At 40.2% G+C, this 72,089-nt stretch overlaps 1 protein-coding gene across 1 annotated transcript; it reads right to left on the bottom strand.

Annotated features, from left to right (window-relative positions):
- Positions 1 to 35,117: 35,117 nt before the first annotated feature.
- On the bottom strand, positions 35,118 to 64,894 carry LOC138879093 (uncharacterized). The gene is made up of 10 exons (XM_070158669.1): positions 64,841 to 64,894; positions 64,649 to 64,741; positions 64,113 to 64,487; positions 63,780 to 64,055; positions 63,560 to 63,641; positions 59,213 to 59,318; positions 58,950 to 59,055; positions 58,726 to 58,830; positions 46,065 to 46,197; positions 35,118 to 35,725 (listed from the first exon to the last, which is right to left on the bottom strand). Exons 1-10 carry the CDS (start codon positions 64,892 to 64,894, stop codon positions 35,118 to 35,120), a joined length of 1,938 nt encoding a protein of 645 aa, XP_070014770.1.
- Positions 64,895 to 72,089: the final 7,195 nt, after the last annotated feature.

Here is a 72,089-nt window from a genome sequence, read left to right as displayed (position 1 = left end):
CCACTTTGTAAATATTCCCCACAAAGCTTCCCTTTTGTACAAATCCCCACAAAATACCTCCAATAAAATCCCCGTTGAGGACCTCCAAGCAAAACGGGACAACAAAAAAAAAAGAGCCTTACGAGGCAAATCATCACAGAATCTGGAAATACAAGCCTAAGCGGTCTAAAGGTTTCGCCATTCGAATCAAATCAATGGCGCGATTTCGCAACAGAAATATGAGATGCAACAAAGCAATTGGGAACGATCAAGGTCACCGAACCAACCGTCATTTCCGAACTAACAATTGTTCTTTATCTGAAAAGTTGAAACAGGTATAATCCAAGACAACCGTGCAAGAAGCAGGTGTCGCCCAAAGAGGAAGGTACAAGAAACATTTTGGCAATAAGGAATTCACTCGAAAGGTAAGCTTCCACGAAACTCCCTTTTATCTAAAACAAGAAAACTCAAAAATAGATCGTGTAGTATTCTCGAGCTTTATCCCCAGCCAGTCAGCATTAGGGTTTTAAACCCTAAACTGAACTTTTTCCTTTTAGCCAGCATTAGAGTTTTAAACTCTAAACTGAGCTTTTCCAATGCAATCAGCATTAGGGTTTTAAACCCTAAACTGAATTTTCCTTTAGTCAGCATTAGGGTTTTAAACCCTAAACTGAACTTTTTCCTTTTAGCCAGCATTAGAGTTTTAAACTCTAAACTGAGCTTTTCCATGCAATCAGCATTAGGGTTTTAAACCCTAAACTGAATTTTCCTTTAGTCAGCATTAGGGTTTTAAACCCTAAACTGAACTTTTTCCTTTCAGCCAGCATTAGAGTTTTAAACTCTAAACTGAGCTTTTCCAATGCAATCAGCATTAGGGTTTTAAACCCTAAACTGAATTTTCCTTTTAGTCAGCATTAGGGTTTTAAACCCTAAACTGAACTTTTTCCTTTTAGCCAGCATTAGAGTTCTAAACTCTAAACTGAGCTCTTTCATGCAATCAGCATTAGGGTTTCAAAACCCTAAACTGAATTTTCCTTTTTAGTCAGCATTAGGGTTTTAAACTCTAAACTGAACTTTTTCCTTTCAGCCAGCATTGGAGTTTTAAACTCTAAACTGAGCTCTTTCATGCAATCAGCATTAGGGTTTTAAACCCTAAACTGAATTTTCCTTTTAGTCAGCATTAGGGTTTTAAACTCTAAACTGAACTTTTTCCTTTCAGCCAGCATTGGAGTTTTAAGCTCTAAACTGAGCTCTTTCATGCAATCAGCATTAGGGTTTTAAACCCTAAACTGAATTTTCCTTTTAGTCAGCATTAGGGTTTTAAAACCCTAAACTGAACTTTTTCCTTTCAGCCAGCATTAGAGTTTTAAACTCTAAACTGAGCTTTTTCATGCAATCAGCATTAGGGTTTTAAACCCTAAACTGAATTTTCCTTTTAGTCAGCATTAGGGTTTTAAACCCTAAACTGAACTTTTTCCTTTTAGCCAGCATTAGAGTTTTGAACTCTAAACTGAGCTTTTTAATGCAATCAGCATTAGGGTTTTAAACCCTAAACTGAATTTTCCTTTTAGTCAGCATTAGGGTTTTAAACCCTAAACTGAATTCTTCCTTTGTTCGGCGTTAGGGTTTTAAACCCTACACTGAACCTTTCCCCAGCTAGTCGATATTAGGGCTCCAACCCCGAACTGAGCACGCATATCCTCTTTCATCAATTTTATGAACTTCCTGGTGATTAATTAACGAAATTTTCCTAGTGAAACTGGGGCAGAAAATTTCGTTCGTTTGTTTTCTCCCGCAGGTCTGACCTCGAGCCACATGAATCGAAATGACCCACGAGATGAATCCCAGTTCGGAATCAAAGAAAAAAAAAAAAAAAAAAAAAAAGATGTCCCGAGATATCGGAGTAAATGCAAGGAGGATTGACTCCAACGTTTAATTAAGGGCTTGAACCCTGCCAATCGCGTCTCACTCAGTATCCCAGAGGTTAAACAAGTCGCTGCAACTCGCAAGCATCAAGATTCAGATCGGAGTCTACAAGCAGAATCAGCTAAGACCCAAGATCAAGTCGTAAAAGAATCATAGATAGGAATCTTGTAACTAGCAGTTGACATGCATATAAGTAGTTAGCTCAGTTTCCAATTTCCATTTGGTTGTAATAAGGCGGTCAGTAACGTAGCAGTGGCAACAGCAGCAGCAGTAGCAGCAAGCATTGCAATCCCATGTTAGTCCCAGCTACCAAAACCTCCCGAACTACATTGACCTGATTCCTGTTTAGCCCAGGATATGTAGGAAATCTTTGAAGCAAGATTCGGTCAGATCTTTCAAAAAAAATGCTTCATACGGAGTGGTCTATAGGCAAAAATCGCTCATACACGCTCACTTGATCTTTGCACGAAAACCCTTCGTGTTTCCGAACAAAGAGGGGCAGCTGTGAGCACGTGATTTTTGCTTCACACGACAATCGCTCCAAAAAGAAATAAAAAATATATAATTGGCCCCGCTGTACAATTTCGGATTTCTGTGCGGCACCTTGTGGATTTATTTGTGATTTTGGCCCATTCTTATTTATTTACTTTATTAAAATAAAGTTCAAAAAATATATATGTGTCCTGCGTAATTCAAACCGTAATTCGGTCATTAAATAGAAAATCGTGAATAGGCATTTTTCGTCCGTGATTTTGTTTGGTTTGACTTTACCGGTTTTGAAATACTTTAGTATGTGCGCAAATAATTATATTTGAGTGTGTATTTAATTTTAATTTGATTTTTTTTAGTTTTGTTTTAAAACAAATAAGAAAAGAAATAAAAAATAAAAAAAAATAAAAAAAAAAGAGAGAAAGAAAAGGCCCTTCCGGACTTGGGCCAATTTGTTAAAATTGGCCCAACGAACTCAGCCCAAGCGGACAGCCCAAGCCACCAGTCCAAACAGCCCACCCCCAGGCCATGAAACGACGTAGTTTAACATCAAAGCTACGTCGTTTCGATGCCAACCCATCATAACCGTTTAAACCGAGCCGATCCAACGGTCCAAGATCAATCCCCATAACCCACCAATAAACCCGACCCGTCTCACCCGGACCGACCCTAACCCTTCACCCTTGGAACGACGTCGTTCCCTGTTAGCCGAAGGATCCTGGCCCTTCATCTCGTCTCATCCAACGGCCAGGATCCACTTGCCCACTAACTATATAAGTACATAACACTACCCTACCCCCCCTATCCAATACCCCGGCTGCTTCGTCTCCCCAAACGAACAGCCCTAAAACCCTAGCCGCCTCTGCATACTTCCGCCATGAAAGCCGGCGGCATGGATGCCGGTGACCTTCCCTTGAACACCATAGGACCCCCAGGCCATCCTGAACCCAAATCTACCAACCCCATGTTTCGAATCACCCCCCAGGTCCTCGAATCTTCATTCGAAGATTCGAGTCAAAACTCGATCTGACCCAACCAACCCCAGTTTTGTACCAGATACTCCCCAGACCCCCCTCGTGACCGAACCATACTTGGTTTGGTCCGAATCTAACCAGGGAAACATGAATCCCGGATCTGAGTTTTGGAACTTTGTAGTTCCTCGTCACTAGTTCATACCCGTTCGAGCCAAGAAATTAAGGTCCAAGGGACCTTAATCGAAGTGTTTCTCATCTGAGAAACACTTCGATTAAAGTCCGTTCAGCCTTAAGAAAGTCTGTCCAAGTCCGGTTCAAGGTTTCCGATTTTTCAGGATTTGAGGTGAGTCTGCCTTCTTCCCTTATTTGTTTGGTCCATGTGAGGGATTAGATGTCTGTTCATGTTTTGTGTCAATTTGTGTTTTGAATTTTTATCAACTTTTGTTCGTCCACTCTGTTTGAACATCTGTGTTTGTCTGAATCCTTCTCCTCCTATTCTGATACGGCATGCGTATTGGTTGTATTCCAATTTGTACTAACTAACTGATTCCTCGGATGCACCATTCTATTTTAATCAGTATAAGTCGAGTCATGTGTCCCATACTTCTGAATGTTTGATTTTCGGCTACGATTGTGTACGATAATGCTAATATAGTCGAGTCGACATGAGTCGTCAATTAGTTTCAACTATCTGAGCATAGCAAAGCGATTTGTTTCTGTCGAACATTTTTTTTTTTTTTTTTTTGAATCAATTGAGAAACAATTTTGTTTACTTATAGCTGTTGATTTAGATCAGTAATGTAAAAGGGATGTTTGGTTAAAATGCTGAATTGGATGGCATGTGCACTCCTGCACAACATTTGCATTGGTGCACCTCATGTGCATTGGTGCTCCTCATGTGCTTTGTGCACAACCTGTGGCCTGCATAAAGGTCCTTGTTTGATTTTAAAATGTTTTGACAGCATATGCTATCCTACTGCCCATACTTGGCTTTAGTTTAAAGAAGTGTTTAAACCTTTTAAAAGTAAAATCTGCCAGGGAATGTTGATGGGGTTTAATATTTAATTAGCTAAAGTTTGGAATTGAAAATAGAAGGCACATGGGAAGGGTACTGGATTTCTGAAAACAGGCTGTTTAAAAAAGAGTAGGATAGGGACTTATAAAAGGGGGAGATATACAGAATAGATAGAGAGAGACTGGACCTTGAGGGCTGAAAAGAAAATAAACACACACAGTGAGGAATTTCTGGGGAAAGAGAGCTGAATAGATAAGGGAAAAGAATATAGACATACTGTGAGGAGTTTGAAAAGGAGAGCTGAAATACATGCAAAATAGATACACATAGATAGAGGGAGATTAAGGGATAGAAGGGATACAACCAATAATCAGAAACTTTCTTCCTCCTATTGTTATTGGGTTTTTCAGTTGTTTCAATTTGTTCAAACCAATTCTGATCCTCTGAAATCTCAGTTGTGTCTATTAGTTGAGTGCTTTCATTGGTTTACTACTGTTTTGATCTATCTGGAATTCTGATTCTACTCCACTGGGTGCTGCTGTTATTTGGCCATTTGTTCTCTATTGGCCATAGTTGTATCACTGCACTCGAGCTTGTTTTCTTGCTGTATCGCTTTGTCTGCTGCTATTCTGCCCTGCTGCTACTGATAGTGCTGTGATTGCTGCTGCATTTTGTTGTCATCATACTCTGCTGACTTCCCCCTTTCCTTCAATTGTCAAATATTTCCAGGTACACAACCTCTGAAACTTTGTATGGTTGAAAGTTTGAAGTTGAAGCAGAAATAAAGAAAAGAACAGTTGTTCATGTTATAACATTGGTGTTAAAAAATAGGTCGAATGTTATTTGGGATTGTATATTTTACTGCAAACTGCAAACACTTTGTATAAACTAGCATACATTCTGTTTGAGATGGATTGTCAGATAGCATTGTTCAATAGTAATGACAGTATGACATAGACAACATGTTTTGATTTAGTATACATTCAGTTCAGTATAACACTTGTTTGGTTTAGTTATGACTGTATAACATAGAGTCATAGGCACTTGTATGTATTTTGCCTAGACCACTGAATCAACAAAATTGTGGTACTGGGTCCGGGATAAATGTATCCCAAACAAACTCCCATGCAGTCACATTAAGAGTCTGGCTATGAATGCCAGTTCTCCTGTCAGTTCATTCGCTCCAATGCAGGTTCGATACTGAGTTTCGGTATAGATTGTTTGTCTCGAAATAATGTGATGATTGTTGAGAAAAACTAATAACCATTTTTTGAGTTCACTTAGTAGTAACTCCCCTGGTAAAACAGTCGATTTCGTTTATCAATTTCAAATAGGTTAAAGTGTTAAAAAATAGAACTTGGAGGTCATTAAACATAACTCAATATATGTTGTTAGTTTGTTTGCAATCTCATTTAGCGAATTAATAAGTTATCCACTCGATGAAGACAAAGCATGCGGTAACCCTCACCTTATGAACAATCAATCAGGTAATCAAACAAGTTTAGTTTCGGCAAACATAATAAGGATTCAGTCCGTATTTGTCCAAACCCGCAAAATTCGGCATCATCCTTCTCTTTAAAGATAAATGTAGTAGAAATGTAGTCATTGTAGGGTACCCTTCTTAAATAATGAGACGAGCCTCGCCGAATAAAAATGCAAACTGCGGGGCCCTCAATAATTGATCACGATAAATACTTAGAATTTGGGAGGGACTGTTTAGAGAATTCCACTACCTTCCCCAAAGATAATAACGCGTTTAGACTCTTTAGGCGCGACTTTAAGTTAAAAATATATTCTTAAATTCGGGTGCACATTGATGTGACCCAAATCCAAATCTCAGCGAAGTCAAAATGTGTTGACGATCACGGGTGCATTGATTGTGACGTGGTTCGAGACGCATCTTCACGACGTTGCAATTCTATAAAAAATAAATGATAATGATAAAAGCGGTTTAAACTTAATGGGAGCACGCAAGTCATAACATGTATTTAAATCAGATATTTAGCCATTATAACAATTTAAGCGACCGTGCTAGAACCACGGGATTCGAGGGTGCCTAACACCTTCCCTCGGGTCAACAGAATTCCTTACTTAGAATTTCTGGTTCGCAGACTTCATTTGGAAAAGTCGAATATTTTCCTCGATTTGGGATTCAAGATAAACCGGTGACTTGGGACACCAAAAGCCAAACCTTTCCCAAGTGGCGACTCTGAATTAAATAAATAATCCCATTTCGAATATTGTCACTTAAATTGGAAAAACTCCACCCGCGCATCTAACCCCTCGGGGCGGGGCGCGCAAAAAGGAGGTGTGACAACAGGTACATAGCCTCTCGTAGATAAGTACAGATGTCTCCGTACCGATCAACGAGACTCTAATAAACCAACTTGTGATCCATGACTCCTATAAACCTAGAGCTCTGATACCAATTTGTTACGACCCCAGTTTGCTCTCCGTGAACCATCGTGATGGCACCTAGTCTCTACGACTATGTAAGCCTAAAATGCGGAAGATAAACAAATTCACGGAATAAAACAATTTAAAACAGAAATAGAGTAATAAAACAATGTTTAAAAGTGCTGCTCGGCATACACTATATTTAACTCTCAAAAACTAATACTTATTCCCAAAACCCGGAAGCCCATGAATCACAACCTAAGGATACTACATAGTGCTCTAACTCCAGAATAGTCTAAAACAAAGTAAATACAGAAGGGCTGTAACTACAAGAGAGAATGGAGAGAGACTCATCGGTCTGCGGACGCGGCAGATATACCTCGAAGTCTCCGAAGGTTCGCCTCGCCTCAAGGATGGTAAGTCTGAGTCAAAGTACATGGATCTGCACATGAAAACCATGTGCGTAAAGGGCATAAGTACACCACAGCGGTACTCAGTAAGTGACAAGCCTAACCTCTGTCGGGTAGTGACGAGGAAGGTTAGGGCCCTACTGAGATTAAATAAATATAGAGATGACAGAATAAGATAAGCATTACAATTGAGAATCTACGGTAAGAATTTAATACAGGATAATCAAGAATACATTAACTGAAACAGAGATAAACACAACATACAAGGAAATACCACTCATAACAAGGATGATAACCGGGGATCTCTCAGTATCCTCAATATATATGCCGGGGATCTCTTGGTATCCCGAGGATTTTTTTGGTATCCTGAATGTATACAAGGGATCTATTGGTATCTCGAGGATCTCTTGGTACCCTCAATATATGCTAGGGATCTCTTGGTATCCCGAGGATCTCTTGGTATCCTCAATATATGTGCCAGGGATCTCTTGGTATCTCGCACCTCAGTTCAAATCATAAATACGTACATTGGATCTCCCGAGATGTCGTCCCATAGTCCCAAAGTAAAACACACAGCAACAACACAAGAATACTCAATTATCAATTTCATACCAAGTAAAACAAGTAATTCTAATTTAACATGCTTCACATAATTCAATTAAGGCAATTTAAGCAAATAAACAGCCAAGTCAATTAGACATGCTTTTTCTAAGCTAACATTAGGTTTAAATTGCAAGTAACATGAAATAGGAAAAAGGAAAACAATTGAAATTTCTTAATGAAAATCGAATTTTAAACAATTAGCTCAAGTACGCACTCGTCACCTCACGTACAGGGCATTTCAATTATCAAATATACCAAATCCTAAGGGGAAGGTTCCCCACACAAGGTTAGGCAAGACACTTACCTCGAACCAGCTGAAATCAATCCGAAACCACGCTCTTGCCACGACTACTTAACTCCAAATGACCTGAATCTATTCAATTCAATTTCATAATGTAAATAGCACTTCAAGTAACTGATTCTACAAAGAAATTTTAAGCTAATACGCGAAATTAGGTAAAATAACCAAAATGCCCCTCAAGCTCACGTCTCGGAATCAGGTAAAATTTACATTTCCAGAATCCCCACTCTCATGAGTTCAATCATACCAAAAGTACCAAAATCGGACCTCAATTGGTCCCTCAAATCATCACTCAAAGGCCTCTAATTAGTCAAGCCCTAACCCACAAATTACCACTGGTTTTACTTAATTTTTCATGCTTAAATTGATAAAAATCATTCCAATAACGAGTTTAGGGACCAAAGACCTTACCCCAATGAACTCCTCTAAAAATCCCTCTTGAAAAGTGCTCCCCAAGCTTCTTCCCATTTGCAAAGAGGTGAAAAATGACTAAAATTCGCGAAGGCAAGTTTTAATATGTTCTGCCCAGTTAAACCGCATCTGCGGTCCTGCTTCTGCGGAGCCAAGGTCGCATCTGCGACTTCTCATTAATTCCCTTTTTTGCTTCTGCGATAGACCTTCCACACTTGCGGTCTCGCAGGTGCGATACCCTTCTCGCACCTGCGGCTCCTGCTGAACCTCCCCAATTCTGCTTCTGCGGCTCCGCACCTGCAGGACCCAACCGCAGGTGCGGTTATGACAGATATCAGCAACTTCAGCTGCCTCAATTCACTTCCAATTCTTCCGACAACCATCCGAAATCATCCCGAGGCCCCGGGGGCCTCAACCAAAGGCACCAACAAGTCTACTACCACTTCCCAAACTTATACAAATCCTTAAAACACCTAAAACAACATCAAAACAATGAATCAACCGCGAATTCAAGCCTAAGAACTCCAAAACTCTAAAAATACGATTTCGATCAAAAAGTCTATCAAACATCGTCTGAATGACCTGAAATTTTGCACACTCCTCACATTCAACCCTACAGAGCTACTTCAACTTCTGGAATTCCATTCTAACCCTCGGATCAAAATATCACTATCAAATCGGAAACTTCAAAAATTTGACTTTCGGCATTTCAAGCCTAAATTAGCTACGGACCTTCAAAACACAATCCGATCATTCCTTTAAGCCCAAAATCACCCAACAGAGCTAACAGAATCATCGGATTTCCATTCTGAGGCCGTCTTTATACTGTTCCTACTGCGGTTAAATTTCTAATACTTAAGCTCTCATTTAGGGACTAAGTGTCCCAAAACTCTCCGAAACTCAAAACTGAACATCCCGACAATTCAAAATAGCAGAAATAAACACGGAAAAATAGATAATAGGGGATCGAGGTGTAAATTCTTAAGACGACTGGCCGGGTCATCACAAGGGATCCTTAGAATATGTACCACCAAAAGTAGTAGTGAAAAACATGGTGAACCTGTCCAACCTCCACAAGGCATCAACAGACATAGTTGGCCCCTCACCGGTCTGTGCCACAACACCAGGATAAGCTAACCAACTGGCTGAGTTGCTAGAGTCTAAAACTGGGGAGCCATCTGCTCCAGAGTGCGAGTAGCAATAGTCTAGGCTCCTCCTCCAGCCTGAGAGATGGTTGGTGCTACAGGAAGCAAGCCTGCCTGGGTGACACTCTCAATAAGGCTCACTAGACGAACTAGAGCATCCTGAAGTACCGAAGTGGCGATGAACCCCTCTGGGACCTGAGCTGGTCCGAATGGAACTACATGGACTAGAACCTCATCGTCAAACACAACCTAAGGCTCCGCCGCTGGTGCTGCTGCTCGAGCTCTGGGCTGAGCCCTGGCTCTACCTCAGGTCCTAGCACGGCCTCGGCCTATGCCCCTCGCAGGAGCTACTACTGGGGGATCGGGCAACTGGTCAGCTGATGAAGTAGTACATGTTCTCACCATTTGCAAAAGAACGGAGTGGAAGTTCAATTAGCATTGAGAAATCAAGTCACACGACAGGAAAGAATAGATGTGAAGTTTTTCCTAACTCTGTAGCCTTTGGGGGATAAATACAGACGTCTCTGTACTGATCCCTCAGACTCTACTAAGCTTGTCCGTGAATTGTGAGACCTAAGCAACCTAGAGCTCTAATACCAACTTGTCACGACCTAGATTTCCCACCCTCGGGAGTCGTAATGGTGCCTACTCATGAAAGCTAGGCAAGCCGAGAGTTACAAATTTTATTATCCTTTTTACTTAGCCTTTTAACATTTCAATATAACATGCGATCAACAACGGAATAACCATAATAATAAAATGAATGCGGAAGACCAAATCTGATAACATCACTAGATACTAATATGGAAATCCAAAATACAACTCTACCTAGAATTAGGTATCACAATGTCATGGACTATCGACGAATGCTACAAACAGTGGTCTGAAGGAAAATAATACAAATCTGTCTCTGAACTACAAAAAAACAGAATGAAAAGATAGAAGGGGATGCCAAGGCCTACGGACGCCTGTAGGACTACCTCAGGTCTCTTGATGGACTGAAGACAGCAACCTCACTGTGGTCCAAAAGCTCCAGCACCGGGTTCTGCACACAGTGCAGAGTGTGGTATCATTACAACCGACCCCATATGTTGATAAGTGTCGAGCCTAACCTCAACGAAGTAGTGACGAGGCTAGGATAAGACTACCAAGTAAACCTATGCAGTTATATAATATACAACAAAAAATAATGACAGGAACTAGCAGTTAACGATGGGGAGGGGAAACATGCTCGGGGGAATATCATGTACAACAGAAATTCAATAAAGAACCATTCAGAGCACCAAAAATCAACTATAAACAAGAATAAGGAAAACAATCACAAGTGCACGACATCACCCTTCGTGCCTATACTCTCGTTCTCACCATAAAATCAATATAATCGGCACGGCATTGCCCTTCATGCTTTTACCTCTCATAATCATGGCACGACATTATCCTTCGTGCATTATCACTCATATCATGGCACGACATCATCCTTCGTGCTTTTACATTTACAATATCGGCACGGCATCACCCTTCGTGCATTAACACTCTCTCACAAATATCACGCACGGTATCACCCTTTGTGCTTTTACACTCTTCCTTACCCAAGCAACAATCACAAAGCAATGTGGGCAAGGGAATCAATAAAATCACAATAGAATCCCAGCAAGGGAACAATAGTATATCAATAATATCCCAGCAAGGGAAATAATATCAAAGCAATAACATCCCTACAAAGGAGACAATATCATAAACCTCTTCTCTTTTCCACAATTACTTCACAACTCAATTCTCAACTTGAGCCAACGCTCTACAATATTCAATTACCAAGAATACTTCCACAAGCCTTGTTCAACATTAGATATCATCATATTAAGCATGAGCAATACAAAATGGAGTCACATCAATCATAGTATAAGAATGACAGGCATGCTTGACACCGACGTATAGATACTCATCACCATACCTATACGTCGTACTCAACAATTAACACATAGCAAATAAGACACAACTCCTAATTCCTAAAGCTAAGGTTAGACCAAACACTTACCTCAATGCCACAAACACAATGAAGCCTCAACTACCACTTTACCCCTCGGTTCCACCACCAATTCGCTTGTATCTAGCCACAATTTACTTAACGATATCAATAAATGCTAAATGAATCAATTCTAATGCATGAAAATAGGTTTCTAATAATTTCCCCAAAAATTCAAAAATCGACCCCAGACCCACATGGTCAAAACCCGATTTCCCATTCACCCACGAACTCAAATATATAATTTGTTTTGAAATCGAACCTCAAATCGAGGTCCGAATCTCCAAAATTGAAAATCCTAAGTTCTACCCAAAACACCCAATTTCCCCCATGAAAACCCTTGATTTTGAATTGAAATCATGTGAAAAGGTATTATGGATTGAAGATGAGTTAGAAATGACTTACAATTGATTTGAAGAAGAACGTTTCTTTGGAAAATCGCCCAAGAGAGTTTAGGGTTTGAGAGAGTTTGCAAAATGAAGAAATTTTTGTCTAAGTTATAATTTGCACAGGTGCAAATATCGCATTTGTGAAGTCAGGTTCGCAAATATCGCATTTGCAAAGTCAGGTTCGCAAATGCGAACTCGCAAATGCGGCCCAGGCTTCGCAAATGCGAAGATAGGCCTCCCTCTGCTTTCTTCGCAAATGCGAATAGCCGTTCGCAATTGCGGTACCTGTTGAGGTCGCATTTGTGACATTGAACCTCGCAAATGTGAAGGTCTCCCTGCCCAGCCCATATTCGCAATTGGACATTTCTTCGCAATTGCGAAGCCTGCAGACCTGCAATAGCAGTTTTCCTAAGTCCAATTTCACTCTGTGGCCTATCCAAAACTCACCCGAGCCCTCGGGGCTCTAAACCAAACATGCACGCAAGTCCAACAACATCATACGGACTTGCTCGTGCGATAAAATCATCAAAATAACATCAACAACTATGAATTAAACCTCAAATTCATTAAATCACTCAAGAACATCAAAAATCCCATTTTCTCAATTAAAGGTCCGATTTATACTAAACAAACTCCAATTCTTACCAAACTTCACAGATTCAACTTAATTATTATGTAAGACCTTTAGCGGACCCCAGTACCAAAATACGGGCCTGATACCATCAATTTCAAATATCTTTTCATTTCCAAAACTCTTATAATTTCAGTTATACAATTTCTTTCAAAAATTTATTTCTCGGTATTGGGACCTCGGAATTCGATTACGGGCATACGCCCAAGTCCCAAATTTTACTACGGACTATACGAGACCGTCGGATCATGGGTCCAGGTCTGTTTACCAAGAATATTGACCAAAGTCAACTTTAATCAATTTTAAAAGCCAATTTTCTTATTTTTCTTAGAATTCACATAAAAGCTTTTAGGAAATGTGCCCGGACTGCGCACACAAATATAAGTAAGATAAAGAGAGGTTTTTAAGGCCTCAGAATACAGAATTTACTTTCAAAACGAGTGATGACCTTTTGGGTCATCACATGGTTGAACTTGAAAGAAAAACACAAAGGCTAACTAAACACTTTTACTATTAGCTTTTACAAATTTAAAAGTGCTTATTCTTCAAAGTAAAAAGTATTTCTTTTCGAGAATTAAAGTTCTTGACCAAGGACAAAAGAGGGGAAAATATTCAAATATATCCCCAATGTTTGCAATTTATTATAGGGATTTTTTACATATATATGTATATATGTATCTTGCTAACCCATTGTCAAATTGACCAATTGGAATACAGAACTTACTAACTCTTAGAGAGAATAGAGAAGAGGAGAGGGAATTGATGAGAATTCTATATTAGCTCAATTGCAAATGAGTGCAGATACACGTTTATATAGTTGTTAGTCATGTTACCTCACACGTGCACCTCACGTGCCCTAACTAACCTTGTAACTAACTTCTTAACAACTAATTAACAGCTAATCTAACTGAATCTAATAACGATCACACCTACGCTGCATTCTCCATTACTCTGCATCTTACATTACTCCCCCTTAAGCTTAAGTTGGAGGGTGAAAGATATCGAGTACTCCTAGTTTGGAAAGAAGAAGATGATGGTGACTGACACCTAAACATTTAGTTAAGAGGTCAGTTATCTAAGATTGGGTGGCAAGATGTGTGGTTTGAATGAGACCTTCCTTCACCCTTCCGTGGACAAAATGACAATCAATATCTAGATGTTTGGTCCGCTTATGAAATGTAGGATTTGCTGCAATTTGGATAGCTGTTTTGCTATCATAATGAAGCTGGATTGGTCTGGAGATAGGCACACCTAAATCCTGCAATAACCCAACTAGCCACACAACCTCTGCTACATAGGCTGCCATGCTGCGATACTCAGTTTCTGTTTAGCTTCTACTGACTGTGTGTTGTTTCTTCGACTTTCATGAAATCAAGGAGTCACTTAGTTTGATAATATATCCTGTCACTGAACACCTGGTATTAGGGCATGCAGCCCAGTCAGAATCGCAGTAAGCTATTAAGTCAGTAGCTGAGGTCTGGCTTAGAAATACCCCTAAACCAGGGCAACCTTTGATGTATTTTACTACCCTCAATGCAGCTTCCCAGTGAGGCCTCTTTGGTTGCTGCATGAATTGACTGAGTACTTGAACTGTGAAGCAAATATCTAGTCGTGTGATGGTAAGATAAATCATCTTTCCCACCAACTTTGATAATTGCTTATGTCTTCCAATAGAGGATCATCCGCGCCCCCAATTGTGATGACCAAAAGATCATTACTTGTTTTAGAAATAAATTCTGTGTTCCAAGGCCTTAAAAACCCTCTTTCTATATCACCTCAATTTGTATGCACAGTCCGGGCGCATAGCCGAAAAGCCATTAGGTGAAAATTGTGAAAAAATGATAAAAAGTGCCTTTAAAATAAATTTAAGTTGACTTCGGTCAATATTTTGGGTAATCGGACCTGGACCCGTGATTTGACAGTCCCAGAGGGTCCGTAGGAAAATATGGGACTTGGGCATATGCCCGAAATCGAATTCTGAGGTCCTAATCCCGAGAAATAAATTTTTAAAGAAAATTGTTTTCTGGAATATATATGAGTTTTTGGAAATGAAAAATGTATAGAAGTTGATGATATTGATCTCGTATTTTGGTTCCAAAGCGTGGTACAGGTCTTATATATGATTTAAGTCGAGCTTGCAAAATTTGCTAAGAAACGGACTTGAAATGACATGATTCGGAACCGTAATTGAAAATTTTGAAACTTTGAAAGTTCATGAGATTTCCTTTGATTTTGGTGGTAAATTCATAGTTATTGATGTTATTTTAAGGATTTGATTGCATGAACAAGTCCATATGATGTTTTTAGGTTGGTGTGCATGTTTGGTTTGGAGCCCCGAGGGCTCGGGTGAGTTTTGGATAGTCCACAGGGTGGAATTTTAACTTAGGATGTTGCTGGTTTTTAGCTGGTATGCTGCAAGCTGCAGGGTTCGCATTTGCGAAGCCTGGCTAGCAAATGCGAGAAAATTTCCGCAAATGCGAAAAGACCTGGTGTGCCTTGGGGTCGCAAATACGATGCATTCATTGCAAAAGTGATGTCGCAAATGCGAAAGGCCAATCGCAATTGCGAAGTGGACTGGACCCCTTCAGTGTCGCAAATGAGACAATTTCATCGCAAAAGCGAGTTCACAAATGCGAACATCAGTCGCAATTGCGAGAGTAGCAGTCTGAGGGGTTCGCAATTGCGACACATGCAACCTGTAAATTCATAACTTAGACGCATTTCAACCATTTTTCAAACCCTTTCAAAACCAAAACACTCTTGGGCGACTTTTCAAAGACAAGTACTCTTCCAAATCAATTTTAAGTTATTTCTAAATTGTTTTTATCAAACTTTAACATCTTTCCTCATGATTTCAACTCAAAATCAAAGGTTTTCATGGGGGAAATTGGGTGTTTTAGGTAGAACCTAGGTTTTTCAAATTTTGGGGATTTGAACCTCGATTGGAGGTCCGATTTCAAAACAAATTATATATTTGGGTTCATAGAGGAATGGTTAATCGGGTTTTGGTTCGAACCTTGGGTTTTGACCCTGTGGTCCCGGGGTCATTTTTGACTTTTTGGGGAAAACGTTGAAAAACTTATTTTCATGCATTAGAATTGATTCATTTAGCATTTATTGATATAGTTAAGTAACTTGTGGATATATACAAGCGAATTGGTGGTGGAATCAAGAGGTAAAGCGGTAGTTGAGGCTTGAATTGTGTCTGTGGCATCGAGGTAAGTGTTTGGTCTAACCTTAGCTTGAGGGATTAGGAGTCGAGTCCTATTTTCTACGTGTTATTTGTTGAGTACGACGTATAGGCATGGTGACGAGTATCTATGCGTCGTTGTCAAGCATTCCCATGAGTCTTAAATTGAAGTCCTTGTGTTCTTAATAAGTGCTACAAATGCCTAAGATGTTGATTCTCTGTGTTGGGCAAGAATTATGACTATTCTCGTGAAAATTGCTTATGGTTGGGTATTGGTGCTAGTTGAGGTTTCTTTTGTGAAGTTAAATATTGGAACAAGTTTGGTTATATCCGATTCCCTTGTCGGGACGTATTTACTTCCTACTGTCGATTTCCTTGCCAGGATACTGTTGTTCCCTTATTGTTCCCTTGTCGGGACTCTTTTGTGATTGGTGCTAAATTGTATATTGGGATCGGGTTGCACGCCACAATAATATTATATTGGATCAGGTTGCACGCCGCAACAATATTATATTTGGATCGGGTTGCACGCCGCAACAATCTTATATTGGATCGGGTTGTACGCCGCAACAATGTTTTATGATTGGGATCGGGTTGCGCACCGCAACAATAAAGGATGAAAGTGGATATTGATTTGTTACTGTTTCCTTATTCTTTCTGCTACGAATTTTAGATTGTTCTTTATGTTTTTCCTCTGAGTTACTGTTGATAAATGATATTTCCCCACAACATATCCCCTTCCCATCTTTAACTGCTAGTTTCCTTTATCATTACTTGCTATATATAGTTTCCTTTTATCATTACTTGCTATATATGTATATGTTTTAACTGCACAGGTTTAGTTGGTAGTCTTGTCCTAGCCTCGTCACTACTTCGCCTGGGTTAGGCTAGCACTTACCAGCACATGGGGTCAGTTGTGCTGATACTACACTCTACACTATGTGCAGATCTCGGAGCAGCAACTTTTGGACCGTAGTTTTGGGTGGCTGCCTTCAGTCCAGTCGGAGATTCCGAGGTAGTCCTGCAGGTGTCTGCAGGCCTTGGCGTCTTCTCCTATCCCTTTTGTCTATTTCTTTTACATATTTCAGAGACAGTGTTGTAATAAATCTTTCAGACTTTTATTCGTAGTATTCCTAGACAGTCTGTGGAATTGTGACATTAGTCTTCCGTAGTTGTTTGCATGGATTGGTATTGACATCTTTCTTAAATTATTACATTTCAGTCTTCTGCTTGTTAGATATCCGATGTTTATCACTTGTTGGTTATTAATTGTAAAAGGACTAAAATGGGGAAAATGGTAAATAATTCAAATGGTTGGCTTGCCTAGCTTTCATTAGTAGGAGCCATCACGACTCCCGAGGATAAGAATCCGGGTCATGACACCAGTTAATTTGTGAAATTCAGCAGTGGTCTGTTTGGTATTAGCCTCAAGTGGTCTGTTTGGTAAGAAATCACGACTCACTGAGTCCAACATTTGAAACTAGTTATAAGGCATACTTCCTCTAATTGAGGAGTATCCCTTTCTGTGATCTCATCACTTCAACACCCAAGAAATACTTAAGTTCTCCAAGATCCCTGACCTTGAAATTGTTGTGTAAGGTCCGTTTTGCCTCATCAATGAGGTTCTTGTCACTCCCAGTAATAAGTAGGTCATCAACATAGACTAAAATGATCACAATACATCCTCCTCTCTGCTTAGTAAATAGAGAATGATCATGTGGACTTTGGCAGTATCCAGCTTCAAATAGAACAGTAGTGAGCTTGATATTCCATTGCCTCGATGCTTGCTTTAGTCCATATAGGGACTTCAATAGTTTGCATACCCTATACTCCTCCTGTCTATATAGACCTCCTCATATAAATCTCCGTGAAGGAAACAATTGTTCACATCCATTTGGTATAGAAACCAATTCTTTGAAGTTACTACACTGATGATTGTTCTGACTCTAACCATTTTTGCTACTGGAGAAAAAGTTTTATGGTAGTCCAGACCTTCCTTTGTGTGTATCCCTTTGCCACTAGCCTAGTCTTGTACTTGTGTATCTCTCCATTGACCTTATATTTTATTTTGTACACCCACTTTGAGCCTATGGACCCTTTTCCAACAGGTAGTGGTACTAATTCCCAAGTCTTGTTCCCTTCTAGTGCATCAATTTCATGATGATTTGCTTGAATCCAGTTGTAATCTTTAGAGGCCTCTTTGAAGGACCTAGGCTTTGTTAGCATTGAGAAAGAACCAAGTAGGCTTGATAGTTGGGGCTGAGATAAGAGTAGTTCACATACTGGGAGACAGGATAAGAACAATAAGCCTTTGGCTTGACAGAAATGATATAGTCACTAAGCCAAATTGGAGGTCTAATTGTTCTACTTGGCCTCCCATGTGAATATCCTTGAACATGATGATGCAATTCATTCTCTTAATCTCCTTCTATTGTTAATTCAAGTTGTTGGATCTCAATTTGATCTGGTGCTACAACTATAGGTGCTTCATTTGATTGAGGTTGATCCATTGTTTCTCTTGTGTCTGGTGTTGCATCATTGAGGTTTTGCGAATCAACAACTGATTCTTCAACTCCTGGTATTGTAATTGGTGGTGTGGAAGGTGTTGTTTCATGTATTATCTCCTCTACAAAAGGATGCTTAGCATGAGAATCTTCTGCATATGCTTAAATTATCCCTGTATTCATTGGTTCTTTGCACAAGAAAATGTCAGACATATCCTCTTGTGTTTCAGTTTTAAAAAGAAATATTGATTCCTTAAGCTGGACATCCCTTCTAACAAAAAACTACTGGTCTTCAAAATCATACAGCTTGTAGTATTTTTTTTGTTTCTGAGTAACCCTCATAAACTGTTTTCTTAGCTCTTGTTGTAAACTTATCTCCTTTAGGTAACTTACTTGTATAATAAAAGCAGCCAAATACTTTAAGGTGAGATAGTTGAGGTGGCCTTCCATGTAACAATTTAAATGGTATTTTTCATTGCAGCACTATTGATTGCAATTTGTTAATCCAATATACAGTAGTTTTGACACAATCTCCCCAAAATCTTATAGGCATTGAACTCTGAAAAATTAATGCTTTAGCTACTTCTAGTATATGTCTATGCTTTCTCTCCACAACTCCATTTTATTGTGGAGTGTATGGACATCTACTTTGATGAATTACACCATAGGAATCTAGGAATTCATCGCATTTGGAGTTAAAAAAACTCACTATTATTAGCAGATCTTAGAATCTTTATGCTCTTGTCAAGCTGATTCTTTATTAAAGCAAAAAGTTCTTCAACACTAGAAACATTTCACATTTGAACTGAATTAGACAGATCCAAGTATATCTAAGTATATCTGATGTGATCATCAACTATGGTAACAAAATAGTACCTCTTGTCATATGTAGGTTTCCTATATGGACCATATACATCTAAGTGCACTAATTGGAAAGGACTATCTGTTATGCTACTACTATTAAGAAATTTTTAGTCTACTTTGTTTTGCCGAGGGACAAATTTCACAACATTCCAGAATTTCAGCATCTGCGTTATTCTTGAAATCTACAATGTGTTGCATTGCTCCAACAAAAGGATGCCCTATTCTCCAATGCCATAACTTTCCACTATTGTCTTCCCTATAAACTATTGCTCTCACTACAAGTTTTATTGCTTCTTGTAATATGTACAATCCTTCTTTTTCCTTATCAATCCCCAGAATCTTCACACTAAAGAGTCCTTGAAACAAACAAAAATTAGGAAAAAACAAACCCACACAAGAAAGTTATTTGGTTATCTTTGACACTGAAAGAAGGTTGAACTTCAAATATGGAACATGTAAAATATTCTCAAGCTTATAACTTCCTAGGATCACTGCATCTCCTATACTTGTGATCTCTGCTCTATCACTAGTTGGTACCTATACCCTACTGTTACTTTGATCTATCAGTGGTCTAAAGTAGTTAACAACTCCTTATATGGTATAATATGGTGTTCTATATATCTATTATCCATTCACAGGCAAAGTTATTGGATTATAGTGAGATCATACCTGTCATGTTACCTGTTATGTTGCTTACACACTCATTTCATGTAGGCTTGTCTAGCATATTTAGGATCTGTTTGTATTGTTGTTAAGTAAATAAATGACCTTGTACTTGTACCTCAAATGAGTTCACATTGTCTCCTGCCACTGTAGAATTAGCAAAAGGCCAGAATCCACTAGCTTGTGTGTTCTTCTTCTTGCTCTTAAAGTCCTGTGGGAATCCAACTATTTTATAATAGTTTTCCTTTAAATATCCCTTGTATCCACAATGTTCAGAGATTATACTAGGTTTCTTAAGTTTAAAATTTGTTGTGTCTTTCCTGCTAATATTGTTAGGGGATCCCTGTTCATATCAACTACACCTAGGGACCTTTGACTTTCCTCCTAAGATACTATTGTATAGGCTTCATTTACCGACACTACTGTTCTCATTGTTAGCAGATTGTTTCTAATATTACTATAGGTTTCATTATGTCCCATAAGGAACTGCACCAAGCATTGTGATCTTAAATGCATAACATAGGGCAATGACTCCTCACATTCACAAGAGGGAAGGGGAGCTAAAACATGCAATCCATCCCAAAAATCTTTCATCTTAGAGTAATAAGAAGAGACGGAATCAGTATCTTGCCTTAAAGTGGCAATATCTGTCCATAAATGATATATCATAGTCAAATCACTCCTAAAAATCACTCCACATCTTCTTAGCGTTAGAGGCGTATACGATACTAGGCATTAGCTTATTTGCGACTATACTTCCTATCCATGATAGAACAATTGCGTTGTATTTCTCCCACTGCTCTGCTAACTCTCCTCTGTAAATGCTTTTGACACAGGTCCCATCCAAAAAACCTAGTTTGATTTTGTATCGAAAAGCCAATTTTATCGCTCTACTCCACAACGTGTAATAATCTGGCCCTGTGAGCTTGAGATGAATTAAGACTAGTCGAGGCACATTTCCAGCTTGGAGATACATTTGGTAATTGTGGTCTAGTGAGGTGACCTTATTTCCTGTCATTGCTGTAGAAATTGAAGCTTCATGTTCTTCAGCACCTGCTATGATACCATGTCGAATTGACCAATTAGAATCGAGAACTCAGACCTAACTCTTATAGAGAAGAGAGAAGAGGAGAGGGAATTGACAGAGAATTCTATATTAACTCAATTGCAGATGAGTGCAGATAATTCTATATTAGCTCAATTGCAGATGAGTGCAGATATACGTTTATATAGTTGCCAGTTATGTTGGCTCACACCTCACACGTGCACCTCATATGCCCTAACTAACCTTGTAACTACCTTCTTGACAACTAATCTAACTGACTCTAATAACGATTATTCCTACGTTGCATTCTCCATTACTCTGCATCTTTCATTACTCATAGGTGTAATAGATTAGCAATGTAGGCACATTTGATTTGACTAAAATGTTTGTGACAAACAATTCAGACAAGCATAATGATCGGGGCTCTTTTATCTTTTTTCAAATCTTAAACCCATGCCTCATCTCCCCTCATGTTCCTTTTACTTTACCCACTATAGTTTCACTTATGGACTGGTTCATATATAGGATGATGCAAGACATAACCAAATAATTTAAAGCAACCTTCTCTCGATTTATCCTCAATGCGTGCTACTTGAAACATTCATCTAATGGATATGTTAGACTTTAACAGCCCAACATTCATTATCATTTAACATTGCCTTACAGCTTGTGGATATGGGCTTTATGTCCAACTTTAGGGGTTTTTGATTTTATACTTATAAATCTCTTTTTCCTAGAAATAAAATGACTTAAATTGCCAAAAAAATGCATTAACACTTAAAAGAAGATGTTGGCTCTAGAACGGATCCTGGAGAGAGGAAAAGAAAATAAAACCAAAAAGGCTAAAATATCAAGGCGCCTATACTACTCAAAGGATGATTTAATTTTAGAAAATATTACTCAAGTAAGAGCGTTGGAAGCGCAGCTTATTATACCCTTGCTTAGGTTGTGTAGAAGATATTAACTTTTTGCACAATTAATTCTGGGGAGAATTTCTGGTGGACCGCAAAAATAATATTCATACAAAAAAATGGAGGTTGGAATTGTTGAGTTAGGTGAGTACTCTCGATGCGAAATGATAAGTGTCAACTTCATGAATATTTCTTATCTTGAACCTCCATTGTTTGATTTTCTTCAAGATCTAAGACTGAGATAAAGAAAAAGCTAGATATGATGTTTGAATTCTAAGTTGCATTCTTTTTTAGCTGAAGTCGAGCTTCTCTTCATTGTGGTTGATTGAAAACTTTAAAAATAGAAGTTTTGTCGAGATTACGAGTGTGAAAAGCTCTGAATCACCTCCAATGGAGGACACAGAAGCTTCTCGAAGAGAGAGAAGAAGAAAAGCTAAAGTCAGCTAAATTGAAAATATAATCAATAATTTCTAATATGTCCAACACTGTTCAATATATATACAACTAACCTATTGTAATGCTAATCACTAGCTAAAGGTGCTGACTCAGCACTATTACAAGGATAAATATAATACACATTACTAATTCCATACTATAGTCTTAATACCCCCCTCAAGTTGGATGTGAGGAAATCACACACAACTTGCCAAGTACAAAGCATTGTTTATCCCAGTGAGAGCCTTAGTGAGCACATCTGCAAGTTGATGGCCTGTACCAATGTGATGTAGCGAAATGAGCCCCTCCTGATGTTTGGTATGCACAAAGTGGCTATTGACCTCAATATGCTTAGTCCTTTCATGGAACACAGGGTTTATAGCAATGTGTAGAGCAGAAAGACTATCACAGTGCACATGTATTGGCAAATTAATTGACACAGTAAGTTCTTCAAGTAGCTTGGACAACCAAACAAGTTCACCAATAACTTTTCTAAGAGCTCTATATTCTTCCTCTACTGAAGAAAGAGATATGGTTTCTTGTTTCTTGGATTTTCAACTAATGATACTTCCTCCCAGAAACACAACATACCCAGATACTGATTTTCTGGAGTCAGGGCAGGCTGCCCAATCAGAATCGTAATAGGCAACTAGTTAAAGATCATCCTTATTGCTGAAATATAGGCCCAGGGTGGGATCTTTCTTCAAGTACCTTAGCATGTGATAAGTTGCCTGTAAGTGGGGCTCCCTAGGATCTTGCACGAACTAACTGAGATGTTGGACTCCATATGCTATGTCTAACCTAGTATTAGTGAGAAAGTTCAATTTGCCAATCAGTTTTCTGTAGAAAGTGGGGTCAGACAATGGTGTTCCCTCTTTGGATTTTAGTTTAACTATGGAATCAAGGGGAAAAGTCAAGGATGGAAAGTGAAGACATTTATAGTCCATTAATAAGTCCAAAACAAGCTTTCTTTGTAAAATGATGATGCCATCTGGTTTGTAAAGAATTTCCAACCCTAGGAAGTAATGTAATTATCCTAAATCTTTGATTCTGAACTTGTCATGTAAGAAGGCCTTAAGCTGATTAATTTCTTTAGAATCAATCCTTGTGAGCAACACATTATCTATATACACTGCTATAAAAACAATGGAGGAATTCTGTTTTCTGTAGAACAAAGAGTAGTCATGCATGGAGTATGTATACCCTCTTAAATATAGGACCTCAGTTAGCTTATCATACCGTTATCTACTAGCCTCTAAAGGGACTTATTCAGCTTGCACACTAACTCTAGAGAGTGCACTTCAAGGTCTGGAGGAGTCTGCATATAGACCTCCTCATGCAAATCTCCATAGAGAAATGCATTATTTATATCCAGTTGTGAGATTTGCCATTTCTTCTTTGCTGCTATGGCAATGAGAGACCTGTGACCACTGAAGAGAAAGTTTCTGTATAGTTGTCACGACCCGAATTTTCCCCACTCGAGAGTCGTGATGGAGCCTGCTCGTGAAAGCTAGGCAAGCCGCGTAATATAGAATCTCTAACTCTTTTATTTAGCCTTTTTAACAATTTAAATCAACCTGAGATTAACAATGAAATATCAAAGATAAATAAATACAAGTGGAAGACTTAATCTGATAACTTAGCCAAAACCAGTATGGCAATACCAACATACGTCTCTACCCAGAATCCGGTGTCACAATATCACGGACTGTCTACAAATACTATATACAAATGTCTGGAAAAAAGTACAATCTGTCTCGTAGATAATGAAAACAGAATACATATAAAGATAGAAGAGAACACCGGGCCTACGGACGCCTGCAGGACTACCTCGGGATCTCTAATTGGGCTGAAGGCAGCCACCTAGGACCAGACTACCAAATAAACCTGTGCAGTTATATAATATGCAGTGGAAAATAAAACAGGAATAAACAAGTAAAGATGGGAGTGGGTACATGCTGTGGGGGAATATCAGTACCAACAGTAAATTAAGAGAAAAGCATAAGAACAACTTAGAATTTACAGCAAAATATTAAGGAACTCGTAACCAATCTATGAACACTTCGTATTATCAATTGTTGTGGCGCGCAACTCGATCCCAAGACATAATAACTCTGTTGCGCCGTGCAACGCGATCCATATCATTTATCACTGTTGTGGCGTGCAACCCGATCCAATTAAATTATTGTTGCGGCGTGCAACTCGATCCAAATAAAATATTGTTGCAGCGTGCAACCCGATCCAAATCTAATATTGTTGCGGCGTGCAACCCGATCCAAATATAATATTATTACGGCGTGCAACCCGATCCAAATATAATACTGTTGCGGCGCGCAACCCGATACACATATATAGTTCAACACCAATCATAACAAGAGTCCCGACAAGGGATCAATAAAGAAACAATACAGTCCCGGCAAGGGAATTGACGCTATAAGTAAATACGTCCAGGCAAGGAAAAATCAGCTATAACCAAACTTGTTCCAACATCTAACTACCTCAACTAGCACCAATACCCAATCTTAAGTAGTTTCCACGAGGATAATCATAATCCTTGGTCAACTTAGAGAATCAACAACTTTGGCATTCGTAGTATTTATTCAGAACACAATAATTTCAATTGAAGACTCACGGTCATGCTTGATACCAATGTATAGATACTCATCACCATGCATATACATCGTACTCAACAAGTAACATGTACCAAATAGGACTCAACTCCTAATCCCTCAAGCTAAGGTTAGACCAAACACTTACCTCGAACTTCTACGGCCAACTCAAGCCTCAAACACCGCTTTTCCTTTAGAATTCGCCTCCAAACAACTCGTATCTAGTTCAAATTGATTTAACAACATCAATAAATGCTAAAGAATTCATACCTAATGCTCAATTATAGGTTTTCTATCATTTTTCTCCAAAAAGTCAAAAATCGACCCCGGGCCCGCTTGGTCAAAACACGAGGTTCGGACCAAACCCGATCACCCATTCACCCACGAGCACGAATATATAATTAGTTCATAAATCCGACCCCAAAACGAGGTCTAAATCCCAATTATGCAAAAAGCCCAAACTCTACCCAAATCCCTAATTTTCTACCCTTAAGAACATGATTTAGGCCTAGAAATCTAATGGCTGTTAATGGAAATTGAAGAAAATGAGTCTAAGATTACATACCTATGATTTTGTGGTGATGTTCTCTTTAACAAATCGCCCAATTTGGAGTTTGGAAGAAGAAGTTATGAAGTTTTGGTTAAATCCCGTTTTGGCTTCTGTTTTAAAATCACTAGACAGACCTTCATCGCGTTCGTGATGGGTCTGTCGCGTTTGTGATGGGTCTGTCGCGTTCGCGATGGGTCAGGCCAATTAACCATCGCGTTCGCGATCACAGGCTTGCGTTCGTGGAGCTTTGACTCCCCGAGCCTTCATATTCGCGGGCCAGTGGCCGCGTTCGCATATAACAAAAATGTGAATCCCTCCCCCAGGCCATTAGCCTACGCGTTCGCGAGTGCCTGGACGCGTTTGCGAAGGGTACTCCCCCCATAGGCTCACGTTCACATCCCAAGCTCCGCGTTCACGAAGAATAAATTGGCACCTGAAGAAATTGGCTTACGCGTTTGCGAATGAGACCACGCGAACGCGAAGAACAAAACCTCTGTGCACTAAGACAGCAAAAACCTGCAACTTTTTCCAAGTTCAAAACCTTCCGAAACTCATCCGAGCCCTCGGGGCTCCAAACCAAACATGCGTACTAACTCAAAAACACATATGAACTTATCTGTGCAATCAAATCTCCAAAATAACCTCTTAAACAACGAATTTAGCATAGAAATCTAAGAAAATCTCAAAACTTTCAAAGTATGAATTTTTCACAACTACGGGTCCGAGTTACCTCAAAATACTTCCGTTTCTTACCAATTTTTACAAACTTATCGTAAATCACATATAAGACCTATACCGAGCTCCGGAACCAAAATACGTGCCCGATACCATCGAGTTTTAAACACATTTCATTTTCAAAACTCATAAATAATTTCAGAAAATAATTTTCTTTGAAAATACATTTCTCGGGCTTGGGACCTCGAAATTTAATTGCGGGCATACACCCAAGTCCAATATTTACCTACGGACCCTCCGGGACCATCAAATCATGGGTCCGGGTCCGTTTACCTAAAATGTTGACCGAAGTCAACTTAAATCCATTTTACAGTCAAAATTTATCATTTTCACATATTTTCACATAATGACTTTCCGGATACGCGTCTGAACTATGCACATAAATCGAGGTGATGTTGAAAGAGGTTTTTAAGGCCTCGGCACAGAATTCATTTTAAAAGAAGTGATGACCTTTTGGGTCATCACATGCTCCACCTCTAAAACAATTGTTCGTCCTCGAACGAACATAAGAAGGAAGTACCTGAGTCGGGGAAAAGATGGGGATAACGGCTCCGTATATCGGACTCGGACTCCCAGGTCGATGCCTCAGCAGGCTGACCTCTCCACTAAACACGAACAGAAGGAAAACTCTTCGATCTCAACTGACGAACCTACCGGTCTAGAATAGCTACCGGCTCCTCCTCATAAGACAAGTCCTTGTCCAACTGGACAGTGCTGAAATCTAACACATGGGATGGATCGCCTTGATATTTCCAAAACATGGACACATGAAACACTGGATGCACGACTGATAAGCTCGGTGGCAATGCAAGTCTGTAAGCCACCTCTCTCACTCGATCAAGAATCTCAAACGGGCAAATGAACCTAGGGCTAAGCTTGACCTTCTTCCCAAATCTCATCTCGCCCTTTATAGGCGATACCCGAAGCAATACCCGCTCACCGACCATGAATGCCAAATCTCAAACATTACGGTCGGCATAACTCTTTTGCCTGGACTGAGCTGTATGAAGCCTATCCTGAATGATCTTGACCTTGTCCAAGGCATCTTGTACTAGATCCATAGCAAAAAACTGAGCCTTCCCCTGCTCGAACATCCAACTGGCGACTAACACCGCCTACCATACAAAGCCTCATAAGGAGCCATCTGGATACCCGACTAGTAGCCGTTGTTGTAGGCAAACTCTGCTAAAGGCGAAAACTGATCCCACGAGCCTCCAAAGTCAATGACACAAGATCGGAGCATATCCTCCAAAATCTGAATAGTCCTCTCGGACTGCCCGTCCGTTTGAGGATGAAATGATGTGCTCAACTCAACCCGTGTGCCCAACTCTCGCTGAACTGCTCTCCAAAAATTTGAGGTATACTGTGTACCTCGATCCGAAATGATAGACACGGGCACACCATGAAGACGAACAATCTCCCGGATATAGATCTCAGCTAACCTCTCAGAAGAATAGGAGACTGCCACATGAATGAAATGTGCTGACTTGGCCACCCTATCAACAATAACCCACACTGCGTCAAACTTCTTCTGAGTCCGTAGGAGTCCAACAATGAAGTCCATAGTGATACGCTCCCACTTCCACTCAGGAATCTCAATCTTCTGGAACAAACCACCGGGCCTCTGATGCTCGTACTTAACCTGCTGACAGTTCAAGCACCGAGCCACATATGAAACAATATCTTTCTTCATTCTCCGCCAGCAATAATACTGCCGCAAATCCTGATACATCTTAGCAATGCTCGGATGAATAAAGTACCGGGGACTATGGGCATCCTCTAAAATCAACTCTCGGAGTCCATCCACATTAGGCACACAAACTCAACCCTGCAATCTCAAAACTATGTCATCACCTAAGGTAACCTGCTTGGCACCTCCATGCTGCATCGTGTCTCTAAGGACACAAAAATAGGGATCATCATACTGCCGATCACGGATACACTCCAATAAAGAAGAACGAGCGACCGTGCAAGCTAACACATGACTGGGCTCAGAAACATCCAACTGATTGGACAAAGCCTGAACATCCAAAGCAAGCGGTCTCTCATCGACTGGAATATAAGAAAGGCTGCCCATACTGGCTGACTTCCTACTCAAAGCATCGGCCACCACATTTGCCTTTCTCGGATGATATAAGATGGTGATATCATAGTCTTTTAACAGCTCCAACCACCTTCTCTGCCTCAAATTCAACTCATTCTGCTTGAACAAGTACTGCAGACTCTTGTGATCCGTGAACACCTCATATGCCATGCCATACAGATAATGCCTCCAAATCTTCAATGCGCGAACAATGGCTGCTAACTCCTAATCATGAACCGGATAATTCTTCTCATGAATCTTCAACTGCCGTGAAACATAGGAAATGACCTTGCCATCATGCATCAACACTGCACCAAGTCCAATATGAGATGCATCACAATAAACTATATATGGCCCTGAGCCTGTGGGCAAAACCAACACCGGTGTCGTAGTCAAAGCTGTCTTGAGCTTCTGAAAGCTCGCCTCACACTCGTCCGACCACCTGAACTAGGCACTCTTCTAGATCAACCTGGTCATCGGGGCTGCGATAGATGAAAGCCCCTCCACTAACCAACGATAGTATCCTGCCAATCCCAAGAAACTCTGGATCTCTGTAGCTGATGCTGGTCTAGGCAAGTTCTTGACTGCCTCAATCTTCTTCGGATCAACCTGAATACCCTTTGCTAATACACCATGACCCAGGAATGCAACTGATCTCAACAAGAACTCACACTTTGAAAACTTAGCATACAACTGACTATCCATCAGAGTTTGAAGAACCACCCTAAGATGTTGCTCGTGCTCTTCCCGGCTACGAGAATAAATCGAAATATCATCAATGAAGACTATCACGAACGAATCCAAGTAAGGCCTGAACACTCGGTTCATCAAGTCCATAAAAGTTGTTATGGCACTTGTCAACCCGAATGACATTACCAAGAACTCATAATGCCTATACCGAATGCGGAAAGCTGTCTTAGGGATATCGAATGCCCTAATCCTCAACTGATGGTATCCAAATCTCAAGTCAATCTTCGAAAATACCTTGGAACCCAGAAGCTGATCAACCAAATCATCAATCCTCGGTAACGGATACTTATTCTTGATTGTAACCTTGTTCAACTGCCGATAATCAATACACATTCTCATCGATCCATCCTTCTTCTTAACAAACAACACCGGCGCACACCAAGGCGAAACACTAGGTCTGATGAAACCTTTTTCAAGCAAGTCTTGCAACTGCTCCTTCAACTCTTTCAACTCAGGCGGGGCCATACAATACAGCGGGATAGAAATGGGCTGAGTACTTGGAGCCAAATCAATGTAGAAGTTAATATCCCTGTCGGGTGGCATACCCGGCAGGTCTAAAGGAAATACCTCACAGAACTCACGAACAACAAGCACAGAGTCAATAGAAGGAACCTCGGCACTAGAATCATGAACATATGCTAAATAGGTCAAACACCCCTTCTCGACCATACGTCGAGCCTTCACATAAGAGATAACACTATGGGTAGAATGACCAGGAGTCCCTCTCCACTCTAAATAAGGTAAACCCGGCAAGGCTAAGGTCACAGTCTTGGCATGACAGTCCAAGATAGCATGGTAAGATGATAACTAGTCCATCCCCAATATGACATCAAAATCGACCATGTCCAGAAGTAACAAATCTACACGAGTCTCAAAACCCCCAATCACAACTATACAAAAACGATGGACTCGATCTACCACAATAAAATCACCTACCAGTGTAGACACATATACAGGAGCACTCAAAGAACCACTATGCATGACCAGATACGGTGCAAATAAGATGACACATAGGAGTATATAGACCTTGGGTCAAATAAAACTGAAGCATCTCTGCCACAAACCACAACAATATCTGTGATAACCGCATCGGAAGCCTCAGCCTCAGGTCTGGCTGGAAGAGCATAACATCGGGACTGGGCCCCACCACCTTGGACTACACCTCTAGGACGGCGTGCAACTGGCTGGTCTCCACCTCTAATGGTCTGAGCTCCACCTCTAACACCTCTACCTCCCCCTATTGCACCTCTACCCTCACACCTAGCTGGCGGAGCGGGCGGTAGAACACCTAGTGCCTGCACCATAGCACGGGAACCCTGCTGCTGTGATTGAGTACCCACTAATCTCGGACAAGCCCTCCAGATATGACCATACTCACCGCACTCATAGCATCCACCTGAATGCTGCGGCTGAGAAAACTAAGACTGACCCTGACAACCTGAATGACCACCCCGAAAACTCTAGAGCGGCGGTGCACTGATAGGAGTTGGTAGTGCACTGTAGGGCTGCTGATCAGAATACTGCATGTGAGAACCACGGCCACCTGAAGCACCGTGAGAAACCTGAAGGGTTGACTGAAAAGGCCTAGGAGGATGGCCTCTACCATACGAATCTCTGCCTCCAGACGAGGCTCCACTGAATCGGCCTGAATGACGAGACCTCTTGTCAAACCCCTAACCACCTCCCTGCGATAGAACCATATTAACTCTCTTGGACATAATGGCCGCCTCCTGGAAAGAAATCTCACTCCCATTCTCCTTGGCCATCTAAAGTCGAATAGGCTGGATAAGTCCCTTAATGAACCTCCTCACCTTCTCTCTCTCGATGGGAAGTATGATAAGAGCATGACGGGCCAAGTCGATGAATCTGGTCTCATATTGAGTAACAGTCATAGAACCCTGCTGGAGACGCTCAAACTGCCTCCGATAGATCTCTCTTTGAGTGATAGGGAGAAACTTCTCCAGAAATAGCTGAGTAAACTACTCCCAAGTCAAGACTGGTGACCCGGCTGGTCTAGCCAAACAATAATCTCTCCACCAAGCCTTGGCGGATCCAGATAAGCAAAAAGTAGCAAAATCGACCCTATTGGTCTCCATTATCCCCATGTTCTTGAGAGCCTCATGACAGCTGTCTAGATAATCCTGGGGATCCTCAAAAGATGCACCACTGAAAGTAGTGGCGAAGAGCTTGGTGAACTTGTCCAATCTCTACAAAGCATCGGCATACATAGCTGCTCCATCACCGGTCTGAGCTACCACACCTGGTTGAACTACTCCAACTGGCTGAGCTTCTAGAGTCTGAAACTAGGGAGCCATCTGCTTTGGAGTGCGAGTAGCTGGAGTCTGGGCTCCTCCTCCAGCCTGAAAGATGGATGGTGCTACAGGAAGCAAGCCTACCCGGGTGACACTCTCCATAAGTCTCACTAAATGGACTAGAGCATCCTGGAGTACTGGGGTACCAATAAACCCCTCTAGGACCTAAGCTGGGCCCACCGAACTGTCTAGGTTGGAACCTCATCATCAAAGTCAACCTGAGGCTCTGCAGCTGGTGCTATGGCTCTGGGCTAAGCTCTACCCCTACCTCGGCCTCTAGCACGGCCTCGGCCTCGCCCTCTGCCCCTCGTGGGAGATGCTGTTGGGGCCTCGGGCTACTGATCGGTGGATGAGAAAGCGGGTGTTCTAGCCATCTGCGAAAGAACAGAGTAAAATTCAATTAGCATTAAGAAACCAAACCGCATGACAGGAAAGAATAAATGTGAAGTTTTTCCTAACTCTGTAGCCTCTGGGGGATAAATATAGACGTCTCTGCACCGATCCCTCATACTCTACTAAGCTTGTCCGTGAATTGTGAGACTTATGTAACCTAGAACTCTGATACCAACTTGTCACGATCCGAATTTCCCAACCTCGGGAGTCATGATGGAACCTACTCGTGAAAGCTAGGCAAGCCGCGTAATATAGAATATCTAACTCTTTTATTTAGCCTTTTTAACAATTTAAATCAACCTGAGATTAACAATGAAATATCAAAGATAAATAAATACATGTGGAAGACTTAATATGATAACTTAGCCAAAACCAGTATGGCAATACCAACATACGTCTCTACCCGGAATCCGGTGTCATAATATCACGGACTGTCTACAAATACTATATACAAATGTCTGAAAAAAAAGTATAATCTGTCTCGTAGATAATGAAAACAGAATACATATAAAGATAAAAGAGAACACTGGGCCTACGGACACCTGCGGGACTACCTCTGGATCTCTAATTGGGCTGAAGGCAGCCACCCAATGCTACGGTCCACAAGCTACCGCTCCAGGATCTGTACATAGTGCAGAGTGTAGTATCAGCACAACTGACCCCATGTGTTGGTAAGTGCCTGGCTTAACCCCGGCGAAGTAGTGACGAGGCTAGGACTAGACTACCAAATAAACCTGTATAGTTATATAATATGCAGCGGAAAATAAAACAGGAATAAACAAGTAAAGATGGGATGGGGTACATGCTGTGGGGGAATATCAGTGCCAACAGTAAATTAAGAGAAAAGCATAAGAACAATTTAGAATTTACAGCAAAACATTAAGGAACTCGTAACCAATCTATGAACACTTCGTATTATCAATTGTTGCGGCGTGCAACCCGATCCCAAAATATAATAACTCTGTTGCGGCGTGCTACCCGATCCATATCATTTATCACTGTTGTAGAGTGCAACCCGATCCAATTATATTATTGTTGTGGCGTGCAACCCGATCCAAATATAATATTGTTGCGGCGTGCAACCCGATTCAAATCTAATATTGTTGCGTTGTGCAACCCGATCCAAATATAATATTGTTGCGGCATGCAACCCGATCCAAATATAATATTATTGCGGCGTGCAACCTGATCCACATATACAGTTCAACACCAATCACAACAAGAGTCCCGACAAGGGATCAATAAAGAAACAACATTGTACCGGCAAGGGAATCGACGATGTAAGTAAATATGTCACGGCAAGGGAAACTCAACTATAACAAAACTTGTTCCAACATCTAACTACCTCAACTAGCACCAATACCCAATCATAAGTAGTTTCGACGAGGATAATCATAATCCTTGGTCAACTCAGAGAATCAACAACTTAGGCATTCGTAGTATTTACTTAGAAAACAACAATTTCAATTTAAGACTCACGGTCATACTTGATACCAACATATAGATACTCGTCACCATGCCTATACGTCGTGCTCAACAAGTAACATGTAGCAAATAGGACTCAACTCCTAATCCCTCAAGCTAAGGTTAGACCAAACACTTATCTCGAACTTCCACGGCCAAATCAAGCCTCAAACACCACTTTTCCTTCAGAATTCGCATCCAAACAACTCGTATCTAGTTAAAATTAATTTAACAACATCAATAAATACTAAAGAATTCATACCCAATGCTCAATTATAGGTTTTCTATCATTTTTCCCCAAAAAGTCAAAAATCGACCCCGGGCCCGCTTGGTCAAAACACGAGGTTTGGACTAAAACCCGATCACCCATTCACCCATGAGCTCGAATATGTAATTAGTTCCAAAATCCGACCCCAAAACGAGGTCTAAATCCCAATTATGCAAAAAGCCCTAACTCTACCCAAATCCCTAATTTTCTACCCTTAAGAACATGATTTAGGCCTAGAAATATAATGGATGTTAATGGAAATTGAAGAAAATGAGTCTAAGATTACATACCTATGAATTTGTGGTGATGTTCTCTTTCAAAAATCGCCCAATTTGGAGCTTGGAAGAAGAAGTTATGAAGTTTTGGTTAAATCTCGTTTGGCTTCTATTTTAAAATCACTGGACAGACATTCATCGCATTCGCGATGGGTCTGTCGCGTTCGCGATGGGTCTGTCACGTACGCGATGGGTCAGGCCAATTAACCATCGCTTTCAAGATCATAGGCTCGCATTCGCGGATCTTTGACTCATCGAGCCTTCGCGTTCGCGGGTTAGTGGCCGCGTTCGCGTAGAACAAAAATGTGAATCCCTTACCCCAGGCCATTAGCCTACGCATTTGCAAGTGCCTGGATGCGTTCGCGAAGGATACTCCCCTCATAGCCTCGCGTTCGTGAAAAATAAACTGGCACCTGGGGAAATTTCCTTACGCGTTCGCGAGTGGGACCACGCGAATACGAAGAACAAAACCTCTGTGCATTGAGACAGAAAAAACCTACAACTTTTTCCAAGTTCAAAACCTTCCGAAACCCATCCGAAACTCACCCGAGCCCTCAGGGCTCCAAACCAAATATACATACTAACTCAAAAACATCATATGAACTTATCCGTGCGATCAAATCGCCAAAATAACCTCTTAAACAACGAATTTAGCATAGAAATCTAAGAAAATCTCAAAACTTTCAAAGTACGGATTTTTTACAACTACAGGTCCAAATTACCTCAAACGACTTCTGTTTCTTACCAATTTTCACAGACATATCTTAAATCACATATAAAACATGTACCAGGCTCCTGAAACAAAATACGGGTCCGATACCATCAAATTTTAAACACATTTCATTTCCAAAACTTATAAATAATTCCATAAAACAATTTTCTTTAAAAATTCTTTTCTCGGGCTTGGGACCTCGAAGTTCGGTTCCGGGCATACACCCAAGTCCCATATTTTTTTACAGACCCTCCGGGACCGTCAAATCATGGGTCCGGGTCCATTTACCTAAAATGTTGACCGATGTCAACTTAAATCCATTTTACAGTCAAAATTCATCATTTTTCACAGATTTTCACATAATGGCTTTCCGGATACGTGCCCAGACTGTGCGTGCAAATCAAGGTGATGCCTAAAGAGGTTTTTAAGGCCTCAAAATGTAGAATTTATTTTAAAACAAGTGATGACCTTTTGGGTCATCTCAATAGTCTATACCAGCCTATTGAGTGTATCCTTTAACAACTAATCTTGTGTTGTACCTTTATACACTACCATCTGCTCTATGTTTGACTTTGTACACCCATCTACACCCAATAGCCTATTTTCCCTTAGGTAAAGGAACCAGGTCCCATGTGTTATTAGCATATAAAGCTTCAAATTCCTATGTCATGGCATTCTGCCAGGCAGGATATACAACAGCTTCTTCATATGAAGTTGATTCTCTATCATTGCAAATATTCTCTATAATGTGCTGACTGTCAGGATGTAGGGCATCAGAAATAATGTGATTGTTATGGAAGAACATGGCATGTAGGGAGAAGTTAGTGTTGGATTTCAGATTTGGTATCTTGTAAACATAGTCATTCATATGTGAAGGTAGCTTATGTTCCCTATTGGATCTTCTAAAACCTAGTGGTTCTGCTAGTGACTGTTGGGGTGAGACCATGTCTTGTGATTGTTCTACTGGAACTTGTGGTTCATGTACAGAAGTTACAGGTGAGGGAGCAACAGGTGGTGTATTAAGGCTTGAAAAATTGGTGGCTTCCTGATTACTGGTGTTGTCACTGATGTTGTGAGACATATGAGTATTAATATGATTATGTGGATTCTCAATAAATGGTGCGATAGGAAAAACAGATGGAATGTCAGATATAGTAGAGTTAAGAGTGAAGGGAAAGACTGACTCATAGAAACAATCATCTCTGGAAATGTGTATTTTCTCAATGGCCAGACTTAGCACCTTGTACCCCTTTGTGCCAAAGGGATATCCTACAAATACATATGGAGTAGTTCTTGGTTCATGTTTATCTTTGAGAGGCTTTGGCACAGTAGAATAACATAGACACCCAAAACTCCTCAAGTGAGAATAATTGGGCTTCCTTCTATAGAAGTTCAAAAGGGCATTTGTTCTTTAGGGGAACAGTTGGAAGTCTGTTGATTAGGTATGTTGCTGTAAGTATACACTCTCCCCAATATTTTAATGGTAATTTGGATTGAAAAGCAGTGCTCTGGCTACTTCAAGGTGATATTTATGTTTCCTTTCCACCACCTCATTCTGTTGTGGTGTGTAAGGACAAGTCTTTTGGTGATTAATTCCTTTGGATTGAAAGAAAGAAGTTGCCTCATTGTTGGTGAACTCTAAACCATTATCATATCTTATACATTTAATAGTTGTTTTGAATTGATTTTCCACCATGTTTGCAAAAGCCTTTATTATTTGTAAGGCATTGCTTTTGCAGCTTAGGAGATGTGTCCAAGTAGACCTACTGTAGTCATCTACCAGAGTTAGAAAGTATTTGAAACTATTATGTGTGGTCACATGATAGGGTCCCTACAAATCCATATGGAATATTTCAAAGACTTAAGTAGTTTCAGTTGTTCATTGGGGAAAAGAAAGTCTAGATTGTCTGGCCATGGGGCAGATGTTGCGTATGAAAGGTTGTTTAACAGAAAAGGTTGCAGGTATAGGAGGAATCCCTCTCATTTTACTAAAGGGTACATGACCAAGTCTGAAATGCCACAACATATCTATGTCAACAGTAGGAGATGAATCAGAAACAAACCAGAATCACTGTCTTTATTTTTGTTGTTGCAAATGGAACTATTTACAATTGGAAATGAATTGTAAAGTGGGATAGACAGTGCACAGTATTTACATCATCAGTGTGAATAGAAAAATGTCACGGCCCAAAAATTCCTCCGAAGGAGTCGTGATGGCACCTAGTCTCTAAACTAGGTAAGCCTAACATAAACTGAAATAATATTGATATTTTCTAACTTTAAATGAAATTACTCTGAACAAATTACAATTCCCAAAACCGGTGGTACAAGTAACAAGACTTTCTAAGAGTAATTATACAAAATAAATACATTAGTCCTCCGAAACAAAAGGAACGAATGGAAATAAGTACAAATGAAGGTGACTACGAGGCCTGTGAATGCTGTAGCAGGTTTACCTTGAGTCTCGACTACAACGACCCGCACAGCTACTACCGATCAAATACCTGGATCTGTACACAAAAATATATAAAAGTGTAGTATGAGCATAACACGGTGGTGCCCAGTAAGTATCAAGACTAACCTCGATGGGGTAGTGGCGAGGAACAGTCCAGACACCTACTGGTCAAATAAATTGAACTAGATTTGATAATAAACTATCAACCTAGAAATGACATAGTAATATCAACAGTAGGAAAAGAACAAATTACAATTAGTAGAAACAATAAAGAGAAACACGGGTGGAAACAAAGATAACCAAATAATTTAACACCAACATAGCTGGGACACAGACAAGTAAAAATGTACTCAAACAAGGAAGGCGATGTCAGCTCAATAAACCATATCATTTCTGATGCACAATTTCCAGCCATCTCAAACTCGATGTCTCATATCATAACCCCAATTACCAAACTTTTAGCACACCCGACACCTTGTGCCCACATATTTCTATCTCTCTTTACACAACAACGTTCTCATGTTACTCATTACATATGGTCCATAATCAATGTAGTTAAGATGTTCAAAATGTCTCATTTACATAACATAAAGTAGAGTACAACTTCTTAGATAATTAGGAACTCAACAAGAAAGATGAAATTATTTTTATAAATCATTTGAATGATGAAAGTACATTTTCAATTAAAATACAACATCGAAAGAATTATTACCTTTATCAAGGAATTTAATAAATTAACTTAGTAAAAATTCAATTTCAAAGTAAAATACAACTTCAGATGGTTTAAGGATATTTAATCTAGTAATGAAATGAATAAAGAAAAATGAAATAATTTTTGAAATTTGAAATATTGAAAAATATGTATATAAATAGGGCGAAGTATTGAAAACACAATGGGGTTCCTTCACAAAGGATCACAGTGGTAAAGGAATCTGAAAAGTTAAAATACTTGAATTGGTAACAACAAATAAACATAGCAAACAGAAAGTGCACGGCATCAGCCTTCATGCTTTTACTCCCGTTCTCACCATAAGAATCAATATTCTATTTTATTCTTTCTTGTTGCAGGCGTGCAACCCGATCCCTTTTCAAATATTACCGTGGTGGCGTGTCACCCGATTCCATTTCATATATCACCGTGGCAGTGTGGCACCCGATCCCATTTCATATATCTTGTTGCAGGCGTGCAACCCGATCCCATTTCATATATCTTGTTGCAGGCGTGCAACCCGCTCCCATTTCATATATCTTGTTGCAGGCGTGCAACATGCTCCCATTTCATATATCTTGTTGCAGGCGTGCAACCCGCTCCCATTTCAAATATCACCATGGCGGTGTGCCACCCGATCCCATTTACAAATCAACATCAATCATAAAAGAATCCCGGCAAGGTAACAAGAGTATAACAACAACATCCCGGCAAGGAAAACAATATCATAAGCAATAACATCCCGGTAAGGGAACAATAGTATAACAACAATACCCCGGCAAGGGAAACAATATCATAAGAAATAACGTCCCGGCAAGGGAATCATCAAGTACATAATAAGGGTCACGGAAAAACCAAGAAGCACAATAACCTCAATAAAACAACAAACATAATAAGCACGTGATAACCACACCGGTAACCACAACAATTGGACATGCAACATATTTACACGAATTCATAGAGGAACTCACAATCAAGAAGTATCAAAACAATAAGGAAGGCAATCACTTCAATTAAGGCAATTAAGGGTCAAGGAAATACGTAAGAATTAGAGGAAAGCTAGCAACGTCATATGGAGCATATAGAGGAAATTTAAGCAATTAGGAAACTTATTCATAACGGAATACTTCCCACATAATGAACATAAGGGCCTAAAAAACCTAAAGTCAAATTTCCCACAAATAAGTACGAGCAGACACTCGTCACCTCGCATGCACGGACTACAAATAGCATATAAACTCAAATCCTAAGGAAAAGTCCCCCACACAAGGTTAGACAAGAATTAGCTTAATCCGGCCAATTCAATACTAAATTTAGCTTTTCCTTTACCAATTCATCAATGCTCGGCTCAATCTAGCCAAGGACAATTTGAATACATCTAACAATGCAAGAGAAAATAATTCCAATTTACAGAACTATGATTCTTATACGATTTTTAAAAAGTCAACAAAAGTCAACTCCCCGGGCCCGAACCACAGAACCCGACAAAATTTACAAAAAATCGAATATCCATTCCGATACGAGTTCACAAATACAAAAATTATCCAAATGTGATATCATTTGGTCCTTCAAATCATCATTTTACATTTTTGGAAGATTTCATAATTTTTTCCAAATTCCATCCCAAATCACGAATCAAATGATGAATTCAATGATAGATTCATGTATTCTAGCTAAATCTGAGTTAGAATCACTTACCCAGATGAATTTCTTGAAAAACCTTCGAAAAATCGCCAAGATTCGAGCTCTCTATGTCAAAATATGAAATAAAACTCTAAACCTCTTATTTATAGTGCACCTCCCAAATTTCCATCACTGCTGACCGCACAAAAACCACCGCTGACCGCGGAGAATGTTGAATGCAGTGACATGCTTTAGTATTTTGACCATAACTTTCTCTATAGATGTCCAAATTGTTATTTCTTTATCTTTATGGAAACTAGACACGAAAGGCTACAACTTTATTTTTTGAATCATCTAAAATTCCTTGTATCTCAAAAGATATAACCTTCCGAAGTTGGACCAGCGATCCTACAGAACATCTTGATGTGCGGCCGCACACCAAATTGTGCGGTCCGCACTCCCAAAAGTGCCAGAACCATCTCAGAGTACCAAAATGCCCGAATTCGTTAAATATTCATCTCGAAACTCATCCGAGGCCCCCGGAACCTCAACCAAATGTACCAACACATCCTATAACATCATACGAACTTAGACCCACTCTCAAATCAATTCAAACATCGCTAAGACCACGAATCAGATGCCCAAATGCATGAAATCACTATGAACTTCGAGAACCTCTAGAATTGTAACCAAGCGTCCGAACCATATCAAATCAACTCCAAATGACACCAAATTTTGCAGGTAAGTCCCAAATGACATAACAGAGCTGTTCTAACTTTCGGAATCGCATTCCGACCTCGATAACATAAAAGTCAAGTATGGGTCAAACCTCTCCATTTTCCAAACTTCAAGTTTTCCAACTTTCACCAGAATGCAACAAATTTCCCTACGGGCCTCCAAACCCAAATTCGAACATACACCTAAGTCCAAAATCACCATACTAAGCTACTGACATCATCCAAAACTTATTCCAGAGCTGTTTACTCAAAAGACAAATTCCGGTCCAATTCTCTCCGCTTAAACTTCCAGAACTATATTCCTTATTTCCAATTCGACTCTGATTCATCCAAAAACTGAATCCAACCATGCACACAAGTTAATATACATAAAGTGAAGCTTCTCTTGACCTCAAACTGCCGAACCAGGCACAATTGCTCAGAACGACTAGTCGAGTCGTTACATCCTCCTCTACTTAAACATACGTTCGTCCCCAAACGTGCCCGGAGTCGTTCCAAAGCCATTGAATCACTGCATGAGATCCTTATATATACACCCAGGGGTGATTCCCCATCACCCAACCCATGCAGAACTGACAATGCCACTTAAGTGAAGGTCTTAGATCCTCTTTAGTCCATAACCTTAGAATAGTAACCTCAACATCTGAAATTCATCATAGGATCCAAATTCCACGTCATCACACTGAACACACCCAAACAAGCTGAATCGAGCAACAAATTCCAATCCAGAATACAATCACATGATGTTCCACACAACTCACATACTCGAAGCAATAACCTCTGATCACCATAGCTTCTCAAATAACATCCTGGATGCCGGTAATATACTTCACATTGAATAAAACCTTATTTCGGACTTCCATAACACTGCACATGATAAAGAAACATGCAGGAACTCATAGCCGCCCATAAAGTCAACAAGTTAAGAAGCTCTCTCGCCCGTCAAGGGCCATCACCCAAATCTTAGCAGAACACCCTCATACTTCCAAACGCTCCTCACACCCGATACCATAGTACTAATATCAGGTCTAAGAACCTCATCTCAGCCAATACAAGCAACCCAACTAACAGATCATCACGAAACCACACGGATTCTCACATTACACAATTCGTACACCAAACAAACAATAACACAATTATGCAGCACAAGTAAAGAGAAGCAAATTATAAGAATTATCTAACGAGTACAACATGCGTAACAACAGAAGTGTAGTTCTCATCAAAATGGTTCCACAGAGGAAAAATAGAACACCAAATAAACACAAGGAAATGGTATCTCATATAACATCCGTTGTGGCATGTAGCCCGCTCCCAAATACTCATCGAGCCAAAATGCTCTGGCTCACTGATCATATGAATATTGATATCAAGTACAACAAAGTGCAAAAATAAAATTGTGGGAAAAAGTGAATAGATGTAATAAGACAAAAAGAAACAAGTACAGTTGAGGTGCAATGAGCAATTAACATTAGGAGGGCTATCTCACCCATATCGGCATAAGGCTTGAACAGAATTACAACATGCGTTGAGAATAATCATATCGCCTCGCAGCTCATCACAACATAAGAGAGCAGCACATAACATAGGCCAGAGGCACAAATAATATCCATTCTGCCTGATAGCATAACCAAAATGGCAACCTTACAGGAGCACACAAATTTAACTTGATACAAGATACATATTCTCATTGAGCTTTCACATTGCATCAACCAAATCTTGATCCTTCCCAATTAGATAAATATGTTTCAAAAGGATCCACAATAACTTGTCAATAATACATGCTATTAATCATCCTATTCTATACATTTCTTCAAAATCCGCAAACAGGAAATAGTCCATATATGAGGGCATCTAGCTCCAAGCCTTAGGAATACCAGAATTTACATACCCATACTCAATTACGCAAATCAAATGGCTGATATAACACTTACACTCTCTCATTCCACTGATGCACTCATAAAGAGTTTCTGGCTGCGTAACAAAACATGAACCTCGAAAGCCGCAAAACCCAGTAATCACCCAACTCAAGCCGAGTCACACAGGTTGTCCAACCAAAGAGTGTTGCCACAAATGCCAGTAGAGAATTCCTATTCAAAGGTCCAATTACTTCATCTTTATGCTGAACCAATACCACAAAGTTGACCTATTTCTTCGGATAGTCAGATATGCAATAATTGCAATCAAAGTCCCAACATCGCCCCGTGCAAGATCTCAGAACTTGGTCATATACAAATTTTGGGAACCTACCGATACCACATATACACATACTTGACACCAAAATAGACGTAAATCTAACTCTGCAATCTGAATGACGCTGATGGACTCCTCCACTTGGCGTGAAGCCATAGAAAACAACATCTGATGATTCGCAAAACTAACCTTTAAAGCTCGTACAACACAAATCACAAGGCACTCTAATACCATTAGCTATCCCCAATCAACATCCACCTCGCATCCCTGCTACGATCTCGATGACTAGCCAACCAATTAAACCTTCCCAAGCTCGCACTCATCAATCAGATATCGAAACCGCTGCGTCTCCAAACGAACAACTGAATAGTCTCTCAATGCCTCTGTGTCTTCAGTCTGGACAACACGTCGAGGTTATGCCCGAGCATTCCTGACTCTTTCGTAGCCTGCCTGTAGCATCATGAACCACTAGCGCATAGCAGACACTGAGAGCGTAATATTCACACGAGTGGATGCAAAGGAACATAAGTTATATACTTTGAGCTGAATCAATATCGCACGATAAGGAATGAAAGAAGTGGAATTTCCTAATAGTTTTGTAGCCTCTTGAAGATAAGTACAAATGTCTCTGTACTGATCCGCAAGACTCTACTAAACCTGTTTGTGACTCGTAACACCTATGAACCTAGAGCTTTGATACCAACTTGTCACGACCCAAAAATCCCTCCGAAGGAGTTGTGATGGCACCTAGTATCTAAATTAGGTAAGCCTAACATAAACTGAAATAACATTGATATTTTTTAAATTTAAATTAAATTACTCTGAAAAAATTACTATTCCCAAAACCGATGGTATAAGTCACAAGACTTTCTAAGAGTAGTTATACAAAATAAATACATCACTGCTCTGAAACAAAAGGAACAAATGGAAATAAGTACAAATGAAGGTGACTCTGAGGCTTGTGAACGTTGTAGCTAGTTTACCTTGAGTCTCCACCATAACGACCCGCACAGATACTACCGATCAAATACCTGGATCTTGTCACGACCCCGGTTCGCCCTCCGTGAACCATCGTGACGGTACCTAGTCTCTTTGTCTAGGTAAGCCTAATTTGTGGAAGAAAAACCCAAAATTTTGAGGAAGTAAATAATTTAAAATAGAAATAAAGCAGTAACAGTGTTTAAATGTGCCGCTCAGCATACACCATGCTTAACTCTCAATACCAAAACATAAATCCAAGACCCGAAAATCCACGAATCACAAGCTAAGATCAATACTACATGGCTCTAACTCCGGAATGTCTAATAAGAAAAGAAAAAATACACAAGGGCTAAAATACAAAAACAGGGATAGAAAGGGACTTCTCGGTCTGTGAACGCGGCATATGTACCTCGAAGTCTCTAGAGCAGTTACCTCCTCAAGGATGATAGGCCTGAATAGTGGTACCTGGATCTGCAAATGAAAAACATGCGCAGAAGGGGCATGAGTACACCACAACGGTACTCAGTAAGTGCCAAGCCTAACCTCGATGGGGTAGTGACGAGGAAGGTCAGGGCCCTATTGAGGTTAAATAAAATATACAGATGACAGGATAAGATAAGTAGCGCAATTGAGAATCTACAGTAAGAATCTATACATGATAATAAGAGTACAATAACGGAAACATAGAAGAAGGCAAACCACAAGGAAGTACCACTCATAACAAGGATGATAACCGGGGATCTCTTGGTATCCTGAGGATCTCTTGGTATCCTCAATATATGCTAGGGATCCTTTGGTATCCCGAGGTTGGTATCCTCAATATATGCTAGGGATCTCTCGGTATCCCGCGGATCTCTTGGTATCCTCAATATAAGCTAGGGATCTCTTGGTATTCCAAGGATCTCTTGGTATCCTCAATATACGTTCCAAGGATCTTTTGGTATCTTGCACCTCAGTTCAGATCATAAATATGTACAGGGTATCTCCAGGGATGTCGTCCTATAGTCCCAAAGTAAAAAACACACGGTAGCAACACAAGAATACCCAATTAAGCTAAATTTCGTACCAAGTAAACAGTTAATTCTAGCCTAACATACTTCACGTAATGCAATTAAGGCAGTTTAAGCAAATAGGCAATTAAGTCAACTAAACATGCTTTTCTAAACTAGCAACAGGCTAAATTCACAAGTAGAATAAAACAGGAAAAAGAACTCAATTGAAATACTTAAGGAAAAATCGAATTTTCAACAATTAGCTCAAGTACGCGCTCGTCACCTCACGTACAAGGCATTTGAATTATCAAATATATCATATCCTAAGGAGAAGGTCCCCACACAAGGTTATACAAGCCACTTACCTCGAACCGACTTAAAATCAATCCGAAACCACGCTCTTGTCATGAGTACTCGACTCCAAATGGCCCAAATCTATTCAATTCAATTTCATAATGTAAATAACACTTCAAGTAACTGATTCTACAATTAAATTCTAAGCTAATACGTGAAATTATGTAAAATGACCATAATGCCCCTCGGGCCCACGTCTCAGAATCAGGTAAAATTCATATTTCAAGAATCCTCACACCATCACGAGTCTAACCATATCAAAATTATCTCAATCAATTGTCAAATCCCTAATCGAAACTCAAATTCTTGACCTAAGAACTTTTCCCCAATTTTCATACAAATTCCCGAAATTAAAGGATGAATTAATGTTTAGATTAATGGGTTACAAATAAAAAAGGAGTTAGGAATCATTACCCAATCGATAGCTCTGAATATCCCTCAAAATCTCGCTCAAATTCGAGCTTCCAAGCTTAAGTTTTCTAAAAAATGGCTAAACCCTCGTTTTGAAATTTTTATATTCTGCCCAGTTGTTTCCGCATCTGCGGTCCACTGACCGCATCTGTGGTCCCGCTTTTGTGGACAAAAGGTCGCACCTGCGACTTTCACTTAGAGGTCTGACTCTGCACCTATGATTCCCTTTTCGCAGATGCGGCACCGCTTCTGCGGTATTACTTCCGCATCTGTGGAACCTTTAGCTCCTTCCCAGCTCCGCTTCTTCGATGGCTCCACCGCTTCTTCGGCTCCTGCTGGACTTCCCCAATTCCGCTTCTATAGTTGAAATACCGCTTTTGCGTTATCTGCACCTGCGGGACCCAAACTATAGGTACGGTTAAGACAGATACCAGCAATGTAAAAAATTTCCTAAGTCCAAATTCAACTTCCGTTAAGCACCTGAAACTCACCCGAGGCCCCCGAGACTTCAACCAAACATGCCAACCAATCCCAAAACATCATTCAAACTTTTCCCAGCCTTTGGAACGCTTAAAACAACACCAAAACACCAATTTAACCTCAAATTCAAGCGTAAGAACTCCAAAACTCTAGAAATACGCTTTCGATCAAAAAATCTATCAAATCTCGTCCGAATGACCTGAAATTTTGCACACACGTCAAATTCAACAATATGGAGCTACTCCAACTTCCAGAATTCCATTCCGACCCTCAGATCAAAATCTCACTATTGGATCGGAAACTCCAAAAATTCAACTTTCGGCATTTCAAGTCTAAATTAGCTACGGACCTCCAAAACACAATACAATCATGCTCCTAAACCCGAAATTGCCCAACGGAGCTAACGGAATGATCGGATTTCCATTCCGAGGCCGTCTTCACATTGCTCCAACTACGGTCAACTTTCCAACACTTAAGCTCTCATTTTAGGACTAAGTGTCCCTAAACTCTCTGAAACTCAAAACCGAACATCCCGGCAAATAAAAATAGCAAAAATAAACTTGGGGAAAGCAGTTAATAGGGTATCAGGGCGTTAATTCTTAAGACGACCGGTCGGGTCGTCATATCCTCCTACACTTAAACATTCGTTCGTCCCCGAACGAGCATAGAGACATACCTGAAGTAGTGAAAAGATGAAGGTAACGGCTGCGCATATCCTGCTCGGTCTCCCAGGTCGCCTCCTCATTCAGCTGACCCTGCACTGAACCTTCACTGATGCAATGTTCTTTGACTTCAGCTTTCTGACCTGCCTGTCTGATATTGTCACTGGCTCCTCAACATAAGATAGATCCTTGTCCAACTGGACTGAACTAAAATCCAACACGTGCGATGGGTCACCGTGATACCTCCGGAGCATCGAAACATTAAATACTGGATGAACTCCGGCCAAGCTGGGAGGTAAGGCAAGCTCATAAGCAACCTCCCCAACACGCCTCATTATCTCAAAAGGGCCAATAAATCTCGGACTCAACTTTCCTTTCTTCCTGAATCTCATGACGCCCTTCATAAGCGAAACCCAAAGTAGAACCCGCTCTCCAACCATATAGGAAACATGAAGAACCTTTCGGTTCACGTAACTCTTCTATCTGGACTAGGCTGTACGAAGTCTATCTTGAATCATCTTAATCTTCTCCAAAGCATCTTGAACTAAATCTGTGCCCAATAGTCTAGCCTCACCTGGCTCAAACCAACCCACCGGAGATCTACACCGCCTACCATATAAAGCCTCGTACGGTGCCATCTGAATGCTGGACTGATAACTATTGTTGTAAGCAAACTCCGCCAATGGCAAGAATTGATCCCAAGACCTCCAAATTCAACCACACAAACACACGGAGCATATCCTCAAGAATCTGAATAGTGAGCTCGGACTCTCCATCCATCTAAGGGTAAAATGTTGTACTCAACTCCACCCGAGTACCCAACTCATGCTGAACGGCCCTCCAGAACCGTTAGTGAACTAAGTACCTCTATCTGAAATGATAGAAACCGGAATACCATGCAGACGAACAATCTCCCGGATATAAATCTCTACCAACCACTCCGAAGAATAAGTAGTACACACATGAATGAAATGAGCAAACTTGGTCAGCCGATCCATAATCACCCAAATAGCATCGAACTTTGTCAAAGTCCGTGGGAGCCCAACTACAAAGTCCATGGTGATCCACTCCCACTTCCACTCTGGGATCTCTATCTGCTGAAGCAACCCACCCGATCTCTAGTGCTTATACTTCACCTGCTGACAGTCGAGACACCAAGCTACGAATGCAACTATATCTTTCTTCATCCACCTCCACCAATAGTATTGTCTCAAATCTTGATACATCTTCGCGGCACCTGGATGGATGGAATACTGCGAACTATGAGCCTCCTCTAGAATTAACTCTCGCAGCCCATCAACATTGGGTACACAAACCCGACCATGCTTCCTCAATACCCTATCATCACCAATAGTCACATCTTGGGCATCACCGTGCTGAACCTTGTCCTTGAGAACAAGCAAATGAGGGTCATCATACTGCTTCTCCCTGATACGATCAAATAAGAAAGACCGAGAAACCACGCAAGCTAGAACCCGACTGGGCTCTAAAAGATCAAATCTCACAAATTGGCTGGCTAAGGCCTGAACGTCCATCGCCATAGGCCTCTCCGATGCTGGTAAATATGCCAAATTCCCCAAACTCTTCGCCCTGCAACTCAAGGCATCAGCCACTACATTGGCCTTGCCCAGGTGATACAAAATAGTGATATCATAGTCCTTCAGCAACTGTAACCACCTCCTCTGGCACAAATTTAGATCCTTTTGCTTGAACAGGTGCTGCAAGCTCCAATGGTTAGTATAAATCTCACAACGCACACCATATAAGTAATGGCGCCAAATCTTCAGGGCGTGAACAATGGCAGCTAACTTAAGGTCGTGAACAGGGTAGTTCTTCTTATGTATCTTCAATTGTCTGGACGCGTAGGAAATTACCCTACCGTCCTATATCAACACCGCTTCGAGGCCAACCCTCGAGGCATCACAATATACTATATAAGACCCTGAACCTGTAGGCAATATCAAAATTGGAGTTGTGGTCAAAGCTGTCTTGAGCTTCTAAAAGCTTACCTCACACTCCTCCGTCCACTGGAATGGAGCACCATTCTAGGTCTACCTGCTCATAGGGGCTGCAATCGATGAAAACCCCTCCATAAAACGACGGTAGTATCCCGCCAAGCCAATGAAACTGCGGATCTCGGTAGCTGAGGATGGTCTGGGCCGACTCTGCACGGCCTCTATCTTCTTCGGAGCCACCTGAATACCCTCACTCAATACCACGTGGCCTAAGAATACCACTGAATCCAACCAAAACTAACATTTCGAGAACTTACCATATAATTTCTTCTCTCTCAAAGTCTGAAGCACAGTCTTTAGGTGCTGCTCATAATCTTCCCGACTTCGAGAATACACCAGAATATCATCAATAAAGACAATGATGAACGAGTCAAGATATGGCCGGAACACACTGTGCATCAAATGCATAAAAGCTGTTGGGGTATTGGTCAGCCCAAATGACATAACAAGGAACTCGTAATGACCATACCGAGTCCTGAAAGCAGTCTTCGGGATATATGGCTCCCAAATCTTCAACTGATGGCAACCTGAGCGCAAGTAAATCTTAGAAAGCACCTGTACGCCCTGAAGCTGGTCAAACAGATCGTCAATACGAGGCAAAGGATAACTGTTCTTAACTGTAACTTTGTTCAACTAGAGATAATCAATACATATACGCATAGAACCATATTTTTTCTTCACAAACAAGACAGGAGCACCCCAAGGTGATACACTGGGCCGAATAAAACCCTTATCAAGCAATTCCTGTAACTGATTCTTCAATTCCTTGAACTCAAGAGGAACCATACGATACGGAGGAATAGAAATGGGTTGAGTGCCCGGCAAAAGATCAATGCCAAAATCAATATCTCTATCAGGTGGCATGCCTGGAAGATCAGCTGGAAACACATCGGGAAAATCACGTACTACTGGAACTGAATCAACTGAAGGGGTATCAATATCGACGTCTCTCACATAAGCTAAATACGCATCACACCCCTTCTCAACTATACGCCGAGCTTTAAGAAAAGAAATAACTCTACTAGGAGTGTGATCTAAAGTACCCCACTACTCAACACGCGGTACACCTTGCATAGCCAGCGTCACAATTTTGGCATGACAATCAAGAATAGCATAATTGGGTGACAACCAGTCCATGCCCAAGATCATGTCAAAATCTACCATGTTGAGCAACAATAGATCAGCTCTGGTCTCAAAACCACTAAGAGCAACCAAACACGACCGATAAATGCGGTCCACAATAAGAGAATCTCCCACAGGAGTAAACATAAACAGGGGAACTCAAAGAATCCCGAGATACACCCAAATGCGGAGCAAAATAAGAAGACACATAAGAGTAAGTAAAGCCTGGATCGAATAGAACCAATGCATCTCTGTGGCAAACTAATATAATACCTGTGATGACAGAATCAGAGGCAACAGCCTCAGTACGGGTAGGAAGGGCATAGTATCTGGCATGGCCTCCCCCTTTAGGGCGACCTCTACCTCCCCGAACTCCACCTCTAGTTGGCTGAGTAGGTGGGGTAGCAATTGGAGCTGTAATCATAGCCTGTGAACTCTGCGGGGCACATTGTGGCTGCAAAGTCTGTGGAGGTGCACTCCCCCCCAAGTCTAGGGCAATCCCTCACCGTGTGGCGTGTGTTACCACACTCAAAACAAGCTCTAGGAGGACGTGGCGGTTGTGACTAGCTCGGACCAAGTCTACTGGACTGACCTCGGAAAGGACCTTGCGCAGGAGGCGCGCTAGAAATCGGAGGTGCATAATAAGGCTCTTGAGGCCTAGGAGGAGCTGGAGCAATACTGGCTGCTAGAAGAGCTGAATGAATAGGACGACTCATATAACCCCTACCATGACGACCTGCAGCTGGGGTACGGGCACCAGAATAATGGCCCGACTCTCGAGACCTCTTGGCCTACCTCTCCTCTCTCTCCCTAGCATGAATACCCTCAATCCTCCTAGCAATGCTCACCACTTGCTGATAAGAAATATCCATCTCCAACTCACGAGCCATGCTAGACCTGATGTTGGGTATAAGGCCCTCAATAAACCGGTGAACTCTCTCGCGAATAGTAGAATTCAAGGTTGGTGCATGCCTAGCCAAACTAGTGTAACGGACAGCATACTCTAAGATAGTCATAGCACCCTGGCGCAAATGCTCAAACTCTGTGCACCATGCGTCCCTGAGGCTTTGAGGAACATACTCTCTCAGGAACAGATCTGAAAACTAAGTCCAAGTCAGCGAAGCAGCCTCATCCGGACTGTCTAATTCATAGGTACGCCACTACTCATAGGCGGCTCCTCGAAGCTAGAAGGTAGTGAAGGAAACCCCGCTCGATCCTGATATACCCATGGTACGGAGAATGTGGTAGCTCTCATCTAGAAATCCTAGAGTATCCTCTGATGCTAGACCGCTGAATACATGAGGCTTGTACTTCTTGAACATCTCAAGCCCCAGTTGTTCCTCCTCGAAAACCGCTGCCCTATCCTCGGGCTTCACTGGCACTACAGGCGGTCCAGGAATAATCTCAGGGACCTGCTCAACATGCACTCACTGCTCAGGAGTGCGGGCAGCGAGAGTCTGTGCTCCTACCCCGGCCTGAGATTGGCTGCAACAAGGGGAAGCAACCCTGCCTGAGCTAAGGTGGTGTACATGCTCATGAACTGCGCCAAAGTCTCCTGAAAGGCTGGAGTAGTAGTAGCAGTAGGCGTATCAGGTGCCTGGACTCCGGCTAGAACTATGGGTGGTACCTCGGCGGTAGCTCGCGCAGGTGCTCTGGCTGCACCACGTGCGCGTCCTCATCCTCTACCCCGGCCCTGGCCTCTAAAGGCTACAGTAGGGGGTGCGGGTGCCTGATCATCTCGGGTAGCACGTGTCCTCACTATCTATGAGAGAATAGAAGACAGAAGTTTAGAATTGTGATGTCAAAATATCGCACGACAAGGAATCAAATGAAGTGGAAATTTTTCTAACAGTTACATAGCCTCTCGTAGATAAGTACAGACGTCTCCGTACCTATCAACGAAACTCTAATAAATTGGCTTGTGATCCATGACTCCTATGAACCTAGAGCTCTGATACCAACTTGTCATGACCCCGGTTCGCCCTCCGTGCACCATCGTGACGGCACCTAGTCTCTACGTCTAGGTAAGCCTAATTTGTGGAAGAAAAACCCAAAATTTTACAGAAGTAAACAATTTAAAATAGAAATAAAGTAGTAACAGTGTTTAAATGTGTCGCTCGTCATACATCATGCTTAACTCTCAATACAAAAACATAAATCCAAGACCCAGAAACCCATGAATCACAAGCTAAGATCAATACTACATGGCTCTAACTCCGGAATGTCTAATAAGAACAGAAAATATACAGAAGGGCTAAAATAGTAAAAGCAGGAATAGAAAGGGACTTCTCGGTCCGCGGACGCGGCAGATGTTCTTCGAAGTCTCTAGAGCAGTTGCCTCCTCAAGGATGATAGGCCTGAGCAGTAGTACCTGGATCTGCACATGAAAAACATGCGCAGAAGGGACATGAGTACACCACAGCGGTACTCAGTAAGTGTCAAGCCTAACCTCGGTTGGGTAGTGACGAGGAAGGTCAGGGCCCTTCTTAGGTTAAATAAAATATAAAATGACAGGATAAGATAAGCAGCGCAATTGAGAATCTACAGTAAGAATCAATACAGGATAAGAGTACAATAACAGAAACAGAGATGAAGGCAAACCACAAGGAAGTACCACTCATGTTAAGGATGATAACCGGGGATCTCTTGGTATCCTGAGGATCTCTTGGTATCCTCAATATATGCTAGGGATCTTTTGGTATCCCGAGGTTGGTATCCTCAATATATGCTAGGGATCTCTCGGTATCCCGCGGATCTCTTGGTATCCTCAATATAAGCTAGGGATCTCTTGGTATTCCAAGGATCTCTTGGTATCCTCAATATACGTTCCAAGGATCTTTTGGTATCTTGCACCTCAGTTCAGATTATAAATATGTACAAGGCATAAGCTAAATTTCGTACCACGTAAACAGTTAATTCTAGCCTAACATGCTTCGCGTAATACAATTATGGTAGTTTAAGCAAATAGGCAATTACGTCAACTAAACATGCTTTTCTAAACTAGCAATAGGCTAAATTCACAACTAGAATAAAACAGGAAAAAGAACTCAATTGAAATACTTAAGGAAAAATCGAATTTTCAACAATTAGCTCAAGTACGCGCTCGTCACCTCACGTACAAGGCATTTCAATTATCAAATATATCATATCCTAAGGAGAAGGTCCCCCACACAAGGTTATACAAGCCGCTTACCTCGAATCGGCTCAAAATCAATTCGAAACCACGCTCTTGCCATGAGTACTCGACTCCAAATGGCCCAAATCTATTCAATTCAATTTCATAATGTAAATAACACTTCAAGTAACTGATTCTACAATTAAATTCTAAGCTAATACGTGAAATTATGTAAAATGACCAAAATGCCCCTCGGGCCCACGTCTCGGAATCGGGTAAATTCACATTTCCAGAATCTTCACACCCTCACGAGTCTAACCATATCAAAATTATCTCAATACATTGTCAAATTCCCAATCGAAACTCAAATTCTTGACCTAAGAACTTTTCCCCAATTTTCATACAAATTCCCGAAATTAAAGGATGAATTAATGTTTAGATTAATGGGTTACAAATAAAAAAGGAGTTAGGAATCATTACCCAATCGATAGCTCTGAATATCCCTCAAAATCTCGCTCAAATTCGAGCTCCCAAGCTTAAGTTTTCTCAAAAATGGCTAAACCCTCGTTAAGCACCCGAAACTCACCCGAGGCCCCCGGGACCTCAACTAAACATGCCAACCAATCTCAAAACATCATTCAAACTTGTTCCAACCTTTGGAATTCTCAAAACAACACCAATTTAACCTCGGATTAAAGCCCAAGAACTCCAAAACTCTAGAAATACGCTTTCGTTCAAAAAGTCAATCAAACCTAGTCTGAATGACCTGAAATTTTTCACACGCATCACATTCAACAATATGGAGCTACTCCAACTTTCGGAATTCCATTCCGACCCTCGAATCAAAATCTCACTATCGGACCGGAAACTCCAAAAAATCAACTTTCTTCATTTCAAGCCTAAATTAGCTACGGACCTCCAAACAATCCGATCACGCTCCTAAACCCGAAATTGCCCAACGGAGCTAACAGAACTATAGGATTTCCATTTCGAGGCCGTATTCACATTGCTCCGACTGCGGTCAACTTTCTAACACTTAAGCTCTCATTTATGGACTAAGTGTCCCAAAACTCTCCGAAACTCAAAATCGAAAATTCCGGCAAATAAAAATAGCAGAAATAAACTTGGGGAAAGCAGTTAATAGGGGATCGGGGCGTTAATTCTTAAGACGACCGGTCGGGTCATCACAGATCTGTACACTAAAATATATAGAAGTGTAGTATAATCACACCAAAATATATAGAAGTGTAGTATATAGAAGTAAGTATCAAGACTAACCTCGGTGGGGTAATGACAAGCAACAGTAAATACACCTACTGGTCAAATAAATTGAATAGGATTTGATAATAAACTATCAACCTAGAAATGACATTGTAATATCAACAGCAGGGAAAGAACAAACTACAATCAGTAGAAATAATAAAGAGAAATACGTGTGGAAACAAAGATAAACAAATAATTTAACACCAACATAGCTGGGACACAGACAAGTAAAAATGTACTCAAATAAGGAAGGCGATGTCAGCTCAATAAATTATATCGTTTTTGATGCACAATTTCCAGCCATCTCAAACTCGATGTCTCATATCATAACCCCAATTACCAAACTTTTAGCACACCCAGCACCTTGTACCCACATATTTCTATCTCTCTTTACACAACAAAGTTCTCATGTTACTCAGTACATAGTGTCCATAATCAATGCAGTTAAGATGTTCAAGGAGTCTCATTTACATAACATAAAGTAGAGTACAGCTTCTAAGCTAATTAGGAACTCACCATGAAAAGATGAAATTATTTTTAGAAATCATTTGAATAACAAAAGTACCATTTTCAATTAAAATACAACATCAAAAGAATTATTACCTTTATCAAGCAATTTAATAAATTAACTTAGTAGAAATACTATTTCTAAGTAAAATACAACCTTAGACGGTTTAAGGATATCTAATTGAGTAACTAAATGAATAAAGAAAAATGAAACAATTATTTAAATTTGAAGTATTGAAAAATATGTATATAAATACGGCGAAGTATTGAAAACACGATGGGGTTCCTTCACAAAGGATCACAGGGTAAAGGAATATGAACAGTTAAAATACTTTAATTGGTAACAACAAAGAAACATAGCAAACAGAATGTGCACGGCATCACCCTTCGTGCTTTTACTCTCGTTCTCACAATAAGAATCAATATTTACTTTTATTCTTTCTTTTTGCAGGCATGCAACCCGATCCCATTCCAAATAATACCGTGGCGGCGTGCCACCCGATCCCATTTCATATATCACCGTGGTGGAGTGCCACCCGACCCCATTTCATATATCTTGCTGCAGGCGTGCAACCTGATCCCATTTCATATATCTTGTTGCAGGCGTGCAATCCTCTCCCATTTCATATATCTTGTTGCAGGCGTGCAACCCACTTCTATTTCATATATCTTGTTGCAGGCGTGCAACCCTCTCCCATTTCAAATATCACCGTGGCGCCGTGCCACCCGATCCCATTTACAAATCAACATCAATCATAAAAGAATCCCGGAAAGGAACAAGAGTATAACAACAACATCCCGGCAGGGGAGACAAGATCGTAACAACAACATCCCAGCAAGGGAACAATAACATAACAACAATATCCCGGGAAGGGAAACAATATCATAAGCAATAACATCCCAGCAAGGAAACAATAGTATAACAACAATACCCCGGCAAGGGAAACAATATCATAAGCAAAAACGTCCCGGCAAGGGAATCAACTAGTACATAATAAGAGTCACGGAAAAACCAAGAAGCACGATAACCTCAACAAAACAACAAACATAATAAGCACGTGATAACCACACCGGTAACCACAACAATTGGACATGTAACATATTTACACGAAGTCATAGAGGAACTCACAATCAAGAAGTATCAAAACAATAAGGAAGGCAATCACTTCAATAAAGGAAATTAAGGTTCAAGGTAACACGTAAGAATTAGAGGAAATCTAGCAACGTCATATGGAGCATATAGAGGCAATTTAAGCAATTAGGAAACTTAATCATAACGGAATACTTCCTACATAATGAACATAAAAGCCTAAGAAACCTAAAGGTAAATTTCCTACAAATAAGTCCGAGCACACACTCGTCACCTCGCGTGCACGGACTACAAATAGCATAGAAGACTCAAATCCTAAGGGAAAGTCCCCCACACAAGGTTAGGAAAGATACTTACCTCAATCCGGCCAATTCAATACTCAATTTAGCTTTTCCTTCACTAATTCATCAATTCTCGGCTCAATCTAGCCAAGGACCACTTGGATACATCTAACAATGCAATAGAAAATAATTCCAATTAACAAAACTGATCATTATACAATTTGCAAAAAATCAACAAAAGTCAACTCCCCGGGCCTGCACCTTGGAACCCAACAAAACTTATAAAAAATCGAATACCCATTCCGATACGAGTTCACCAATATAAAAATTATCCAATTTTGATACCATTTGATCCTTCAAATTATCATTTTACATTTTTGTAAGATTTCACAATTTTTCCCAAATTCCATCCCAAATCACGAATCAAATGATGAATCCAATGATAGATTCATGTATTCTAGCTAAATCCGAGTTAGAATCACTTACCCCGATGAATTTCTTGAAAAACCTTCGAAAAATCGCCAAAATCTGAGCTCTCTAGGTAAAATTATGAAATAAAACTCTAAACCTAGTATTTATAGTGCACCTCCCAAATTTCCATCACTGTTGACCGCACAAAAACCACCGTGACCGCGGTCCAGGTCTATCACCGCTGACCGTGGAGAATGTTGACTGTAGCGACATGCTTTAATATTTTGGCCATAACCTTTTCTACAGATGTAGGAATTGTCATTTCTTTATCTTTATCGAAACTAGACACGAAGGGCTACAACTTTTGTTATTGAATCATCTAAAAATTCCTTGTAGATCAAAAGATATAACCTTCGGAAGTCGGACCATAAATCCTGTAGAACATCTTGATGTACAGCCGCACACCAAATTGTGCGGTCCGCACTGAGGTCCGCAAAATTTTAGTGCGGTCCACACTCTCCTCTGCGGTACACATATTTTTGGTGCGGTCCGCACTCCCAAAAGTGCCAGAACCATCTCAGAGTACCGAAATGCCCAGACTCGCTCAAAGTTCACCCCGAAACTCATCCGAGGCCCCCGGAACCTCAACCAAATGTACCAACATATCCCATAACATCATACGAACTTAGCCCCACTCTCAAATCACTTCAAACATCGCTAAAACAACAAATCAGATGCCCAAATGCATGAAAATCACTATGAACTTTGAGAACCTCTAGAATTGCAACCAAGCATCCGAACCATATCAAATCAACTCCAAACGACACCAAATTTTGTAGGTAAGTCCCAAATGACATAACGGAGCTGCTCCAACTTTCGAAATTGCATCTCAATAACATAAAAGTCAACTATGGGTCAAACTTCTCCATTTTCCAAACTTCAACTTTTCCAACTTTCACTAGAATGCCACAAATTACCCTACGGGCCTCCAAACCCAAATTCGAAAACACGCCCACGTCCAAAATTACCATACAAAGCTACTGACATCATACAAAACTCATTCCGAAGCCATTTACTCAAAAGTCAAATTCCGGTCTAATTCTCTCCGCTTAAACTTCCAGAACTATATTCCTTCTTTCCAATTCGACTCTGATTCATCCGAAAACTGAATCCAACCATGCACACAAGTCGATATACATAATGTGAAGCTGCTCTTGACCTCAAACCGCCGAACCGGGCGCAATTGCTCATAACAACCAGTCGGGTCGTAACATCTTCCTCCACTTAAACATACGTTCGTCCTCGAACGTGCCCGGAGTAGTTGCAAAGCCATCGAACCACTGCATGAGCTCCTTATACATACAACCGGGGGTGATTCCCCACCACCCAACCCATGCAGAACTGACAATGTCACTTAAGTGAAGGTCTTATCTCCTCCTTAGTCCATAACCTTATAATAGTACCCAAACCTTAACAACTGAAATTCATCATAGGATCTGAATTCCACATCATCACACTGAACAACCCAAACAAGCTGAATCGATCCACAAATTCCAATCCAGAATACAATCACATGATGTTCCACACAACTCACATACTCGAAGCAATAACCTCTGATCACCATAGCTACTCAAATAACATCCTGGATGCCGGCAATATACTTCACATTGAATACAACCTTATTCCGGACTTCCATAACAATGCCCATGATAAAGAAACATGCGGGAACTCATAGACTCCCATGAAGTCAACAAGTTAAGAACCTCTCTCGCCCGCCAAGGGCCATCACCCAAATCTTAGCAGAACACCCTCATACTTCCAAACGCTCCTCACCCCCGATACCATAGTACTAATATCAGTTCTAAGAACCTCATCTCAGCCAATACAAGCAACCCAACTAACAGATCGTCAAGATACCACACGGATTCTCACATTACACAATTTGTACACCAAACCAACAATAACTCAATTATGCAGCACAAGTAAAGAAAAGCAAAGTATAAGAATTATCTAACGAGTACAACATGCGTAACAACAAAAGTGTAGTTCTTATTAAAATGGTTCCACAGAGGAAAAACAGAACACCAAATAAACACAAGGAAAGGGTATCTCATATAACATCCGATGCGGCGTATAACCCGCTCCCAAATACTCATCGAGCCAAAATGCTCGGGCTCACTAATCATATGAATACTGATATCAAGTACAACAAAGTGCACAAATAAAACTGTGGGAAAAAGTGAATAGAAGTAATAAGACAAAAAGAAACAAGTATCACTGAGGTGCAATGAGCAATTAACATCACGAGGGCTATCTCACCTACATCGCCATAAGGCCTGAACAGAATTACAACATGCGTGGAGAATAATCATACCGCCTCACAGCTCATCACAACGAGCAGCACATAACATAGGCCAGAGGCACAAATAATACCCATTTTTCCTGATAACATAACCAAAATGGCAACCTCACAGGAGCACACAAACTTAACCTGATACAAGATACATATTCTCATTGAGCTTTCACATTGCATCAACCTAATCTTGATCCTTCCCAATTAGATAAATATGCTACAAAAGGATCCACAACAACTTATCAATAATACATGCTATTAATCATCCCATTCTCAACATTTCTTCAAAATCCGCAAACAGGAAATAGTCCATATATGAGGGCATCTAGCTCCAAACCTTAGGAATACCAAAATTTATATACTCATACTCAATTACGCAAATCAAATGGCTGATATAACACTTACACTCTATCATTCCGCTGAAGCACTCATAAAGAGTTTTTGGCTGCGTAACAAAACATGAACCTCAAAAGCCGCAAAACCCAATAATCACCCAACTCAAGCCAAGTCACACAAACCGTCCAACCCAAGAGTGCTGCCACAAATGCCAGTAGATAATTCCTATTCAAAGGTCCAATTACTTTATCGCTATGCTGACCCAATACCACAAAGATGACCCATTTCTTCGGATAGTCAAATATGCAATAATCGCAATCAAAGTCCCATCATCGCCCCGTGCAAGATCTCAGACCTTGGTCATATACAAATTCTGGGAACCTACTGATACCACATATACACATACCTTAGGCCAAAACTGACGAAAATCTGACTCTGCAATCTGAATGCCGCTGATGGACTCCTTCACTTGGCGCGAAGCCAAAGAAAACAACATCTGATGATCCACAAAACTAACCTTTACAGATCGTACATCACAAATCACAAGACACTCCAATACCACCAGCTATCCCCAATCAACATCCACCTCACGACCGTGCTACGATCTCGACGACTAGCCAACCAATTAAACCTTCCCAACCACGCACTCATCAATCAGATGCCAAAAACCATTGCGCCTCCATACGAACAAATGAATAGTCTTTCAAGGCCTCTGTTTCTTCAGTCTGGACAACACATCGAGGCAATGCCTGAGCATCCATGATTCCTTTATAGCCTGCATGTAGCATCACAAACCACTAGCGCATAGCGGACACCAAGAGCGTAATATTCGCACGAATGAATGCAAGGGAACATAAGTTATATACTTCGAGTTGAATCAATATCACACGATAAGGAATGAAAGAAGTGGAATTTCCTAATAGTTCTATAGCCTCTCGAAGATAAGTACAGACGTCTCCGTACCGATCCGTAAGATCCTACTGAACCTGCTTGTGACTCATAGCACCTATGAACCTAGAGCTCTGATACCAACTTGTCACGACCCATAAATCCCTTCGAAGGAGTCGTGATGGCGCCTAGTCTCTAAACTAGGTAAGCCTAACATAAACTGAAATAACATTGATATTTTCTAACTTTAAATTAAATTACTCTGAACAAATTACAATTCCAAAAACCGGTGGTACAAGTCACAGGACTTTATAAGAGTAGTTATACAAAATAAATATATCACTCCTCTGAAACAAAATGAATGAATGGAAATAAGTACAAATGAAGGTGACTACGAGGCCTGCGAATGCTGTAGCAGGTTTACCTTGAGTCTCCACCGCAACGACCCGCACAGCTACTACCGATCAAATACCTAGATCTGAAAATATACAGAAGTGTAGTATGATCACACCATGGCGGTGCCTAGTAAGTATCAAGACTAACCTCAGTGGGGTAGTGATGAGGAACAGTCCAGACACCTACTGGTCAAATAAATTGAACAGGATTTGATAATAAACTATCAACCTAGAAATGACATAGTAATATCAACAGCAGGGAAAGAACAAACTACAATCAGTAGAAACAATAAAGAGAAACATGGGTGGAAATGAAGATAACTAAATAATTTAGCACCAACATAGCTGGGACACACACAAGTAAAAATGTACTCAAACAAGGAAGGAGATGTCAACTCAATAAATCATATAGTTTCTAATGCACAATTTCTAGCCATCTCAAACTCGATGTCTCATATCATAACCCCAATTACCAAACTTTTAGTATACCCGGCACCTTGTGCCCACATATTTCTATCTCTCTTTATACAACAACGTTCTCATGTTACTTAGTACATAAGGTCCACAATCAATGTAGTTAAGATGTTCAAGTAGTCTCATTTACATAACATAAAGTAGAGTACAACTTCTAAGCTAATTAGGAACTCAGCAAGAAAAGATGAAATTATTTTTAGAAATCATTTGAATAATAAAAGTACCATTTTCAATTAAAATACAACATCGAAAGAATTATTACCTTTATCAAGGAATTTAATAAATTAACTTAGTAGAAATTCCATTTCTAAGTAAAATATAACCTCAGACGGTTTAAGGATATTTAATTGAGTAACTAAATGAATAAAGAAAAATGAAACAATTATTGAAATATGAAGTATTTAAATATATGTTTATAAATACGACGAAGTATTGAAAACACTATGGGGTTCCTTCACAAAGGATCACAACGGTAAATGAATATGAACAGTTAAAACACTATAATTGGTAACAACAAATAAACATAGCAAACAAAAAGTGCACGGTATCACCCTTCGTGCTTTTACTCTCGTTCTCACCATAAGAATCAATATTCACTCTCTTTCTTGTTGCAGGCGTGCAACCCGATCCCATTTCAAATATTACTGTGGCGGCGTGCCACCCGATCCCATTTCATATGTCACCGTGGCAGCGTGCCACTCGATCCCATTTCACATATCTTGTTGCAGGCATGCAACCCGATCCCATTTCATATATCGTGTTGCAGGCGTGAAACCTGCTCCTATTTCATATATCTTGTTGCAGGCGTACAACCCGCTCCCATTTCATATATCTTATTGCAGGCGTGCAACCCGCTCCCATTTCAAATATCATCGTGGTGGCGTGCCACCCAATCCCATTTACAAATCAACATAAATCATAAAAGAATCCCGGCAAAGGAATAAGAGTATAACAACAACATCCCGGCAGGGGAGACAAGATCGTAAACAATAATATCCCGACAAGGGAACAATAGCATAACAACAATATCCCGGCAAGGGAAACAATATTATAAGCAATAACATCCCGGTAAGGGAACAATAGTATAACAAAAATACCCTAGCAAGGGAAACAATATCATAAGCAATAACGTCCCGGCAAGGTAATCAACAAGTACATACTAAGGGTCACAGAAAAACCAAAAAGCACGATAACCTCAACAAAACAATAAACATAATAAGCATGTGATACCACACCGGTAACCACAACAATTGGACATGTAACATATTTGCACGAAGTCATAGAGGAACTCAAAATCAAGAAGTATCAAATCAATAAGGAAGGCAATCACTTCAATTAAGGCAATTAAGGCAATTAAGGGTCAAGGTAGCACGTAAGAATTAGAGGAAAGCTAGCAACGTCATATGGGGCATATAGAGGCAATTTAAGCAATCAGAAAACTTAATCATAACGGAATACTTCCCACATAATGAACATAAGGGCCTATGAAGCCTAAAGGCAAATTTCCCATAAATACGTCCTAGCACACACTCGTCACCTCGCGTGCACGGACTACAAATAGCATAGAAGACTCAAATCCTAAGGGAAAGCCCCCTACACAAGTTTAGGCAAGATATTTACCTCAATCCGGCTAATTCAATACTCAATTTAGCTTTTCCTTTACCAATTCATCAATGCTCGGCTCAATCTAGCCAAGGACGACTTGAATACATCTAACAATGCAAGAGAAAATAATTCCAATTAACAAAAATATGATTCTTATACAATTTGCAAAAATCAACAAAAATCAACTCCTGGGCCCGCACCTCAGAACCCGACAAAATTTATAATAAATCGAACACCCATTCCGATACGAGATCACCAATACAAAAATTATCCAATTCTGATACCATATGGTCCTTCAAGTTATCATTTTACATTTTTGAAAAATTTCACAATTTTTCCCATATTACGAATCAAATGATGAATTCAATGATAGATTCATGTATTCTAGCTAAATCCGAGTTACAATCACTTACCCCGATGAATTTCTTGAAAAACCTTCGAAATATCGCCAAGATCCGAGCTCTCTAAGTCAAAATATGAAATAAAACTCTAAACTTCATATTTATAGTGCACCTCTCAGATTTTCATCACTTCTGACCGCACAAAAACCATCGCTGACCGCGGTCCAGGTCCATCACCGCTGACCGCGGAGAATGTTGACTGCAGCAATATGCTTTAGTATTTTAGCCATAACTTTATCTAAAGATATCCAAATTGTCATTTCTTTATATTTATAGAAACTAGACACAAAGTTATACAACTTTTATTTTTGAATCATCTCAAAATTCCTTGTAGATCAAAAGATATAACCTTCCGAAGTCGGACCAGCAATCCTGCAGAACATCTTGATGTGCGGCCGCACACCAAATTTTGCGGTCCGCACTGAGGTCCGCCAAATTTCAGTGCGGTCCGCACTCTCCTCTGCAGTCCGCATATTTTTGGTGCGGTCCGCACTCCCAAAAGTGCCAGAACCATCTCAGAGTACCGAAATGCCCAGACTCGCTCAAAATTCACCCCGAAACTCATCCGAGGCCCCCGGAACATCAACCAAATGTCCCAACACATCCCATAACATCATACGAACTTAGCCCCACTCTCAAATCAATTCAAACATCGCTAAGACCATGAATCAGATGCCCAAACGTATGAAAATCACTACGAATTTTGAGATTCTCTAGAATTGCAACCAAGCGTCCGAACCATATCAAATCAACTCCAAACGACACCAAATTTTGCAGGCAAGTCCCAAATGACATAACGGAGCTGTTCTAACTTTTGGAATCGCATTCCGACCTCGATAAAATAAAAGTCAACTATGGATCAAACCTCTCTATTTTTCAAACTTCAACTTTTCCAACTTTCACCGGAATGCCATAAATTACCCTACGGGCCTCTAAACCTAAATTCGAACACACGCCCAAGTCCAAAATCACCATACAAAGCTACTGACATCATCCAAAACTCATTCCGTCGCCGTTTACTCAAAAGTTAAATTCCGGTCCAATTCTCTCTGCTTAAACTTCCAGAACTATTTTCCTTCATTCCAATTCGACTGTGATTTATTCGAAAACTAAATCTAACCATGCACACAAGTTGATATACATAATGTGAAGCTACTCTTGACCTCAAATTGCTGAACCGGGCACAATTGCTCAGAACGACCAGTCAGGTCGTTACAAAAAACAAGAAGAATCACAACTTTGTTTGAAACTACCTTTCTTCAGGCACTTGGAATAGAGGAAGTACAATCCATCCACCAACTTACCAATCTCTAGAGGCCTCTTCAGTGAAGGGGCCTGCAGTAGACAGGAAGTGTCAGAGAATGATGCAATGCATTTCGGATGAACTGCTAGGGAACTAATGGACACTAGGTTGAATTTGAAAGATGGAATGAACAAGACTCTATATAGGACAATTTCAGGTGTTAGGAATACATTTCCAACTTCAATTACTTTGACTTTGTAACCATTTGGAAGTTTAACCAATAGAGGATATGGTAGGCTTATTATGTTTTGCAAGTGAGTTTCATTAAAATTCATATGGTGTGATGCCCCAGAATCTAATATCCATAAGTCAGCCTTTGCACTAAAACACTTGCATGATGGATTATCAAAATCAATTGAAGAAGTGCAAGCAATCATACCTGCAAAATTCATTGATGCTCTACTACTCATGTTTGCACTAGCTAAACTCTCTCCAATGTTTCCTGTCTGAAAGTGTTGCAACAAGCTAACAATTTATCCATACTGCTCCTTTGTAAGACTAACATTCTGACCTTGACTTTCTCCTTGGAGCTCCAGCTTTTCTCCTTCTTCTACATTTGTGACTGCATTTGCTATGACATTTCTTCCCTTGTTGAACCTTGTGTTGTTATTGTTGTTGTGGTCCTTGATTGAAACTTGAGGATATCCATGGAGCTTGTAGCACTTGTCCTTAGTGTGACCTTGTCGTTTGCAATAATTACAAAATGGTCGAGGTCTATTATTTGCATCTTGATTTCCAGTCCCAGCAGAGTAGTTAACTTGATTTCCAATCCCAGTTGAATAGTTTGTCTTGAAATTGTTTCCTCCTAGGTTGACATTTAGTGTTGTGGAATCGATATTCAGTTGGTTCCTTGGCCTAAATTCTCTCTGTTTCTCCTCCTATATTAGGAGAGCAAATGCTTGTGCCATGTTTGGCAAGGGATTAATCATAAGTATGCTTCCTCGAACAACCATATACACTTTGTTGAGCCCCATTAAGAACTGCATCAACCTCCTATCATGTTCTGCTTTATGCATGTTCTCTTTCGCTCCACAAGTACATACATAGCTGCAATGAGCTTTGACACTGAGATTTCTCCATTAATGAAACCTAACTTGTTCTTCACTGAAAGAGCTCTAAGCACACTTCTTCTCTAGGAACGATACCCGATTACATCAAAAGGAACCGAAACCAGATTGGAGCCCGGGCTATCGGAAGGGTGTATGTAAAAAGGGCGACCAACATCGATTACCGTCTGTGTCGCTGCCGCTGTGGTTACTTCATTAGTATGATCTGTAACTGCCATGGAAATTTTATGAGAGATTCGTGAAAAATAGTTGAATCAGTCTCCGTACAGTTGAGATTTCTTCTGTTCGTCGACGAATCATGTGTCTGATTCACGTTTTCCCCAAATTGTGATTGATGAAGAAAGCCAAACGAAACCCTAGATCACTTTGATGATCCAAAACAATAGAGAGAGATGAAGCATGGTCGTTGATCGAACCTCTGCTCTGATACCTTGTCGAGATTACGAGTGTGGAAAGCTCTGGATCACCTCCAATGGAGGACACAAAAGCTTCTCGAAGAGAGAGAAGAAGAAGAGTTGTTAAACTCGGCTAAACTGAAAATATGATCATTAATTTCTAATATGTCCAACACTGTTCAATATATATACAACTAACCTATTGCAATGCTAATCACTAGCTAAAGGTGCTAACTCAACACTATTACAAGGATAAATATAATACACATTACTAATTCAATACTATAGTCTTAATAAGTTTCCTATTAAACGTCGTTCGAAACTAGTTAATACCATTGTAACACCTCTGATTACCTGGTTGACTATTGTATGCACTTGTTAATATATACGAAGACTTAATTTTAATTAAATATATTTTTAGTGTTTGAGAGGATTAGGAATGAGTTTCCTCTGTTGGAAGTCGTTGAGACATGTCTAATGGATTTTGGTGTAACACATAAAACCCATACAAAATGCACTGCATAATTATCCCCAAGATATCTTTACAATTTTACCTTCAAGGTTATTTTAATGCACGGAATAGTAATAAAAAATATAAAATATAAGAACGTTATGCAGTGACTGAAATACACGAATTGTTATTGTCACGATCCGGATTTCCCACCTCGGGAGTCGTGATGGAGCCTATTCGTGAAATCTAGGCAAGCCAGCCGATACATACTAACACATTGATTATTAACCCAAACAGATATACACAGTAACTAAAACTAAGCAGATATAAAGTGCATAAATGTCATAACAATTCAAAATACTCCAATACACGTCTACCCCGAGAATCTGGTGTCACAATTTCACGAAAATCTAAGAAATTTTACAAACATTGGTTTAAAAAGAAAAGTACAACTATTCTCGAACTGAAAAGAGACAACAGAAAGCTAAAACAGGGAAAGGGGACTTCAGGCTCTGCGAACACCAACAGATCTACCTTGGTCTCCCTAGACTGAAGGAAACTACCTCAAGCTACTCACCAGGTCCGGCACCGAAATCTGCACAAAAGAGTGCAGAGTGCAATATCAGTACAACCGACCACATGTACTAGTAAGTGTGGAGCCTAACCTCGGCAAAGTAGTGATGAGGCTAGGACACGACAACTATATAAACCTGTGCAGTTAAATCATATACGAACAGAACAATAACAATAGGAAATAACAAATAAAGATGCGAAGGGGACATGCTGCGGGGAATATCAAATTCTAACAATAAAGCAATAGTGAAGCATAATGAATATCATATTTGTACCAACAAGAACAATAAAACAGTAACACGTGTACGGCATCACCCTTCGTGCTTTTACTCTCGTTCTCTCCATATGAAACAATAGAAACGGCATGGCATCACCCTTCGTGTATTACCTCACATAATCGGGGCACAGAATCATCCTTCATGCATTAACTCTCAAAATATCGGCACGGCATCACCCTTCGTGCATTAACTCTCAATTCATGGCACGACATCACCCTTCGTGCATTAACACTCACAATATTGGCACGACATCACCCTTCGTGTATTCACTTACTCACAATATCATGCACGGCATCACCTTTAGTTCTTTACACTCTTTCTCACCCAAATAATAGAAACAACACGTCCCGGGAAGGGAATCAACAATATAAACAATAACATCCCCGGCAAGGGAATCAGGTATAACCAATATCGTTTCAACAGTTACTTCACAAAATAAATCTCAGCTTGAGCCAATACTCAACAATGGTCAATTACCAAGAAATTATCATAAATCATGTTCAACGGTGCTATTCATCAACTTTAGCCTGGGCAGTACAAAACAAGAGTCACAACAATCATGATATAAGACTCGCGGGCATGCTTGACACCAACGTATAGATACTCGTCACCACACCTATATGTCGTACTCAATACTAACACATAGCAAATAAGACCACAACTCCTATTCCCTCAAGCTAAGTTTAGACCAAACACTTACCTCAATTTCATGGACAAAAATCAAGCCTCAAATACCACTTTACCTCTCGGTTCTACTTCCAATCCGCGTGTATCTAGTCATAATTTACTTTATAATATTAATAAATGCTAAATAAATCAATTCTAATGCATGGATATAGATTTCCCAATGTCTTTTTCAAAAAGTCAAAAATCAACCCGGGGCCGCTTGGTCAAAACTTGAAGTTCAAACCAAAACCCGATCATCCACTCACCCACGAACTCAAATATGCAATTGGTTTTGAAATCAGACCTCAAATTGAGGTCCAAATCCTCAAAATTTGAAATCCTAATTTCTACCAAAAAACAACCAATTTTTCATGAAAACCCTATATTTTTAAGTGAAATTATGTAAAAAGATGATTTAGATTGATGAAGATTAGTTAGAAATCACTTACCTATGATTTGGAGAAGTTTGAGCCTTTGAAAAATTACCTAAGGATGTTTAAGGTTTGAGAGAAGTGAAAAATGATGAAAAATCTCATCTGCAATCTCACTTAACAGGTGCCATTATCGCAATTGCGAACCCTATAAATTTCTGCTCCCTTCGCATTTGCAACAAATACGTCGCATTTGCGACTACTGTGACCTTCGCATTTGCGGCCAGAGTGCCGCATTTGCGAGAATGGCCTTCCCAAGATGGTTCGCATTTGCGACACAATTGCCGCATTTCCCAGGCCTGTTCACTTCGCAATTGCGAAGCTTGACCTATGCAAAAATACCAGATGCACAGCAGAGTTTCCTAAGTCCAAATCACCTTGTGGCCTATCCAATCCTCACCCGAGCCCTCAGGGCTCCAAACCAAACATGCACGTGAGTCTAAAAATATCATATGGACTTGCTCGTATGATCAAATCATCAAAATAACATCAACAAATACGAATTCAACCTCAAATGCATGAAATTCATAAGATAGTTCAAATTTTCCACTTCCTCAACCTAGGGTCTGATTTATATCAAAACAACTCCGATTCTTACCAAATCATAGGTTCGACTTAAATATTATTTTAAACATGTTCACGGCTCCGGAACCAAAATACGGGCCTGATACCATCAAGAACACACACCATTTCATTTCCAAAAGTCTTTATATTTTCCAGCAAATAATTTTCTTTAAAAATTCTTTCTTGGGCTAGGGACCTCGGGATTCAATTCCGGGCATATACCTAAGTCCCATATTTTACTACGGACCCTACGGGACAATCAAATCACGGGTCCGGGTCCGTTTACCAAAAATATTGACCTAAGTCAACTTTAATCAATTCTAAAAGCTAAATTCAATATTTCTCTTAAAGTTCACATAAAAGCTTTTCGGAAACGCGCCAGGGTTGTGCATGCACATCGAGGTGAGACAAAAGAAGGTTCTTAAGGCCTCGGAACATAAATTTGACTTCTAAAACAAGAGATGCCTTTTGGGTCATCACAGTTATAAGATGAATAAATGTAACATTGTGTAATTCCCTGATCATTATATCACTATTCCTTGTGAAAGAAAACATATACATTTAAGTTGAAAACTTTGGAAAGGTTTACCATTTATCAACTAGAAAACAAGTTAAGTTAAATTCTTTTCCCGTCAATTAGTTTCGTAACTTTTTTGAAGAAAGTTTTAAATTAATTTTTTTTTTAAAAAGTGCTGCCTATTTTTATTACTCTTAAGAATATAATTTTGTATCATTTGGCTGCATTAGTATGTTCAAGTAACTTTTAATGATAGCGTGACCTGATACGAATCTTTATTTTAAAATGTGAAGTTTTCTGATCTTTTTAACAAGTAAAATTTATTATCTTTTTGTTATGGTGCAGAACAATGCTAAAGTACATATTTGACCATGCACCTTGCATGCAACTGTTTGACTAAGCACCTCGCATGCAAGGGTGGCTCGCAAGGGTGGCTCAACGCCCAACGCATCTAAAGTTGCCACCTTTGCACAAGAAGGTGGCTTTTTAAGGAATTTTTTATTTCAATACATTATTGGAAACTTTATTATCCTAAATGTTATGTTTAGTAAATTACCCTACCTACACAAATTTTGTTTATAAAATATATACATTCCACCTTAAAAGCTAAAACTTGTATATAATGGGCCAATATGGGGTCGGTCGAAACTCTTTTTTAGTGAAGTGGGAAGACAACACCGAATCAGAAGGGAACAGAAGAAGTGGTAACGAACGACTCTTGAAAAAAATAGCTGGACATTTTATTTTACATAGAGCTATAAAACCAAGTTATAATAAACAGCAAGTTGTGAATCAGACAGTAAGGTGCACATTAGGATTCTGCAGATGGAGTGAGGTGTGATCAATTTTAGATATTCTGAAACAAATAAAAATCATACATGTAAATATTTAAATCTCAAATTAAAAAAATAGAAAATGAATTACCTTACTTTTAATTTCAGTACAAAAATTGGTCAAAATGATCCTTCGAAAAATCAAACACAGAAAATTTAGATTGGATGAAAGGAATAGATTATGTTAAACTCTATGAACTACTACAATATCTCAGCAACCGGATAATTCTGTCAGTGAAATTACCAGGAAGAAATAAGTATAGGATAAGATTATATCAAAAATATTACTACTAGAAGGAAATCATTTCTCATGTGCTGGAATATGCTGATTCTCTCTTCTACAATTAGCTCTCTGTTTGAGCTCAGAATATCTAAGGAAGAAACTCCCCAGTTCAAAAATATAAAGAGATCAAACACATCGTCCTCTATTTTCAGACAATTCACGCGTAAAGATAAATCTGCATTGGATTGATGATCCAACAAATTTGTATAGTAGAAGTTTTTTCTAAGGAAAAAATATTTATGTGCAACTCTTTAAAGATATCCAGTTAAATAAAACTACAATAACATACAACTTAATATAATGATCTGACCGGTCGTTTTGAGCTTTTGCACTTTGCTCGTCAGTTCTCGGGCATGGCTTGCCCCGTGTGATGTATTAGGACTCATGTAAATAGTTGGTTTTCATTTTCTGGGTAATCGGAATGAATTTGGAAGAACAGCTCTCAGTTTGAAGCTTGAAAGGTTTGACCAAAATTTGACTTGTTAGTATATGATCTCGTATCGGAATTTTTATGATTTTGATAGTTCCGTTAGGAGATTTGGGACTTAGAAGCATGATCGAAATGCATTTTGGAAGTCCGTGGAAGGTTTAGGCTTGAATTGGCGAAATTGAGATTTTGGCGTTTTCTAGTTGCTAGGTGAGAACTTGATATAGAGGTCGGAATGGAATTCCGGAAGTTTCAGCAGTTCCGTTGTGACATTTGGGATGTGTGTGCAAAATTTGAAGTCATCGTGGTTTGGTTAGGTTTTTAATCAAAAGCGAAATTCGGTAGATTTTGGAATCCTAGGCTTGAATTTGATGTGATTTTGGTGTTTTAATATTTTTTGAGAATTCCAAAGGTTGGGATGAGTTTGAATAAGGTTATGGGGTATGTTTGTGATTTTTGTTGAGGTCCTGGGTGCCTCGGGGTAATTTTGGATGGTCGACGGAGAGATTGGAAGTTTGGTGAATGTTATAGATTTGTTGTTTCTGTTGTTTCCGCACCTGCGGATTTAGGACCGTAGGTGCGACGCAATTGCAGGAGATTGGTCGCAGAAGCGAAAATAGGCTAGGAATGTTGTGGCCGCAGAAACGGTTGTGGAGCCGCACCTGCGAAGGAGCAAGTGTGGGCAAGGCATCGCAGATGCAGTTTTTGGTAACTTAAGTGAAGGACCGCAGAAGCAGCTCTTGGACTGCAAAAGCGGTACCACAGATGCGGTGGATTAACCGCAGGTGCGAAAATGCCTCGGTTAGAATGTATATATTTCACCCTTCGTGATTTTGAGAGGGTTTTCACCATATTTCTTTCGGGAGAAAGCTTGGAAGAGCTAATTGAAGAGGAAATTTAAGAGGATTTCGTGGAGGTAAGATTTTTGGACCCTAAACTTGTTTCTATGATGAATTTTAATATTGTAAGCTTGAAATCCATGGAAAATCAGTAGCAAAAATGGGTAATTAGAGCTTGAGACTTAAGAGACCTTTGAGTGGGGATTTGAGGTGCTATTTGAGGTCCGATTTTGATGTTTTTGATATGTATAGACTCGTGGGAGGATGAGGATTCTATTGGTGTTAATTTTGTCAGATTCCGAGATGTGGGCCCGGGGCCAGGTTTGAACAATTTCGGGTTTTTTGATGTAAATTAGATATTTTCGAGTGGGCTTTGTTCCCTTAGCATATTTTAATGGTTATGTACTGATTATGGCCAGATTTGGAGCATCCGGAGGTCGGTTCGTGAGGGCAAAGGCATCGCGGGCTAGAGTTTGGACCGGATCGAGGTTAGTAATGATTGTAAATGATGTCCTGAGGGTATGAAACCCCGAATTCGCACATCGTTGTGCCATATTGAAGTGACGCACATGCTAGATGACGAGCGTGGGGTCGTGCACTGTTGGGGATTGTGACTTAGTCCATCCCGAATGACTATTTAATTGCATATTTTGATTGAAAACTATTTGCTATCTTCATGTTTAACCCTTAGGGGATTTTCATTGATATTTCCTCACTGTTTTGACTTTATACTTGAAATTAGTCATGTTATATTCTACTATTTTTTTCATAACTCAGCTATGTTTACTCTGCTTTAACACTTAAATGATGTTTTAAATGATATTTTGGTCTGAGCACTATGTTTTACTGTTGCCCGAGTGGCTGTGAGATTCTGACTGAGTAAGGTCGAGGGCCTATGTTGTGAGGAAACACTGATTATGATTATGAGGCCGAGGGCCTGAGATATGTACGCCACAAGGTGGCTTGTTGATATGAAGCCGAGAGCTAAGTGATGATGCCACGAGATAGCTTGATATTGCGCTTGGGCCGTAAGGGGACCCTCCAGGAGTCTGCACACCCCAAGTGAGCGCGGGTACCTATTGTGATGTGAGATATAGCCCGAAGGGCTGGTATTATTCTAAGATATTACCTGAGGGGAAGATTTGTTGACATTTTT

This window comes from Nicotiana sylvestris, chromosome 10 (genome assembly GCF_000393655.2).
Source record: "Nicotiana sylvestris chromosome 10, ASM39365v2, whole genome shotgun sequence".
NCBI lineage: Eukaryota > Viridiplantae > Streptophyta > Magnoliopsida > Solanales > Solanaceae > Nicotiana > Nicotiana sylvestris.
Note: the sequence above shows the minus strand (reverse complement) of the source record. Positions and strands in the feature narration are given on the sequence as shown.

Bases quoted from the DNA above. Each gene is read 5' to 3' on its own strand.
- LOC138879093 (XM_070158669.1), bottom strand. From the start codon at position 64,894: ATGGCAGTTACAGATCATACTAATGAAGTAACCACAGCGGCAGCGACA. The intron at 64,488-64,648 runs GTACTTGTGGAG...CTCCTAATATAG, and splicing joins AGCTCATTGCAGCTATGTAT to GAGGAGAAACAGAGAGAATT. The intron at 59,056-59,212 runs GTTTTTGGCATC...TGTAAAGGTTAG, and splicing joins GTTCGTATGGAGGCGCAATG to TTTTGTGGATCATCAGATGT.